The sequence below is a fragment of the Simochromis diagramma genome, unplaced genomic scaffold (assembly GCF_900408965.1).
Source record: "Simochromis diagramma unplaced genomic scaffold, fSimDia1.1 OVJJ01000816.1, whole genome shotgun sequence".
Classification (NCBI taxonomy): domain Eukaryota; kingdom Metazoa; phylum Chordata; class Actinopteri; order Cichliformes; family Cichlidae; genus Simochromis; species Simochromis diagramma.
The window spans coordinates 2,246,817-2,318,905 of NW_024386908.1; the positions used below are offsets into that span (position 1 = coordinate 2,246,817).

Consider the following 72,089-nt stretch of genomic DNA (forward strand, 5'->3'; position numbering starts at 1 on the left):
TAATAAAATTATTCCTCAAAAATACAAACTTGCCTAATAATTCTGCACTCCCTGTATCTCTTATAGCGTTCCCTGCAGTAACCAAAGTACTCCTGACTGGCCTGTAGGTGGTGATCAAACACATCCACAAAGAAGATGTACAATGTGAACAAGTGGTGAGTGATCAGAACTTTTTAATAAAGATGTTTCACCTTCTTGTCTGAAAAACTCGTGTGCTCATTCACTTTGATTCTTTTTACAGTTTCTGTGGGGAAACCTGAACAGTTCCACTGAAGTTCTACCCATGACTAGAGTGGGAAGTGGGCCACCTCTGTAGGGAAATCTGCCGCCGTCTCCATACTGGACTGGTATGAGCTTGAGAAAAAAGGTTCTTCTCATCATGGAGAGACAGTCCCCTGTGTAAAGGAGAAGGTACTGAAGCTGGGGTGAAGGAAGTTTTTCCTTTTTTAGTTTTATACAGATTTGTGTTGTAGACTTTCCCAGAGAAGCTCCACAGAGCTTGTTTGTTTGATAGCTGCCACACTGACAGGAACCAGTTTGTTCTTCAGCTCTGCAACTGTTTGTCTTTGTGTTTAACCCATGGGAGATATGAGGTCCCACCACAGTCTGGCAGTTGGGCATGTATGCTATATGACATGCTGGATTGAAAGCAACAATTTACCACATCCAAGTGTCTCTGCACGACGATTGCTTTTAATATTGAGATGTCCCAAGTTGAGAAAATATCTCTATGAAGGCCAGAGGCCGGTAAGTGGAACTGAACCCAAGCGCAGTACCCAGAACGGAGGCAAAGAAAAGGTTTTGACAGTTTTATTGCTCAACACAAGAATAATATTTGATAGTGACAAACTACACAGGATTTGGGTGATGTGGCAACATGGCTGGGGTAAAACAAAGGGGCAGGACTGAGAAGGTAACTGAGCGGAAATAGTCACACTGGGAATTGAGGAAAACCAAATTAGCGCTTAGCAAGAGGGGAGTTCCAGAGAAAGTATGTGTAATTATTCTTTTGGCTTAATTTGCAGGTGAGAGATGGATGCGTTGAAGGAGAGCCGGCGTAGGTCCGGGTGAGTTTGATTATGTGAATATGGCTGACCGGAGTTCCTTGTGGTTCCAAGACCAAGGGACAGCAGGAGGGCGGGCAGGTTAGGCAAGGAGTGAATCCCAGGAAATATAGGGGAAAATTGAAAGACCAAAAGGATGTGTGGTTTAAAGCCATGGAGCATCTGGGAGCACTGAGAAACAAAAACAACAAGGTAAGTAAAGCACCTACAGTCAGACGCATGAGCCATACAGCCTGGTTACCAACGTAGAGTAGTCAACAAACTGGCAGAGAAGAGACGTCAGCGCAGAGCTTAAATCTGCCAGCCTAATTAGCTCAATCAGCTCCAGGTGGTAGAGGGTGTGGTGGCCATGCCCATGGGTGGAGACCAGAGAAGTTCAGGAACCTAGTGGAAGTTTCCAGCCACTCACCCAGACCATGACTGAAAATGGAAGGAAAGCTGTGTTTTGGTGCTAACGCCGTGTAGTACTTTTTACTTACAAGTTCCAAACTATCACTGAAGTTTCCATCCTGATCGTTGCTTTTTTTGCAGATGTGTTTGACTCAAAGTCCATTAAATTGAGCAACACTGGAACAAAGTCAACAAAATCGAAACATAAGGATTTAAAATCAGATGATTGTTTGCACCTGTGTCCCGCTCGTCAACCCTCCTGCAACCACTCTTCCTCTTCATCTTCTGTTATTTCCCTTTTATATATTTTTCTTTCTTTCCTCCTGTTGCTTTGCTCTCTGTAAATGTGTAAATGCATATAGTGCAGGTCTCTGGTTAGAGATACTGCAATTACTAAACAATTGTACATTAGAACATGTGTCTAAAATAAAAATATTTTTACTTTACGTCTTTTTTTCTTAAAGTTTATTTTTAAACTAGTTCAAATTTTCTTTTCAAAAAGGAAAAAAATAGCTTTTTGTAAGCTGTAACCCTAGTTTAACCCATATTTTTAACATCTGTGTGCTGGAACAAATTCAGCAAGTTGTTGTTTGTTCGTGATTTTGCAGCTGCAAACAATGTTCATGTACAATAAGGTTAATTAAGGTTAATTTGAGGGGGTAGGGACTAATAAGTGTATACTTCTGCCTACTCCTTTTCAAACAAAAGAATGGAATTGTATTTTGTAATGATTGTGAATGCACATGTTTGAAATAAAAATGAACTGAACTGAATTACCACATAATCCATGAATATGTTACAGTAATTAATAGCTAAGCTTCATTTCTTTTATTTTATGCATACAGTATATTTTATGATGTGAACCAACAAGTGCTCCGATGAAGCGCTCCTGCTCTTTAAATATGACCCATACGGGTTTTTCCAGTCCACCATGCTGGATTCACAACCACACACCATAGAGAGCCAAGTCTCCTTCAAAGCTTTATTTAGCACTTGATTGATGAGGAACGAGGAAATCAACAGAAATCCCTCATTCCTCATTAGGGGCAGAACAAAAACCAGCGTGAATGACCATTTTAGCTAATGGTAACAGTGCTTACTTACTAGGTATCCAGCATAAATACACTCATCAGATACAACGGAGTTCACAAATAAACAAGCATGAGTTTTATTATTTACTTTCTTGTTATTTTTATATCCTGTCACAGGAAGTTAAAGATTATTCACCATTACTGGACCTGCTGAACTTAAAAAATATATTAATCTAGAGATTTAGGCTACGTCTACACGTACACGGGTATTTTTGAAAACAGATTTTCCTTTTTTTTTTTTTTTTTTGATCCCGTCCACGTGTAAACGCTGAAAACTAAATGTTGGCCAATCAGAAGTCTAGATGCCTGGGAGGGAAAGAGTAAACAGGGTTTTGTACCCTCTCAGAACCTTAAGTACTTCTGAAAAGTTTTTGTTTTCCTGGAAAGGCAGATCATTTTGTGTTACTTTTCTCAAGTGCCTTCCAATATTTCACATGTTAAAAACTAAAGAGAGTATTTTGGTTGGTATAGACTCAAAACTTAGGAATGAACAAAATGCATACAGTATACATAAATTTAAATGTTTAAAAAAAAGTAAATTTATTCAAAACCGATGTTGGGATTTGGGTTGTGACAGCGGCTGTGTTGAATGTAGAAGCCACGTCTGAAGTTCACCCTGACGCCTCTGTCTTTGTAAATGGAGGGACAGTAACTGCGTGTGTATATGCAAGTGTGTTAAAACTGCAGATAGTCAGATTCACAGCAGCAGTATTTTGTCGCTCTCCGCCATTGTAGAAATAATCGCATGTAAACAACGTGGCACACAGCTTTGATGTTGCGTGACTAAATCTCAGTTTTCCTCGTCCACACGTAAACACAAAAACTGAGTTTTCCAAAATCTCCACCTTGGCAGGAGTTTTTAAAAATCTCAGTTTTCAGTGATCGAAAACCCCGTTTACATGTGGACAAAAGGTGCAAACGCATAGAAAAATCTGCGTTTTCAAAAATACCCGTGGACGTAGCCTTACATTTAGAGCCTTGTGTTGACTGTATAGTTGGGATGATAACATCCACAGTTTGTAATCAGTTGTTAAGTGATAACCCATAGACTGTCCTTCTGGGTCCAAACACCTATTGTGTTCATCAAGGCTGTTGTCTCGTTCCATTTAAACTGAAGAAGACCCCCAAAATAGTCAGTGATCACTGTTGGCCTCTCTGCATTTTTTAATAGCAGTATTAATCTGCAGCATGTTTTAAAGCTCAGTTTTCAAAAGCTTGTCCCTCACCCCATGGTTTGCCAGACACCAAATATTTGAACAGGTCACAAAAGAATCTTTCTGAGTCCAAAAAAAGATGAAGCTGAGGATTAAGAATTTTAGATAGCACTCACCCAAACCATGCAGTAGTACATTAATGACGAACCTTGTGTTATGGATGGATCATCTCAGATGTTCTCCTAACTTTAGTGTGGCCCATTTTCAGCATCTTTTACTGCCATGCAACTACATTTGTTTCTGACCATTGGGGACCCTCACTTTAACTTTTATTGAAAAGAGTAAAAAAAAAATGGAAAAGGGGTAGCCTTCATTGTCCAGCTTCACTATGCTAATGTGTTCATATTATCCTAGCCATAGCTAGCTACCACGTAGCAGACCATTATATACCAGCTAGCCAAACAACAGTAATCCTAAACAATGCTGCAGTTTAGTTTTCTGTCTTCATTTATGTTCACGCTGATAGCAGAACTATACGTTTCAGTTTTCAAGAAATCCCACGGTCAGTGTATCATCTTTTGATGGAACACAGCACGCTAACTTCCTGCTAACTTCTAACTCTGTTAAACTTCATAAATCCCGTTCTTCATGCATCTTCTTCCATAAGACACAAGCAGTGAAAGAGAATTTGAAAAAAATGTGAGTACAAATGGGAATTACAGCTGCTGGAATTTTAGCTAGCAACACATTGTACGACAAACTGCACACAAACAGTTTGTGTGTTTGCTGATGTTTGTTGAGCTAATAGAAATGTTGAATTTAAAAACTTTGGGCGGAACTAATGGTACTCCCTTTATGCTTTGGCAGCGCTAACTGGATGCTGAAATACCATGACCGTAACTTACGGACAACTACACTGTTCTGGTAATCGTTTACTAAAACTGATTTGTTTCTTTGTGATTTTTATGCATAATATCTTTACTTAAATGAGTAAATACACTGAAGTAAAGAGTATTTATGAAGGGGTTATATATAAAAAAAAATGTTTTTACTCTACTCATTGTACCGGATTACAATCAATCCTCTCCTTTTTTGGAAACTTAAACTGTGCTTATAGAACTGTGATGTTATATTTCTTACAATTTCTGGTGCTGTCTTGACCAGATCTCTCTTAAAAAAAAACACATTTTTAATGTCAATGAGACTTTTTACCCAGTTACATAAATTACACAGAAGAGTCATTTTGCCAACAATTGATTGCAGCTTCTACTTGGTGATGGGAATCTTACGTCTGGCTTAAAATGACTTGATATCAGTCATGAGAGATATGTTTGACCTAGGGTTGCCACTTTTATAACTACCAAATAAGGGACACTCTGGTATGGCAGAAGCACAATGCACAGACAGCTGGGCATAGTGTAAATATAAATGCATGTTCATATTCTTATAATAAAAATGCAGTACAATGTTGGTATTCAGTTTAATTAATACCTCATCTAAAGCAATATACAAAGCTGCAGTAAATGATGACAGAAATCACATGGGCAGTTCCTTTGATAAATAAGGAAAAAATAAAAAAATATTCAAATACAAGCACTCGTCTGTTACAATTGCGGCCAAATCAGATTTGGTATTTGTAAGTGTGCCATCTGTGGCATTGCGGGCAATGGCAATATACAGGACATTTGAGGTAGAATAAGGGACGAACCAATTTTGCTCATTATATGGGATGTCCCGAATAAAACAGGACAACTGGAAGCCCTAGTTTTATGTACTTTTGACTGATTTTAGGTCAAAAAGTCCTTTTAACAGTTTAAATTCCCACTATCATTTTATTGCACATCAATGGCAGCATGGTGGTTAGCACTGTTGCCGCACAGCAAGAAGGTCCTGAGTTCAATTCCACCATCAGGCCGGGGTCTCTCTGTGTGGAGTTTGCGTGTTCTCCCCGTGTTTGCATGGGTTCCCTCCGGGTACTCCGGCTTCCTCCCACCGTCCAAAGACATGCAGTTTCAAATTGCCCAAAGGTGTGAATGTGTCTGTGTGTTGGCCCTGCGACAGACTGGTGACCTGTCCAGGGTGTACCCCGCCTCTCGCCCTATGACAGCTGGGATAGGCTCCAGTGCCCCCTGCGACCCTGAAAAGGACAACCAGAAGCAAATGGATGGATGGATACCAGAAATCAGTTGTATCAAGTTGTATTGTGGTTATAAGTTTGTTTTTGGCGCGTTGCTTTAAAGACAGCTTTGCCATCATAAAAAAATAAAAAGTTAAATAAGAATGGGAAAAAACAAAGAAAATAAGAAGCTCATAAAAACAAGTTTTTAATTATAAAAAACAGTATGCAGTAAGATAAAGATAAAGCAGATCGGTCACTGGAGTGTTTTGTACAGATATATAAGAACACAGAAACATGCAGTGTAGCTTTTAATAGCGATGTACAAATGTACAGTAAGTGTGATGTCCTTTCCATGGTCTCCACCCCTAGAGGTCACAATACACCAGACATCTCCTTGACAACAGGCGAAAAGCAGCTCCATTCTCTCACATCATCACGTCAGCTCTCACATCATAATTTCTCATCTCTGCTGGCCGATGTTTGAATTCACGGCCTCCGCTCGTGATTTAAAGCTGCAGTTAAACTGGTGCGGGGCTCTGTGACTGATGAGACCACCAAAGGAAGAGGCTCTTTCCACACCTTGATGTTTACCTTTCCTGTCAGCTTGTTTCCACAAAAGCTGGGAGTGCCCTGACTGTTTGGGTCAGAGGGACTGCAGCTGGAGGGAGGGCTTCATTCTCACCTCAACACCTCCCACTTGGGTGGGGATGAAGGAGAGAGGAGACACCGAACAGCTGTAGCTACCTGTCTCTGCTTTTCACACCAACACATTCCTATTTTACAGCACAGTCAAATTACCATTCAACACACTTCAAAAAGCAACTCTAAAAGAACTGCAAATTTTCCCTTACATGGTCTCTTTAGCAGCACGTCTGAGATGAGAGTTTTGTCCGATAATACATTGAACTGAAGGTTTTCACATTTATGTAAAATGCTGAAAAGCTGCATGATCTATGGTGGTCCTGAGAGGTCAAACTCACTGTAACCTAGGAAAAAAACACACAATGGAAGTTAAATAAAACACAACGGATGTAAAAAATAAATAACAAAAACACAACAAAGGTGTATTTGGGGGGCACAATAATGTTATAGAACAGCTTCTGAAGTGATAGGAACCAAAACATGCCAGAGATTGCAACAAGACCGACTCCCAAAGGGAAGGATTCATTGATTAGTCGATAACTGTTAGCTTGTCACTTCCACATGTGATATTTTCACGTTATTGTCTCCCCATGAACACTTTGGTTATGTTTTGTGAGTTTTCATTCATTTTTCGTAATTGTGTTTTATTCAACTTCTGTTTTGTTTTGTGTGCTTTTGCAGCTTTTTTCTAGTTGTTGGTGTTTTCTTAAGTTTGTTAAGTAGTGATTCATACATAGCACCATACAAATCAGTACTTTCAATTTGAATATTGGTTAGATCAATGGAAAAAAATAATCATTGAAACCATCCTGATCAGAATCCTTCATTGATCCAAGAGTGATCATAATATTAAATAATACAATATATTACAAAATAGCTCTAGCAAATACAAATACCTCTAATATATCCCAATACAGTATGATACACAAAACTGAATATTGACAAAGTTGAAATTGAGGTATTCTTTTTATCATACTGACTTTGCTGTTTTCTTTGTAAAGGTTGTGCAGATATTACGGCTAACACACAATGAAACCTTGGAGACCATAAGCCAAGAGAAAAGCAAAGTGAAAACTGAACTACTGAACCTCGCACTAAATGATTTTTTTATTTTCATCCATGCATCCATTCTCTTCTGCTTACCCAGTTCAGGGTCACGGGGGGGCTGGAGCCTGTCCCAGCTGCTATAGAATAAGAAAAGTGGGGTTCATCCTGGACAGGTCACCAGTCTGTTGCATAGCTGCGACACAGAGACAGATAACCATTGATACTATCATTAACACCTATGGCAATCACCGATTAACCTAACCAAACTAACTGCATGTCTTTGAACTGTGGGAATAAGCCAGCGTACCCGGAGAGAGCCCAGACATGGGGCAGATGGTGGATTCAAACCCAGATACCTACCTTCCACATAACCTGACGTCCACCTCCTGAGAAATGTAACTACTCATCAGGTCAACGTTCAGGGTTAAGAGGGGCGTCCGGTCTAAATCTCAATCACTTATAACCTTGTGCATGTCCTCATTCACTACATACTCGGAGGTCTTGCTCTTCTCCTCCTGCCTTCATCTTCATCCTTTGTCCCTTGTATTCACTATCATTTCTCTGCATATGTGCAAACTATCGTCGTCTCGCCTCTTTAACTTTGTCTTCAAACACCTTGACCTGAGATGTCTCTCTGACGATTAACTCCATGTCGATTCTGGTCACTGCAAATGAAAATCTTGCTTCAGAAGTTTCAGGGGTGTTTTTTCAGCAGGACATAGTCTAGTGTTTGACAGTCAGAGCTCATACTCTTTCTTGGAAAGTAACTAAACAATACTGAATGTACTTACCTATTCAGTATAAACCTAAAGATTCTACCTTCCTTTTTTCGGGTGGTTGACCAGGTATCTCCTGCTGCTCCGGAAACAAAGAGCTCAAGCCGGTTTGAATGTTGTGCTTCATCAGTCAGCAAACAATAGGTCAGGATGGAAAAACAGAAGAGGTGAAAGGAGGAGGGAAAGCATTCAGGAGACAAGCAGCAGGAGGTTCCTGGGGGATAAAAGCCGGGAGGGGGTGCTGGGTTGAGATGTCAGAATCCCTGTGAAGGTGCACTGCCCCACTCCTGATTAGACTGCTAATAGTTAACTATTGTAAAGGTGTTACACTATAACAAGTGATAATGTTTAGCAGTTAATGTTTAGAAATGCAAAACTTAAAATGCAAAATCATTTCGAGGGCATTCAGAGTCTTTTGTTTCAACACAGAACATTTCAAAAAATATCAAACGAAAACATAAAGAGCATCCATTGTATATTTGTGTTATAGTAAAAGTCCTCATTAACTGCGTGTCCCCTGCAGGCCCTCTCCCTGTTATCTCCCATCAGATATGCTTGCTTCCTCTATTCTATTCAAAATGAGTCACTTATTAGCGGTACATTGTTTTCCGCAGTGACCCTTCAACCCATTACTGATTTGAGAGCCAAGCTATTAAATCAAACAACTATGCTTTGAAATGCAAAAGCAATGACCGGAGCAGACATGCGCAAACACAGTCCTGTCAGCAGCAAAAGGACACTGTTTGGGTGGGTTTTTCAGCTCTGATCAGCAGGTGAGCGAGATCAACTATTTTTGATATTTTGTTTCAGTAACTCTTACTTGTGGGTTTCAGTGAGGGGTTTTGCCCCGGGGCTGCCACTGAACAAGCTGTCGAGATCAAACGTGTGACCCTGGCTTTGTTACCTTTGTATACTTGAATATAGGTTCCTTTTTAATTACAGCTTTTCTTTTTTTGATCATCTTATTTCAAAACCTACCCTATCCTAGCGTATTTGTTACGGACACTATAACAAGGGGGTGTCAAACATAAGCAAAGACTCCCTACTGGACAGCATAAGTTTTGGACTCATAAGTGTATTTTCATAACTTTTACAGCGTTTTCTACTGAGAGACCTCCCCCATGGCTGTTGATACTATCTCAAAATCATTTATATATTAACAATTAAATGACAAATTAAATGAAGGATAATCTGAGCAATGAGCTAACTGCCAAAAAGGGACATTTCAGTGGTCCGGTAGCATTTTGGAACACACTCATTTCTGTATAGCCAGTGAAAAAATGTTGTAATTAATGATATCCATGGATTTTAACAAAACTGTATCCATGTCTTCAGGCAGCATAGGTTCGTACTCTGTGTGTTAGCTAGCATTATTAAAAACGGTGAAGAGATGAGACATGTTTCTTCTGCACTGTTAAGATTCACTATTGCATGTAATGTATGTCATGCTATACAGTCATGTGGCGTTAGCTTTTCCACTATTTTGAATGTGTGACCATCACTGTAACATAAAGTGAATAAGGCCTGTGTCACATAGGCCTACAGACATGTCAGTAACCAGCTGGCAACCATCTGTTGCTAGGGGAAAACGTGTATTCCCCAAAGTTAGCAAAAACATCCCCGTGATTGCTTTGGTTTGGCTAACATTGTGCTTTAAGCCTAGTTTAAATGAAAGTGATGGACTCAAAAAAAAGGTGATCAGCTCCTCTCTGAACTGCAGTGAAATTGTAAACAGGAACTGGAAATTGAGACCCTTTTCCTTCAAAGTAAAAGTTGGGGCTTTTCATACATGTTAGCTACAGCACAGGTTTTGCATTGAAGGCGAAGCTTCTCCATTTCTGCTTTGTTTTTGCACATTTTACTATCATTCAGCTAGTGGTTAGTGAATATTTGCAGGCTACCATGGCAATCTGCTACTTTGCTATCTGATCCAATATAGGTGGGTTAACTCTTGAGAACTGTGCACTTGATGTCACATGAGAAACCTCAATATAGCAGCATTCAAGCAGCACGAGACCTTCCCAACTGCTAACTCAGGGACATCTTTGATTCTATTTTTATCCTTATGTGGAGCTTGCATTAAGTTCTGCGTCATGCTGGGGGCTCACTGTTTACTCCGTGGTTGACTTTGTGGGTGATTTACCCTTTAAATTTGTAGTGGTTCAATCCAGCGCTTATTTGGGCTCTGGTTCGACCGGTAGGCGAGTACCCTCCCCTTAAATGCCAATTAGTCAGCCTGTTTATGTGTGAATGTGTGATTGGTTCGTTTGATTTTTTTTTTCTGTAGTATACTTTTTAATTTAAACACTAACTGTTTTGTATTTTGTAATGGCCCAGATCAAGGCCACAAACCTAAGCGCGTTAGTCTGCTGGTAAAGTTGTTCCCTAGTTTTCCATGAAAACAAGAAAAATATGGCACTTTTTTGCAATGAGAGGAAAACATTTAAAACATCTTCTCGGAGATGTGTCTCTTAGTTAGAAATTGAAATAGGGGCAAACAGAATCTCACCAAGTTAGAGAGGTTTCAGGGTCATGTTTGACGTGAGGCTTTTGCTCTGATTAATCAGTGGTCTGTTGATATGCATGGATATTCATTTCTGTAAATTAAATAAGCTGATGTATTCCTCCGACCATCCCCGCTGTATTCCTTCCAACTGTTTTAACACCTGGGCTTTCTTTATCACCGCTGTGGACCTACCGCTGATTCTTCCTGCTGGGAGGGGTAAGTGAGGTGAATAAGTAAAGGTGGGGGGTCCCGAGGTTGGAAGCACTCAGCAGGAAGGAGGGCTGTGACTGCTGCCTTGTTTGGCCGAACTCAGTCGAGGATAAGGCATCACCAAGAGATTTACACTACTCTGGTTAATCATGAACACTGGAGCACAAGTACTTAATATATATTAGTGAAAAGAAAAATGATACCTTATTTTTCACAGGACACACTCACAAACACCAGGACAGAGATCCACTGTGGACTACAGGAGGTCACGTAAGGATTCAGGCCCTGGCCTTTCACAACATGTGGTTCAAAGAAATCCTGCAAGAATCGTTTTTTCTTGAAAAGAGTAAAGATCCAGTGAGCAGCAGTTCTTTGGGCAAAAATGCTGATGTCAATGTCTACCATAGACTGTATATAAAAGATGGAGGCACAGCAGCACTAACCCATTTTTGAACATTTTGAAGCCTCAGTGTTGTTGCTGCCCATTATATTGTTCTTAGAAGCCAGATGTTACTATATTTGGACAAAAAAGCTACCAGTATTGATGCAATGCAAAGACACAGATAGCTAATCATGCTTTATATTATGTGTTAAATATCCTGTTATTTTGTTTCTAATATTGTAGCGTTCTCTTGCTTTGTATTATATGGCAAACACAGTTACAGCTAGACTGAAAGCATGTGTGGACTTGCTTGCATCTTACTTTTCAAAATAATGGCGCACACATACTCAGCCGTCTCGAGGCGCTCACTGTTCACATCTCCAAAGATGCACTATTATATTGCTTATTGTTGATATATCTTTTGCAAGGAAATATTTTTATAACTACTCTTTTTTTTTTTGACAAATGCCCATTCACTGCTCCTTCTTCGATATGTTTATCCATGTGAATTAACATTTTAGAAATGCATACTCGCTCATTAAACGGAGAACCAGAGCATGATGTGAAGTAAATGTCAGTGAAGGAAAGTGCAAAAGGTTGATTGGGAAGTTAAATTGGATATTGAGCTGACTGAGCTGTGTGCATCTCGGTCAGTGTGTCAGGATTATTGGATGATAGCCGTGCCTGTCTAATAAGAGCTAGCAAATACAGGACAATTGGGTTACAAATGAGCAACAATTCTACCTCAGGGTGAAAGATAATTACAATCAATACTAACCTTACGCTAAAGTCCTGTATCGTCTGACCTTGAGCCTGACGTATATGCTATGGGGTTTTTTTTCACAGTTGAATTAATGGTATTGATGTAGTTAATTATTTCCATATTAAAAGTGAAATTTCCCTTCACACTGGTGTCAAGGGCAAGATAGTGAAAATAGGTACGATTTGTATGATAAGAAAGTTGCTAAAAGGCGAAACTGTTGCTTGGTTTTCAGGCAGTGTTTGTATGTGTGTGTTTTTGCCATGGGTGGGGGTGGAATTATGAGGTGAAAGGACACATGTTGACAAATCATATGGCCATCAGTCTGAGCCGGCACACTCCATGCCAAAGTCAATCGTCCCATTAATTATAAGAGGCAGGCACCCTCACCGAGTGCCGCACACTGCCTCGTTTATTCCTGCTGACCTGTTCGCACAGCAGACATTTTGTTTCGGGCTCGGAGATTTGTAATTGGCTGAGGCCACACAGCGCAGACTTTAACACGGGCCACTTTGGAGCCTCTCAGCCACCCGTCAACATCAACCTCACACAGGCTCGGCCCTGACAACACACACACTGTTTTAATGCTTGAAAGATCCTGTGTTAGGTACAGAGAACACAAATATGGCTTGACACCTGGAATGAGACTTGATGCAGCACGATCCACGGAACATCTCCTGCACCAGTGTAGCATTAAAAATACACAAATCATCGCCATGGTGGAGCACTGATACCCTCAGCATCACCCCACCACCAAAATAGGGTTTCTTCTGCATTAACAGTCAGACCACCACATGATTAAACCTGCACAACTTCAGGTTCATTAAAAAAACAAGACAGACTTTTGTAATATTAATAAAAAGCACTCAATTACGCAACAGAAAGTTTACAACCGAGCTACAAATCAAACCAGATTTCTGACTTGCTGACAAAGAAATGAGCACACGAGAATTCCCAAAAGTGACGTTGTCTTCAATAAATGATGGTGACGAAAAGTTAGCTACACATTTGGCAGAGACAAAGAAACATTATCAGTCATGTAGTTATGTGTTTCTTGTCATTTCAGTCCAGTTTTTTCCCCGTTTAGCTTCTGTTTGGGTGAAAACGTTCTTTTTAGCCTTTAAATCCCACCCCACTAGCTGTTAATTTTGCATGCTTGCCATTTAATTTTGTTTGAACTTTACATAGCTGTAAATGTCAATGAGAGCTGTGACTCTCAGCAAAATCAGTAAAGGTTCTAAACTAAAACGGCCCAGGTGAGTATTCCTGAAACGACATAAAAGGGATCCCACTTTACATGAGCAAACTATTTCATTTCAGGAAATGTCAAGTAGCATGAGGCATAAACCCACCATACATTGTAAGGCAGTACAATGTATTGCTTTAGAAATTTGATGCTCCCTATTAATCATCCCCCAAATTATCTATTCAGTCATTTTTTAGCCAGAAATGAAGAAGATTCAACTTCAAGGTAAATTCAGTGAACGCTCACGTCAGGCTGTCAGTTCAGACAGACGTTGCTTGTACTAAGTGGTCTTTGGCATTTGTGCCTTGACTCAAAGGCCACATCAATTGTTATCAGCTGTTATTGTTATAATATTGTTGACCAAGAGCAAACAGTCCTTTAGTAAAGAGCAAATAACCTCTGCAGTGTAAGAGGGCCAAACGGTGGAGGCGTCTTGTTTGGGAGGCACTGTGTTGAAGACTTTTTTTACCCAGTTTTCAGACGGGTTTTGTGTTTTACTTTAGCAATACACTATACCGCATATAACCTAAACTATAGTTTGGGTTCAAGTGCACCTTTTCACACCTTTAACCCTGTGAATGAAAAATGACTCTAACCAGGATGTTTAAACAACATGCCAAGGACTACTTTACAGGAGCCATATGTTATGTTAGTGACAGACCCGTTTCACATTGTCTAAACCCTACCTCAAAACAGAAACCTCCATTAAAACTTCATAATATTATATTTACAGCATTTAAATGAGGTAAATGCATGTGCAAGTACATCACATTGGCCAAAATTTCAACCTTCAGACTGCATTAAATATTTGGCTTCTTACAGTATTTGGCTAAATGATGTCATAGAGAAGACATATTCATTTAATCCCACCGTTTTAACCCCCTATCACATGAACCAAATTAAACATATTGTGTGTAGGGGGAGTCTAAGGGGTAAAATGCATGCACTTATTTTGCAGGGAAAAATTGGGGATTAAATGGGTTAATAAAGCAGTCCCACTCCACACCATGAAAACCTTCTGTTTGTAAAGGACAACTAGTCAGAAATTGTTAAAAGCATTAAAACATGTTTGCGTTCCTCAATCTTGGCTCCTCTACCAGGAAACACTGTGAGAGACTGTGGTCCATACTGACATGCTTTGTTGGATGGAGATCTTCTGACTGTGGTAAATGGTAAAAGGGTGAATGGACTTCCATATTTTTCTCTCTAACTGAGCACTCATTTTTACTATAAACTTAATTCACCTGGTCACGCACAATTTTACACAAGCACCTTGTCTAACATTGCAGACACATTCACACGCCATTGGATGCATCAGGGAAACTTATTCTGTAGTATCTTGCCCAAGGATACTTCCACATGCAGCCCGGACTAGCTGGGTGTCGAACCTCCTCTACCTCCAGAGCCGGAGGAACCCAGAGTCATTTGAGTACAGTGAGCTCATTGTCATGTTCCAGAAGCCGGTTTGAGATTATTTGAGCTTTGCGACATGGTGCGTTATCCCGCTGAAAGCAGTCGTCAGTACATGGGTACACTGTGGTCATAAAGGAATGGACATGGTCAAAAACGGCACTCAGGTCGGCTGTGGGATTTAAATATTTTTCACTTTGTACTAAGAGGGCCAAAGTGTGCCAAGAAAACATCCCACACATCATTACACCACAGACAGGATGGTGTTGTTTACGCCAGATTCAGACCCTTTTTTCCCCAATCTTCTAACAGGAGTGCGGTCTTCTGCTGCTGTAGCCCATCTGCTTCAAGGTTAAACATGCATGTGTTATATATTCAGTGATGCTGTTCTGTAACAAGTGGTCTGGCCATTCTCTTCTGACTTTAACAAATCATTTTTGCCGGGAAAAACTGACGTTCATTTCTTTTTGGACCATTTTCTGTAAACCCTAGAGATGATTGTGTGGGAAACTCCCAACAGATCAGCAGTTTCTGAAATACTTTATCACTTAACTCACCTTTCTTCGCCATTCTGATGCTCATTTTGAACTTCAGCAGGGCGTCTATACCATGTCTGCATGACTGAAAGCAGTGAGTTACTGGCATATGATTGGCTGATTAGATATTTGTGTTAACAAGCAGTTGAAGAGGGGTACCTAATGAAATGACTGGTTAGTGTATTACGTAATGAAGATGCCACAGTTTACCCAAAATATTCCCAGATGATTTTCTTCTTCTTCTTTTGGGAAAAAAGAAAAATAAAAAAACTGATGAGTTGACAATGTGCATCTGCAGAATTCTACTCATTTATTTAGGAAATAATCTTAAAGTTTGGCTGCGTGTTCAGCCAAACCTTTCCTAGCGCTCCACTCCTCTGCTGTATGTTGTTCCTGGCAGAGATGATACCTGGAGCTGAGCATGCTGGGAAAGCATTTTTCAGTGCCATTGCTATTCTGAGTATAATGTCTGGCGGCCAGCCACGCACAGCATTAGCAGCTCCACGAGCTCACTGCCAACATCTGTAGGTGCTTCACACAGACTCTGCAGAGGCTGACAAACCGTTTTTTTCTTTTCAGGTCCACATACCTCCAAACTTTCTGGGGCCGAGGGTTGGGTGGAGGAGGGGATGCAGAGAGGGGTACAGGAGGTGTTTCACAGCCAGAAAAACATCTATCATGCAGGCGCCGCTGTGACCAAACAAATCAGCGGCGGCTAGAAAATATGATTTCACCAGGGGAGGAATGCAGGAGCTGAGACGCTTCGAGGCTGGTGCACACTGTATGGCTGTGTGAGAACGACGGCAGGATGGGATGCGGAGGTTCTGCGGGCCTGCAGCTGGCGAAGGCTCACGTTAAAGGACATCTAAGTGCTCAGGGGGTCTGGGCTGAACATTTGCAGTTGTGCTTTTTGATTTTAGGCTGTTCAAAACTTTCAAGAAAAGAAAAAAAGTGGGAGAAATTACCCCAAGTTACTGTTACATACTCAGTGAAGATTTTCTCCTTAGGTTGGAGATTAAGCAAGTTGTTAAGCTTGGAGGGAGGTGCTGCTGTTGTTGTTGCTGTCCGGTGTTGGTTTCCTGCTTGAGACCTCAAGCAGATGAAGCCATGAGGAAGCAATCAGCCCATCGATGAGTGGGCCTGTTGGGATGTCTGAACCCCTCCTCCGCTCTCCAAAATCCTCCAGGAGTCTGCTGAAATCCAATCAATCACTACAAGCAGGATAAATACCCAGACATGCCATTCCTGCCCTGCATTCCTGCTAAGTTTGCAGTTGTTTTCCCCCGAATGTCAAATCAGTATACTGAGCTAGTGAAGAACAGCAAGTTCCCTGAAAAAAAAGTGAGTTATTATTCGTAGTTTTGATCTGTTGAGTCTATTGGCACATTTATCGTTATTCAGCTCCAGTAAAGATTAAATTTTATTACGTTTCTGCCAGTTAGTCACGCCACATGGCTTTTACATCGAATTTGACATCAAACAGAAAAACTTTTCATCTATTCAAACGAAAAACAAACTTATCTTTACACAAATAGTTTAGATTGATGCCGCCGCAAACAACTGCAGAAATTTAGTTTTCATTATTTTAACCACCAGAGAGAGATTTTATTTGTGTATTTCCTAAGAAGTTGTGCCATCCACTGGGAATTGGTTGCCTTTTAATTATTTTCTGCTAATGTTAGGAGATGTTTTTTTTGTTTTAATTTAAAAAAGAAAAACGAACACGGATTTGGGTTCATTCGATTAATGTCTTTGCGTTCTCTCCAGCTATAACCATTTAGTATTGATAATGCATCCTGCTTCATAGGAGTGGAATCGATACACTGCTCAACAACCTTGTTTTCAGGGTTTTTTTGGCACAATCCAATTTATTGAAAATTTGTAATTAAAAATGACTGAAGTTGGCAGCAAATGGAGCAACAGGAAGCAGCTGACAGGTGCTGAAAGAGGCATAAACACATTAAACAACCGAGTTAAACATCTGATTAAACTGTGATATTAAATGCGGGGATAGTTTATTAACATTTATCTGGTACAATGTGCTTGTACAGTGTTGTCTATTTTAATAAATGATCCTCACAGTTCTTAGCAGTGTGCAGGGATGTTTCTCCGTTAGCTGTTGCTCTCGCTTTGCTTTTTCGTTAACATAAATGAGTTGCTGCTTGATTAGAGGATGACTCTCGCACCAATAGGTAGCTGTTACTGAGACAATAAAACCCACTCAGAAGGCAACAAACAAAACAAAGCAAAAACAATGGAGCTGCTTACCATCAGTTGCCTGCATTGTAAAATCACAACAGCCATCACACGAGAACCTCTGACTTTACTGAAGCGTATTAGCTAAGAGGAATGTTAGTACTGACGGGCGGGTATTCTATAAACGGGATGTTTATTGGTGAGGCACAGACACTGGTGCGTATTGACATAGTGCAGAAAGGTGTTTTAGCTGAGCTGACCACAGAGATGGAACTAACACTTCATTTAAAAAGCACTTTAGAAGTTAAAAGATCAAATAAAACATAAGCTATAAATATAGCACAGTTACATAGTCTGCAATTTTGCAGAGGCTATGGTGGGTGAGCAAGTTGAAATTCCTACAGTGCCCTAATCTGACTCTTAAGATGAGCATAGTTATAGTTGTTAGATGTAACAACCTAAAATTTATACTACTAACTAGCTTAGCTAGATAAGTCTTCAGAAATAGTCGGCTTTAAAGGTTCACACTATTTGATAGGACCCGTAGAAAAGCTTCAAATATTAGAAGCTTGATTGCAGCAAGGAAAGTTTAAGTTTTTGAACGGTGTGGTTTAAACAAATATCATCAGCTTGTCTGAAAACAAACAGCAGTCTTCAGTATCTTTTAGACTTTTTTTGATTTTCAGAAAAATGACCTGTCAATAAATGTTTGGACATTACATCGTGTTAAGCAGTAAAACCTTTATTTTTTGGTTTTAGCACACAAACTGCAAAAGCGGCTCCATTAAAACACAGTCTAATAAAAATGCCCATCATTTAAATAATACAGAGCTGAATATTAATCATACCTCAAGTGGGCACTTTAAAAAAATATATAAACACATGATCTTTGTCTGAAGCATATTATGCCTCTTTGAGCCACAGATAGCATACAGAGTGACTCGATGGCATTTAGTTTTATTCAGCATCGAGATAAGTAATAATGAGTCTGTGTCCTCACTGAGAAGTTGAAAGGTCAGTCAGCAGAGAAAGCATGCCTTTGGCCACACAGGAAACTGCTCCACACTTTGCCTAAGGTGAAACTAACACATTTGCCTGGCCATGAATTTCCTATGAGGGGTCTTTTCATGTGGAAATTTTAAAGAGAACTCACACCTTTTAAATTGCAAATTAGAAAATATCAATGGGCTTTCAAGTGTTGAATGCCAATTAAATCCTCTGTTAATAACTCTATCTGTAAGGTGAAGGACACTGTTTGGTGTCCTACAAGGAGAAATATTGCCTTCTGTGTAATTAGCACTGCACTGCACTGAATTAAGCCCTGCACTATTACACAGTGAATGTAAACAAAACATCAATTCCAGCCGCCGTCTAAATGACAAAGCATTTCTTGTAGTTTTGTCTGTTTTCAACAGTTTTGCAGGTTTATTATTGTCCATAACCCAAATGTTACTGATAGGTTACAGGTGGGTGTCATCAACCATTGCACCAGGCAGTGGCTTCTGTTGTCTGCGACAACGACCAGCACAAACAAGACCTGCAAAGGAAGATTTCAGAGCCTCCCTTAATTAAAAGTAATGAGGCCACGATGGGAAATACCCAATTACAAGTAGAGCTGAAACGATTAGTCACTTAATCAAGTCAGGCAACAGAAAATTAATCTCTTTGTTGCTTTCCTTTGAGCATAAACGCTTAATGTGCACCGCTTCCAGCTCCTAAATGTGAATATTACAGGTTCTCTCTTGCCCGTCTTTGAATAAAGTGAATTTCATTTGGACTTGTCACTGTTACCAAATTTTCCTATTTGACAGCTTGGATTTTTCCGCAATTATCAGGCGTTTGATAGACTAAAAACATAATCAATTAAGCAAGACCGCAATCCAGTGTGATTATGAGCCCTAAATACAAGTTCCAGGAGGATTACCAACAGTATGTGCAAAGTGTGTGTAATTAAAAACGATTCAACTCTACATTTTACAAATATTTAATTACTGATGCATAAAATATAAGCAGAATTCTATTATTGTTGCACTAAAGGACACAGTACACAGCACTTAACGCCAGCAGCAATCCTATGGACTACATTTCCCGTGCACCCCTGTCGTCCCGCCCACATACCTCTGGCGTGCGCTCACGCCGCGCTGTGGGGATCCTGCTCAGCGCGAGTTGCCCCAACAGAAGCGGCGAGGCTCACGGTACAAAAGTTTCTCCACAGGAATGGGCAAGTTTGAGAAGAACGCTTTTCTTTTACACCTCACCCCCGCGATCCCCACAACAACAACGGATTGGATATAAGGATCGACTGCGCCCCGACAGACAGCTCCAGATCTGGACTTTATTTCGTCTTCGTGTGTCTTTTTCTGGGGGTGATAACTTGGATAACTTGGATTCATCTGAAGATAAAAGCAAAAACAAGTTGGGAGGTGTTCGCTTGGGGGGAAAATGCGTTCCTCTACGCTGCCTCGCACTTTTGCAAAGTTCGCTGTGCTTTTCCTGCTATTGTTGAGAGTGGAGAGCGGATCTGGTACTAACGCCAGGACGTGTCCGTCTCCCTGCGCTTGTCTCAGGGAGCTCGTGGACTGCGGTCGGCTGAAAAGGGGACAAACACTACCAGCTGTGATCCCGGAGTGGACAGTTGAACTGTGAGTCTACTGGATCAGCTTTTGATTTGAATCGCTGTGAATAAGGGTTTAAAGCTCTGCGCACCTCTTGGGGAACAAGTTCAGTTTTCTTGAGATGAGATGGGATGATCCGCATTCCTGTCGCACTGAAAAGGGGAACGGGTTGTAAAGCAGAAAAAGTAGAAGAAGACTGACTTAATTTGCTTTGATTTTATTGTTATTTGCTATAGATCCAGTCAGGAGTCCAGAAAAAGTTGCGCGTAATGGTGACCTTAGTCATGAATCCGCTTGTGTGCGTTATATTCACTGATCCTTTTTAGCAACGTGCCATTTATGTGAGGGAAGCGTTAAACACACCATACATACACCAAACCCCCCTTTCTACATAACCTGCAGTTAATTGTGAACAAATCCGCCGAGCGACTGCAGGTACTGGGCGTTTAGTCAGGCTCTCCCATGGGCGATCGCATCATAGAAGCAGCTGCAGAAGCTGCCAGTAAGCAGTTATTAATGAGCATAAGTGCTGTTAATAAAGAAGAATATTGCGTTTCGATTTGAAAGACGGGCATCTACACGTTTATCCGCACTGTTTGGGTGTTTTCCCTGTCCAGATTTTTAGTGTCACAAACCCCCGCGGGCCTCCCCACAGCCATAAAAGCGTAAACCAGATGCAGTCTGGTTGCAGCACTGAAGTCTTTCCTCGACTCAGACCTCCATTACTCTGTCCACAGGCTGCTTTTGGTTGAGCTTGGCCTGCGGCCTTTTTTGAAGCTGGGACACCATACCCAGCTGTAACAGCGTGATCCTAGATGTGTTCTACTTAGATAATTATTCTTAGTGACTTGTTTTTTTACATCCTGGCTTTAAGGTGGAGTGCTTGGTTTTTATTGCCCCGTGTTACAGCGCTTGGTTGTAGTTCTTGCCCTGCTGCTGCTGAGTGAGTTTTTTCTCTCCCTAAAATGTGCTGCTCTGGAAACTTGAAGTTGCCAGAGAAAACAGACCCAGCCTGAGCCTCGTAACCGAGGCCCAGTCTTCCCAAAAAAACAAAAAAGTTCCATATGGGGGGAAAAATTCTTTTCACTCTGGCATGCTAATTTACGAGTGGCTCTCCAGCACATTTTAAACCCCTTAGACCGCCCGACCCTTTGTTTTCCAGCACCCCATTATTTCTGCTGAATTAGCAACACAAGAGCCAGCGATGGTACTGATTAAGGGGGAGCGTGTAGGATTAGTCTCAGAAAGAGGAGGGGGGCATGGAGAAAGTATGGAGAAGTAGGATTAAGCCGCACATATATGAGGGGACGTTGAGAGAAAAGGCAAAAGATTAGTCCAATTTTTAAACTGAGAACATATTTATTAAATGGAAAGTGCACCATTTGATTTTTAGTTCCTTTTTTAAAAAAAGTCTCAGTTGCATAATGTTAAACATATACAGTCAAATCAAGGTAACTTTATTGTACCTCGACAAATACATGATTTCTAGGGAGACCCAATATCACAGATGGATAAATATACTGGTAGTGACAGGGTTTCTACATTAAAATGTCTACTTTGCATTTTATGTTTTAAAAATAGTTTTTATGTGAGTGAATCTCAGACACCACGTTTAAGATATAGATATATCTGTCATGTGGCAGTATCAGTCGACTGGTGTCTGAAATGTAGTAATGACTTGATAGTACGTCATAAATGTGAATTTTCTAGCACATTAGCCAAATTTTAAAATTGGCCAAATTTTAACTAGATACTTGTTTAGTACTTGAATAAAGTATTGAAGTGCTAAACAATGCAATGTTGTGGTAACTTACTTTTACTTTGGGCTGCTTCCTTATACACAAACTTTGTTAGAACATGCAACACTGAAAAAGAGGTGAAAAAATTACTAGTACAGCACCTGATGTCTCTGAGTTTAACTAGCTAGAACTAGTGAAGCCCAGCTGCTAGCCAGTTAAACTATTCGTTTTTCTATGACATTTGAAATGTGACTAATAGTGTATATTTGATTAAACATTTATTGGATAACTTTACTGAGACATTCATTTGACCAGGTAAAAACCATAAGAACATTTTCTTAAAAGTCACGTGCCATTATAGCTGATGCTAATTATGTTTGCTACTTAGCTAATTCCTTAGTGTGGTGTCTAAAATCTGAAAGCCAGCAGTTGCTACACGCCTTCCAAAATCCTATTTTTTTGTGGTTGGTATTTTAAAGCTGAGAATAATTTAAGTTTAACTGTAGTTTGTGATGTGACAGTCAGATTTCAGAATCAGAAACTTGTGGCTAACTTGTGGTGTTTATGCATCGTTAGAGAAACAGTTGTCATATTTAATTTGAAATCTTCTGCTATTTCCCCTTTTATTGTAAAATGTTAATGACAGCTCTTGTAGTGTGTAGAGTAGCTCATTCATTTTCTTTAGTGAGTGATAAGTACATTTTCACCAGCCCAGCAGATATAGTTCTGCAGCCTGCACGCAGCACTGCCTGTTATCTTGCTCCTCTCAGAGCCTGCTTTGTGAGGGATATGAAAGTGTCATGGCTACTCACGGTTTATCTCAGGAGTATGATAGGGCACCTTTCCCTTATGGCCCCCAGCGCTGGAGCTGTAACAACAACAACAACAACACACAGCTGCATGCTTGGAGGAAAAAAATGGGGGGAGGGGGTGAAGGAGGTTAGTTAGAGTAAAACTCTGGTTGAGTGGCTTGAGAAACTTTCCACCAAAGAACAAAAACAGGCCCCAGAAAATTCAACAGGGGTGTTTCAGGCGTATGAAAGGCGTCCCTCTCACTTTTCCCGGCATTGAGAATACATTAGCAGTTGTTAGGTTCTCCCCCTCCTTCCAGAGCTGCTTGATGGATTCCAGATGAGGGAGGTAAGGGGGGCGAAGAGGAGGAGGGGAGGTGTAAAAAAAAAAGAAAGAAAAAAGTGTCTGGCACCACAGCGTCGATCGTGCGCAGCAGCATCAATAACTCCAGTGCTTTATGGCGCACGAGGCTCTGCTTGCCAGATTTCTTGAGCTGGTTTTCAGGCTCCTTTTCAAAAAAACAGGCAGCAAAAACAAGAGTCTCACCCCGAGTGAGCTGCAGCCAAAGCTGCTTCAGACGAGTCCAAGACCAGGCTCGGTTTGAGCCAGGCCTCCATCCAAATGGGGCTCAGACAAAACCAAGACATAGACCAGATCAAATTGAGCAATATTCAAGACTAAAACAAACAACGTGCAGACTCATACTCATACTTCTAAATAGAGTATTATATTCAGGAGTTTCCAAAATTGTCAAAACTTTAGAGGAGTTGTGATTGCTAGGGGTTTTTGAGGTCAACTACACAACTAAATAACACTGAAAGTACATGTTTAATACATGTTAGATTTGATTTTCAGGATTTGTAAATATCGAAGTCAGAAAAAAGGGATTTACGAGTCCAGACACCAACAAAGACGTCCGGACAGAGACTCAGTTACTAACAAACCTCTCCCGACTCCATTCGTCCCTTTTACTCCCCCCCCCACCCCCACCACACCACACACACACACACACAATAAGTTATCAGGTTGTAGGTTTTGGCTTTCTCTGCTGACGTCTGGTTTTGAAGGAAGCTGTTTTGGCATCAGCTTTTCTGCTGTGTTTCAAAGGAGAGACCAAATGTCAGAAGCAGCCTTTTAACTTGTGAAGCATTCAGAGGGGAAAAAGTTGTATTGGAACTTTTTTTCTCTTGCTTTGAGATGTTGTCCAATATTGGGCACTTCTCTAAAACACCTCAAACAGTCTTAATGTTGCTGCTATTTGACTGTATTTCAAAGGGATATACCTGTGGTTTGAAACCAAAGTCACGCCCACCCTTAAAAACAACTGGAACTAAAATTCAAACCAGTCGAGGGACTTTGTTTAAAATTTGCGACTTTATTTGCGACTCTAAGCATTCTGTTACGTCTTGGAGCTTTAACCTCGTAGTTACATTACAGTGAGTTTTTCTTTGATCCGCTTTCACTGTTCACAGTTTTAAGGCACAATAACACACCAAATTTGTATGTAATTATGTTTGCTGCGCAGACCCAAATGTAAGACTGTAGCAGCTGAAAACTACAGTGCGTGGGGTATACTTTTCCCTTAATTTTTCTTTCTTTTTTTCCCCGCAGGGACCTGAGCCACAACAAATTGCAGGTGCTCGACAGCACTTTGTTTTCCAAACTACAACATTTAAAAGAAATGTGAGTATGCCTCGTGTTTCGCAGCACATTTCAGAGCAAACTCGGGCTTTTCCAAAACAGTGTGTCTCTAACTCTTCTTTCACTTTGTCTTTTTTGATGATATATTCAGAAAGCTGAACCACAATGGACTGGAGGAGATACCAGATCTGGGCCCTTACGCCTCAAACATCACAGTTCTCATTCTGTAAGTAAACCTTTCCTTTAAATCGAAAGCTTCTCTGGATTCTCACCTCAGCGTGGTGTGGAGGGTAATTCTCCGCCGGGGCTGTCATGGCTGGTTAAACTAGCGAGCAGGGAAGTGGTTCCTCCCCCTCCTTCTCTCTAGAGAGCAACCCATTTGACTAAGCTGGTTCCCAGACGGGGCAGTCAGAGAGATGGCAGTCAGCCCCAGACGGGTCACGTGTTTCGAGACAAATGCCATCAACAGAAATGGAAAAAAAAATTTTTTTTGGTGGCTTTCGCTGCTTGTTGGTGTATTTTTAAACTGGAGGCAGTGACGTGAGACTGGGAAGAAAGAAAATCTGTCATGTGAAAAAAATTTTTTTTTTTTGGTGTGATCCCAAGTGGATGGGTCACGTCCAGTCCTTTAAAGAGAGTTGGAAGAAAATGCTTCAAGTTTTAACATTGTCTTGTTGTATCAGTTTTTCTAACTTTTGTTGAGAACGATCACTTCGTGTGCTTGAGTGATGCTGAGTATGCAGAAGGCGATTTGACTTGTCGTAGTCGGTCCCTGTCAGATTTTAACCAGTATTGTTGTGCAATACGTGCTCTCGGGGCAACGCCAGATATTAGTGTGTGAAACCGCAACAATTTTATTTGCTTTCTGTGGCACGTCTCTCAAAACCAGCCAAAGTGAAGTTACTGTGGAGGAATGTGCCTCCACTCCACTCTGAGCTAGATGAGGCCTTCTCCTCATCAAGCCCCAACACGAAACCCCGCGGTCGCCACAGGGCGTGCAGTCTTCAGTCAGTCAATTGACAATTTGTTTACAGATTTCACTCAGGAGCATCACCTCCAGCTATAAGTTTCTTAGCACAGAAACATGAGTAGGGTAGACTTTTTTTTTAAATCCAAAAACCCCAAAAAACCTTCATACTTTAGAGCAGGGATGTCAAACTCATTTTACATTACAGCCCAGTTTGAGCCTTAGTGGGCCGGATCACTGAAACTCTGTTTTCTGTCAGTGTAAAGAAGTTTAACTACACATTTAATCGCTAACATATTTTAGATAAACGGTGCGACTGCAACAGTACATCTTAGTTTTTATTCATGATTTAAAAATGCTGCTATGGTAAATGAAAAAGTTCTGTAACCTACTGCAGAGACTGTCCTGTAACTATAAAACAGAAAGTTTTTGTTCATTCAGAGAAAATGTCTGATATATTTATTTATACTGTGAATCCATTGTTTGTTTGTTTGTTTTTGTTTTTTTTAAAAAAACCTTTCTAAGCACTTAGTGAATGTGAATTGTTTGTCTATTACATAATTACTTTGGTCTAGTGTGAATGGCCAAGGGGGAGGTGTTTATCAGTAGGAAACTGATGTTAAATTTTGTTAACATAAGTTAAAATTCATTCCCTCCTTCGTATTGTTCAAAGCCATGCAGTGGGCCAGATTGGAGCCTCTGCTGGGATGATTCTGCAAATGGTTTTGCAAATGTTTGAGCCATTTTTGAAATAAAACATACCATTTAATGCTGACAATTAGTGAAAAACAGGATGCACGAGAAGCTGTAGCTAATATTAGCTAATACACATTTCTGCTAACCATGCACTGTATAACAGATGGAACTAGCTTCCAGGTTTGAGAGGTGGAGCCAGTGTTGAAGTACCTTTAAACTGTATTCTATTTAATTGCCACTAGGGGGCGACTTCTGGGGTTACAAAAGGACATAAGGTTTAAAAGAAAACAGCTCTTGTTTTCCTTCTTGCAAACATTCTCCTGATGAGTTTATGGGTTCAGTCACTAGTTTTAGGTCATGCTAAATAAAAATTGAAGTTTATTTTTGTACATTTTGGTAATTCTAAGAGTCAAGAAAGGAGAAATATCAAGGTTATGCTCATTGGCTAACAACTTATCAATCACAACACGTTAGCAAGTAAATGTGAGGTGAGCTCTCTTTTGTCTCGGTCGTATTCAACTCAATGAGATGGCAACGCCCACGCAGGGCTACGTCCATCTTTGAGCAGTCTTTCATTTAAACAAACTATTCTAGTTAATAGCTACAGTTTGTCATGCTAATTTTCTGGAAGTGGATAGTGCCGTGGAGCTTCATGAATCCTATTTTGCTGACATACATTTTTTTTTTTAACCAAAAAGCTCACAATATGCAGTTCAAGGTCTGTTTTAATTTGAGAAACATAAAAGAATGTTCTGTGAAACATTGCCTGTGCTATATAATTAAGTAAATACTGGCTATTTTGCCTTAAAAAAGATCACATTGCAAAACTGTGGTTATCAGCGGGTTTGCCAGCATTCAAAAACTCCCGTATTTGTCAAACCCAAAACACACCGCATTGTAACTCTGTTATTGTTGTCAAGCACAATTCATCTGAAATATGCAAAAACCAGAGTGAAGAAAACGAGCTCACGCAGAAGAAAACGAAGTGAACACTTGCTCTCTCACTAGCCATCCTCCTCCTTCAGATGAAATGGCACAGTGTGTGATTTTTCCCTCCAGTGAAATATTTTTCCAGAATTTCTCTCCCTCCTTTAGTTTCTCCAAGCTGGGATGGTTGTAAAGAGGGGGGGGAAAGACCTCGGGGTATCGAATACCACTTATTCAAACAGCCAGTCAGACATAGCGGCAGCTCTCGTCGACTTCTTTGACCCCGTTGCTCTGAGTAAAAACAAACGGCAATAACCCTGCAGCTGGTAGTAATTGAGTCGTGATCAGTTTAATTAATTGAACAATTTCCCAGGAATTTATGGAGGGGGTGAACCCCACCACCACTAAATCCCTTTGCTTGTGTTCAAGGAGGGTTCAACAAATGACCATAGAGATTCCAGGTTGGATTAGGTGTATAAGGAGGTGAACCTCTGTGTTCCTCAGGAAATGGGAACCTTGTTGAAATGAAGAGATCCAAAGCAAAATTGGCACAGATAAAGTAATTGTTTGTTGAATTTTTCATGTGATAGAGATTCAGCTGCTAATGAAAATGTTTGTTGGTTTGCTTTTGATAAATCAGGGTTTTGTTGAATCTGTTCTTTAAAAATCCCGGCGGTATTCCTTTACAAGGTGTTTAGTTGTTTTTGCCTGAGTATGGGTTAAGCTAAACATGATTTGATGCTAATTGAGTTGTTGGTTGTACTCCAGATAAAAGACTATAGCAGCTTTGTTATGTGAGGAAGATGGCTGTGAGGTTAGTGTGAGTTGTGTTAGCTGGTCAGATATGTTTAGATTTAGAAAAGTGTGTCACTGTAGCGTTTCTTTAAACTCAAAGTTAAAAATGTCTGCCTCAGTGCTTCAACCAGATGGTTTGATGGACAGTTAAACTTGAGAAACTGCAATTAAAGGAGGGATTAAAAGTTTGTTTCTTGTTGTCGTTGTCTTTTTCGCTCTTACCCATGCTCACTTCCAGCTCCATACTTTGGTTGTTGGGGTCTGCTTAAGTAGAATTGTATGATTAATAGTTGAGAGGAATCCGTATACCAGCCCTCGTTCGTCTTTCTGATACAAGCAGTTTTTGCTCCTCTACCCTAGGCCCTGTCCATGCATACTCGGGCATTTTATTAAATGTTACTTTTTCTGTGTTTTGGCCTTTCAGCCACATGTAAAAATTAAAAATTGAGCTCCTTCTAGGGTTCCTTCTGTTTCTACGTTTGTATGTAGACAAAGAAATCAGAGTTTCTCTTATATCTTAAAAGGAGTGTGCCTGTATCTCTTTTACTAATGTAATACTGTGTGCCGTGTTAGTCTTTGTAAGCTTTTAATTGGCAAACATGTGTATATGTTTAAGGATATATGGCCACCAGTTGCTTTGGCATGTTCTTGACAGTCTCATCTTTTTCGTGTGGACAACGATGTTTTTCAAAATGAACTTGTTTGAAACAAATACCTGTGAATGTGTAGCCGGAGAAAGGCCACTCTGTTTTTTAAGCCAACTTTCTTCTGATTGGCTGCCCCTCGTCACCAGAAAATATATATTTACAGATTGTGGGCAGAACTCCTGTGTGTAGGTCAGAGGTTGACCATATTAGGGTTATACACTCTTACTGATGTCACACAGAGCCAAGAGCAGAAAAAAGTGTCAGAAACAGAGTTCTTAGAGCAGTCTGAAACCTGAGGTTTTAGCTGAAATTGTTACTATTTGACTATGTTCACTATTGGTATTCAGCATTCTAACATTATGTATTTGATAGAATTTAAGAAATGCAACAATGTGTTTTAGTACTTTGTGCAGTGCAGAAACGTACAGCCTTAAAGACATCCTTGTTCTACACAAGCGTCCTTCAGTTCACGTTAACACAGTGTGTTCTTCTCACTGACTGGCGTGTTAAGATGATCTGCCATTTAAGTGAGATATGCAGATATGTGCGGAGTTTAATATGGCGTCTCAACAGTGAAGCACAGCGCTGGTTTTCATTACAGGCGCCACTGCAGAGAGGGAGAGAGTCATCAGATGGCTTCTGCAAACTCTGTTCTTTTTCCAATAGGAAATACCACACACACACACACACACACACACACACACACACACACACACACACACACACACACACACCACAGGCAAGATACATTTAGAAAAAAGGCGACTTTCCATTTAAAGAACTTCCCCCTCCAAAAGTATTATTTGCCAGTCACTGCAGCGAGCTTTGCTGAACACGGGGCAGTAACAATAAGAAGCCTCGACGAGGATCTCGGGTTTTTGCAGTGAGTAAATGTGGTCAGCTCGATGGCGGCTGAGGCCAGAAATACTATCGAGCTATGCAACAAGTGCTGACAGGTATAAGCTTGTGTGAAACCTTTGTCTTATTGGTGTAATAGGCCTGTGAGTATAAAAAGGCTTTACCTGATTATATTGCACGTTGCAAGCATTTGAGAAGGTTTGAAAAAAAAAGACCATTACATGCGATTAAATCGTTTTGTAGCCACGAAAGCTGCGCAACAACAACGTTACCATAGTTTAATAATTATTGCAGATTTCCTCAGTATTCAGCATCCATTGGGCTGTTATTGACACATGCTTGGCCTTCCACGGACTTCCAGAAGCTGCAGCAAAGCCCTGCAATCACACTAGTAATGACTCCATAATCACATTAGATTGAATGAACAAGTTTGGAGTGAGTGGATTTAAAGTGTACAGAGCGCTGTTTGTTTGTGTGTGGCAAGGACTCTTTGAGTGGCAGTGCAGATGTTGAGACTGAAAGCACGGTCTCGACGTACAGTCCCGCAATTGTCTGGGCATGCAGTCGCACAGAGAGTCACACAGAGAGTTCACGGTTGGGTTAATGTTTAAAGATGAACAGCGGAAGATATTTTCTACTGCGAAATAACGGATAGGATTGTGCAATAATTACATGGGAGACAGCGATGATACCATCTAGCAGTCAAATCGAAGGCTAAGCTCTTCCCCGGGAGCGAGGAGCAGGCACCGAGCCCCTCCACCTGTCCCCTGTTTGAGCTCTCTCTCTGAGCAAAACTGGAAAGACTGGTTCTGTCTCACCAGGCAGCCCTCCTTCTCTCAGCGACCAGTCAGGGGAACATGAAAACTGAGATACAGGCGGTGTGCAGCACTTTTGTTTGGGACCCGAGGGCTGTGATGCACGGAAGGCTCGCTGCAAATCTCCAAACAAAAGTTGCTGACAGTGAGCCAATGTGTTTTACTTCGGTAATGATGTAGTTCGTGCACACTGCAACACATGTTTAGGTTTGACAATTCAGTTCAGTTGAATTTTAATTATATAGCACCAAGTCATGACAACAGTCACATCTATGCACTTTATTTTGTAAGGTAAAGACCCCACAATAATACAGAGGAAACCCTAACAATCAGACGACTGCTTTTGAGAAAGGACTTGGCGACAGTGGGAAGGGAAAACCCCCTTTTAACAGGAAGAAACCTTCAGCAAACCCAGGCTCAGGGAGGGGCGGGGCCATCTGCCGTGACTGGTTTGGGATGAGAGGAAGAAGACCGGACAAATTTGAAAAAAGTGGAACAAGAAAAGAAAGTGAAGGCACGCTCGCCATTCTGTGTGACAGTTTAATGGAGCAATGTTTTCATGTGTTTCATGAACATATGAGTCTCCGGCTACGTCTACGCTAATCTGGATAAATTTGTAAATGGTGTTTTCATTTAAAAATGCTCCGCGTCCACACTATTTTCAATCGTTTCCGAACAGTTCTTCATCCACGCTGAAACGACCAGAAATGCTTACGTTCCTTCACTGCACTCGACCTGTGTCATTTCCATCTGCTGCTTATTTACTTTCCAGCTCTTTGAAACATCGCGGTAAAATGTTGAGGAAAAGCACTGAGTTTTTTAAATGGGTTACAAAGTTGCAAAAGCGAGTGAGAATTAAAGAATTTGAAGAAAAGCTCTCTGGAGCAGGTACAAACTCATATTAATCTTTTTTATGGCTGTCAAAATTGAGAGCAAACAAAACAACTGCTGTACGATGCCGTCCGCCATCTTGGTTGAATTGGTCACATGACTGCATCACATGACTAAAATGTGTCAAGGTTTTCGAAAAGCCCCCATTTTTGCAGTCTACACTGTGACAGCGTTTTCAAATGTATCCACTTTGGAGTGCGTTTTCAAAAAGCTCAGTTTTCCTTGACCAAAAACGCCGTCTCAGTGAGGACAGAAGGCCAAAACCGGAGAGAAAAAGATGCGTTTTCAAACGAAAATGTATTAGTGTGGACGTAGCCTCCATGCCCGCCAAACTCCTCCATCTCTCCCGACTCTTTGCTTCCCATCATATCACCCCGTGAATGAGAAGTTTACAAAAAGGTGTTGCAGTTCCCACCCAGTTCTATGAATCTGCAGCACACCACAGTTTCATAGCAGCGTGATGCAGGTTCAGCTAATTTGCATTGGTTAAACATTAATGGCACCGCATCTCATATTAAACCTAAATTATAAAACTGTCCTTGCTTCTTTTCTTTCTTTTTTTTGGTTGCTGGAAAGAGGCTTCAGGAAAACCTCTCTCCTGGTCAGCAAGGTGTAGCTGGAGGAGGGACTGTAAGTAATGAAAACTAGGCCTGTAGTCTGCTGCTTTGGAGGGAAACCCCCCCTCCATTCCACTTGCTCTCTCCCTCTCTGGTGCAGAGTCTCATGCACAAAGAGGGCACTGTAGAGGCTCTGTTTATAACTAAGCAGTCCCTGCACTGCAATTTAGGAGGCGTGCAGCTCAGGAAATTGCTGGCCTCTGCTGAGGCATGCTTTCACTGAGGGAATGGTATTCATCAGCCAAGTAATTGGCAGGTTACTTTTTTAAATACCTTGTTGGTAATTATCTTATAAACAAAATAACACATCAGTAAAGTGAAAGCTTGTTTGGTGTGAAGAGCAGCAACATTAATCATACTGAATAATTTGTTGGCTTTTTTTATGAAATGCGCGTGCAACCTCAGCAGAAAAAAAAGATGACATAACTTCATGTTGGGTGGTAAGTTTAAGCTTTAAGAGCGCGAGAATTTGTCATTTTTTTAATTCCGCAGCCGAATTTTGGGAACGCGAGTGCTTGTGTATCTGGAAATGTGAAACCGATGCGCACCGCTAACCAAATACATGATGTTTTTGTCATTTATTGGAGCAATGGTGTCTGTATTTTCAGAGCAAACAACAAGATCACTGCGATCTCCGAGGCTCAGCTCCGGCCCTTTCTTGCCATGGAAACCCTCGACCTCAGTAACAACAATGTTGTGGAAATAAAGTCCGGCTCCTTCCCTGCTCTGCCTCTCAAGAACTTGTGAGTGTTATGATTTTCTTTATCTTAAGAAAAACATTCAGATCAGAGCACAAGCATGGCGCTGTCATGAAACTCGTTCATTCAGAGCCAAAGAAAGGTGGTGTTTCCAGCTGTAGTCATTTATATTTGGCAGCATATTTCTGTTCTGGGACCCCACAGCAGTCAGTCGGCACATAACACAATACATTTGATCACAACAGAGATGACAGTTATTAGTCAGAGATGGCATGAAAATGGGCGGAGGTGGATTGCAAAGCAGCTTGCAGATGCACACTAAATTTAGGCAGGTTTAATCACTCCATCTAGTTCAACAGTAGATATTGCAGTTTTTCTGCAGTACATTTGTATTTAAAGCAGATTTTACAAGCATATCTTCCTTTTTCAGGTTCCTCAACAACAATCGGTTATCCTCTCTGGAGCCTGGCTGCTTTACCAATCTGTCGAGCACGCTGCAGGTTCTCCGGCTCAACCGCAACCGCCTCTCCAACATAGGACCCAAGATCTTCACTCTGCCTCACCTACAGCATCTGTAAGCAAAAAAATGACAAAGGCTTGCTAGACAGTTTGACCATCCATCCATCTGTAGGACTTACGGCTCTGGGTCATCGGGGTAATAGTCTAAACAGAAAAGCCCAGATGTCCCCCATCCCAGCCACCATCGAGGTGTTCCCAAATTTTGTTGCCCCATAATTCCACATTTTCCTCTGGCTTCTAAGGGCTGTTTATCCATCTAGATTATTTTGGTATTGGTTTCCCAATTTTGGACATCGCCTGTCACTTGCCACGTTGGGCTCATGTGGAAAATCCACAGGCAGTCTCTTTATACTAAAATCCACCTGAAGGAAGCTCGCACACTCTATTGCCATATTCCACGACCTGACTTGTTGCACAGGTTGCTATCGTGGTACCACGTTGGAATTCACTGGGCTCCTGGGAGCGACCCATTCTTTCACAAATGTTTGTAGAAGCAGTCTCCATGCCTGAGAGCTTGATTTCATCCACCTGTGGCCATGGACGTGATTACTTTTAGCAGTATAGTGTATCCACCTGTGGTGAGAGATGCATGCTGGTGACACCTCAACAATAGAGCTGTCCTCCTCGACTGAGTTGTAGTGTGAGCGCGGGGCATGCTTGTACTGCTTTTCACTGTGAAAATAGTTTGAGTCCTGTTTCCACTTTAAACTTTCTGCGTGCGTTTCAGAGAGCTGAGCAGAAACCGGGTTCGCAGGGTGGATGGGCTGACGTTCCAACACCTCCCAAGTCTTCGCTCCTTGAAGATACAGAGAAACAGCCTCAACCGCCTGATGGACGGATGTTTCTGGGGTCTCAGTAATATGGAAGTCCTGTAAGCATTTTTTGTGATATGTTTTATTCCTGAAAGGTAATGTTGTTTGCAGAATAAAGTCTCACTGTGTGCGTGCACGTGTGTGTGTGCAGGCAGCTGGACTACAACAACCTGACAGAGGTTAGCAAAGGCTGGCTGTACGGCCTGCTGTCTCTGCAGCAGCTCCACCTCAGCCACAACACCATCAGCAAGATCAAATCTGACGCCTGGGAGCCCTGCCCGAAACTCAGTGAGCTGTGAGTCCACCTTTTTTTTCTCTTTCCCTGCCGTCCCTCTGGATATTTCCCCCCACTTTCTATTCACACTCTGAACTCCCAACACTTTTCCGTGTTGCCCTCTCCTCCTCTCTGGCACTCCCATCTGCCCTTCCTCACACTCCAGTTCCTCCCGTCGCCAATACACCCCGAACCCGTCACACACACACACACACACGTAGACAAAGCAGCGTCTCTTGTGCTCTGCCAGTCAGTGCCAACATTAAAGCACTGCCAAAATATTACACACCCCTTTGCCTCCTTTCTGCTCTGCTGTCACTTGAGCCAAAACATTGGCCTCTGGAAGTCCCGTTAGTTGTTTGTTTTTTTTGGAAATTCCATTATTAGTTGCATTTTCGTTTCTTTGAAATACCCACAAAATTGATTTCTCAAGCCATCAACGCACGTTCCTGCGAGCGGATTGAATTTCCTTTGTTGTGGTTGTTGTTTACAGCGGTGGCCGGTTTTAGTGTTCGCCATGTCTGGAGCTTTTTTTCACGGATGGCTTGTTTTTTTCTTTTCTTCCTTCTTCCTCCCTCTCTTTCCCACTTTTTTTCGCTCTTATCACACAAGCCTGAGAGTAAACAAGTCGCCTGTGGGTTGTGAACGTGTTCAGCTATCTTGATTTGTTCTCATCAGAGTTTACTTTGAGGGGAAAAAAAGTCTATTCGGAGTGATTCACAAATTCTTTTTTGATGCAAAATTTGATCTCTGCAGACTGATTGGAGATAAGGTTGGTCTGGAAATATAAAGAGTAAAAAAAAATGGCAGTTCTGTTTTGTTTGTTTTTTTAAAATATGAAACATGAAGCATCACAACAGCCGAGTCAGTTTGTAATCAGCGCTTTGCAGAAATGTATTTATTATTACCTTCTTGTTTTTCCCATAGCAACCTGTCCTCCAATCACCTGTCCAGGCTGGACGAATCGGGATTCGCAAATCTCGGCGTGCTTGACAGGCTTGACGTTGGAAACAACCGCGTGAGCTTTATCGCTGATGGAGCTTTCCGTGGTCTCTCCAACCTGCAGATGCTGTAAGTTGTATTCACTGTTGAGTATGTAGTGCCTTACTCTAACAAGAGTAATTTCTTACACAACTTGTTGAGTTATATTTTGCTTTTACATGGCCCGAGATGATAGACAGTACAAGCTGCCCTCCATGAGACGACCACACCATGGTGATAGCCGGGGTTACAATAAGACTGTCAGTCTTCTTTCCTGATGAGCTTATGAGTATTAAGTCATTTCGGGCCATACTGAATAAACAACTGGGTCTTTTTGGTTTTGGAAGCCAAGGTGCAGATGGTGAAAACGCTAATCTGGATGCTTTAAAACAGGACTGCACGAACCAATGGATGATGTCATGGCATCTACGTCCATCTCTTATACTGTCTATACCTGAGATGAATTGTTACATGTTTGCAAGTTAAAATTATAAACCTGCTGCTCCGTGCCCACACATAAATCCTTATAAAATAAGAACATGCACATGATCTTTTATTTAAGTTTAAAAGACAAATCAAATTTTGGCTGGGATCAGCAGCCATGTTATGTTACCATAAAATGCATTTTATGCAAGAACAAGCAAAGTGTCAGTTTTGTGTTAGCAGCAGTGGATAGTCTTTCGTGGCCTAATCACGGTTTGCACTTTATTGTCTTGCCCTCTTGCACTACAAACAAAAATTAATGTAATGTAAGTAAATGTAATGTGATTACTGCTTTACATCTAGCACTGATTACTGTAAGTAGTTTGTAGATCATCGTGTAGAACGTTACTCACACTGTTGTTCTGAGTGTTTCATTTCTCTACCTTTCTAAAAACAGCAGTACCACTAATCATGTTTCGTTTAAATTGCTCGAACACTTAGAAAATCCTTACCTACCCCAGTCTTAACCCAAAGTTCATTGGCATATATATCGAGGCAAAATAGATTTCAAACTTTTCTTTTCAGGTTCTCCGTGCTAGGGAAAAAGAACACAGCTTGTATAAAAGAAAGGAAAAAAAAAAACCTTCAGAGAGCCACAAACCCAACCTCAACACCCCCTCCTCCCCACACACATACACACCATACACCCATCGTCCCCTGTTCCCACAGAGAGGCTCCCTAACATTTTTCCCAGTTAGGTCTTTTTAACTAGAACCAAATGTCTTCCTTAGGTCATCGTAGGGCAGGTGTGCACCTAGTTAGACGTAGATTGCTTCAGGCCTTCAAACCAAATGCCCCCTACACACACACACACACACACACACACACACACACACACACACACACACACACACACACACAGACGCACACATACATACTTCCTCAGTTTGTATCAGCCCTAGCAGGCGTGTCGAGGAGAAAAAGAACTGTTTGAAAGCAGGAAAGCCGCTCGGGGATCAAAGCAGGCAATTTCTCAGGGAAATGCTTTGCTTTTACTGATGTTCATACCCTAAAACTGTGTATTTAGTTGTTTTGCGTGTATTTTTCTTTCTGTGGATAGCAGGATAAATGTAACCATATTTTTTCCAGGAATTTTTAGTTTTGGTAGCAGAAAATGTTTCATCAACATCAACAGTTGGTTACAGTCTCTCGATTTCAAAGAGACATTTTTTTTTCTGTGTAATGTTTCTTTTTTTCAACCTCGTGTTTTATTTCTATTCCCACGGGGGTAATTCTGAAGTTCAAAGTTCTAACTCAAACATTGAGTGGAAACTTAATGTTCTCACTGAAGTAGTTCGCATGTAGAGACTAGACTTGCTAGCTACTTGAGTTGTTTCCACAAAGCCAATGTAATATAACGCTGAAAATGGCTGAAATATGTAAACTCACAAGGACATAGCAAAATGAGCAATTAATGTCAGGCGAGCTTAACCAGTAAATATAGAAGGATATGTTGGTTTTGGTCCATTTTAGAATAAACAAAGTGTCTTTGTGTATGTTAAGATTTTGGTAAACTCCTTTGGGGATGATCACGTACAGATTTAAATTGCACGTGGAATATATCATCCCCTCGAATGCAGTTTAAAATGCAGCACAGCTTATATTGCCGAGCTTCCTTGTAAAACTTTTTTCCACTATACAACACAGAAATGCCAAAGCAGACTTTTAAAAAGTGCCACCACGGCCAAGATGCAACTTCCTGTTTGGGCACGGGGCCACTTTGTAATTTTAACATCTCGAGCATTTTCCCTCCATCACGCGAAATGTAAAGCCGCATAAAGTTTTATTAACATCACAAGCGCAGTTGTTTTCTGGGTGTGGATTTTTTTTCTTCCTTTTTTTTAAAGTGCTTTTTATGTTTGCTTCTCCTGAAAGGGATCTCCAAAATAATGAAATCTCCTGGACTATCGAAGACATGAATGGACCTTTCTCTGCTTTGGACAAGCTGAAAAAACTGTGAGTGTGGGATCATTTTGCCATAATCCTAGTGGAACACAAACAATGTAAGGTCACCGAGTCAAAAGTGTGGTTGGAAATTGATAAGACTTTTGTTGTTTTCCCAGATTTCTGCAGAGGAACCAGATCCGCTCGGTGACCAAGAAGTCTTTCTCAGGCCTGGACGCGCTGCAGCACCTGTGAGTCGGCCTCGTGTTTCACTGATTGTTTCCAAAAGTCCGAGCTGTAAACTAACCAGGGTGAATCACACTAAGACAGAGAGGCTGTTTGTTTCTTCTCCCATTCCTCCGCTTTGATGTGGAATCAAGAAGAAAACTCTGCCATTAGTATCTTTACATGTGTGCCAGACTATATCGATCACCGAGGCAAGTGGAGATAAGTCTGTGTGTGTAAATGTGTGTGTGCTGGGGATGGTGGTGCAACAGCTGCATTTGATTCTAATTAGAGTTTTTTCCCAGCCGTTGCCAAAGCTCAAAAGCAGCCCAGCGTTGGGCCTCTCTTGATTAACGCAGCAAACTGCTGCACAGAGTTTTATTGTTCTGGAGCCCAGACTTTTTCTTCACTCGATTGAAGTTTTTGTAGCCTTCGCTCCACACGGCTGATGTCGGCAGAAAAAGCTGCCATCTTTGTGTGGGGATCTTAGCGGCCCTAATTTTCTTCTCTCTTTCCGCTCCGCAGAGATTTGAGTAATAACGCCATCATGTCCATCCAAGCGAACGCCTTCTCCCAGATGAAGAACCTGCAGGAGCTGTAAGTGTCTACGGGCAGCTTCAGTTAGTGTTTCCAATGTTGATGTGGGACAGAACACCAGGTGAAACTCATTATGGTCTGCTGGGAAAAGTCTGCAGCAAACAGTGCTTACTCCAGTGTTAATAACGGGTTCACGGTTTTCTTTGTGTCCTTCATTATAGGATAGCTTTCGCTGAAAAACCCAAGCAAAGCAACCTTTAAATTTATTCAAATTCAGTGCAAGTCTTGACAAATTACATACACAGTACACCGGAATAATGTTTCCTAAAGAAAACAGGTGCATTGTAGTTGGATTTTAGGTGATATTTTAGTATGTCTGTGCGTCTATATCTACATTAAATATCCAGTATAAATACTAAACAATATATGAATCTTATTTTGTTCCTAAACGTATTCACTTCTACATTTACCTGATTCATATACACAAACCGATGGTCTTGTACTGATAAAAATCTCCCTCTGTAGATTCCACTGTGGTCTTTATTTGACAGTCGGCTTTACCTTCATCGGCTGTGTGAGGAAACGCAGACTACCAGCCATTCTAAATATTACTGCAAAGTGAATTAAACGCCTCTGGTATCTTCTCCCCCCGGCAGGCGTCTAAACACCTCCAGCCTCCTGTGCGACTGCCAGCTGAAGTGGCTACCCATCTGGGTGGCAGAACAAACCTTCCTGTACTGCGTCAATGCCAGCTGCGCCCACCCGCAAATGCTGCAGGGCAGGAGCGTGTTCGCCGTCCGCCAGGAGGAGTTTGTGTGTGGTGAGTGATGCATCCACTTGGTGCGAGACCTTGACACAAATGTCCCATAATGTCTGAGAAACAGCCATTTATCCACGACAGGTTTTCCACTCACAGACTGGCCCAGATTGTTGGGTATTTTCCTCCTTGACTTCTGGGTTTCGAGAAGGAATATGATAGAAGTTTACTACATTTTTCCTCCAGGGCCCCATCTGCACTTAGTTGCAAATAAAATCCTAAGATTTACACTCGTGTCTTGGCTCTTTAAAATAATGATAAGGACTAACAAAACATAACATCATATCAGAGCTGATCTGCAAGGTGTCGTTTAACCTGACAATTAAAAAGTTATCTGAAAGACTTTCTTGATTAAGAGATATAGGAGGTCCTCAAACCTTCTGCAACTGAGGATATAATGTCAGTTATTAAAATCCAAAATCTTAAAAAATGGGAAATTGGAATGAGCTAAGAAAATATAAACACGTTATATATTTATATATGTACTTGCAGCTCAAAAATTCCTTTTTCTTATTCACACAGAGGATTTTCCAAAGCCTCAGATCACTGTGCAGCCGGAAACCCAATCGGCCCTCAAAGGCGCCAATGTGACGTTTGTGTGCTCTGCGGCCAGCTCAAGCGACTCGCCGATGACCTTCGCCTGGAAAAAAGACAATGAGGTCCTTAATGATGCGGAGATCCACAACCAGGCCCACCTACGGGTGCAGGGGGGAGCAGGAGGTGAGACGGAGGTGACGGAGTATACGACCACATTGCAGCTCCGAAACGTCGAGTTCTCCAGCGAGGGGAGGTATCAGTGTGTGATCTCCAACCATTTTGGATCTTCGTATTCTACCAAGGCCAGACTCACCGTCCACAGTGAGTTTGGAGTGGGATGCGTCATTTTATGGGCACGCACCTTTAAAGATGCTAAACAGTCTAATCAGAATGTATTTTGGTCTTTTTCCAGTGCTCCCTTCCTTCACGAAGACACCGATGGACTTGAGTATCCGCGCCGGGGCAACGGCTAGGCTGGAGTGTGCTGCTGTTGGCCACCCTTCCCCCCAGATCGCCTGGCAGAAAGATGGAGGCACCGACTTTCCTGCCGCCCGTGAACGCCGGATGCATGTCATGCCTGAGGATGATGTCTTTTTCATAGTGGATGTCAAGACTGAAGACATTGGCGTTTATAGCTGCACAGCTCAAAACACAGCTGGAGCCATTTCTGCAAATGCTACACTCACAGTTCTAGGTGAGAGAAAGGCACCAATTTCAGGTCCAAAGTCTTATATGTAGAAGTTGTTGGCCCATTTTAAACTCTATTCTCGTGCTTGTCTTACAGAAACACCGTCATTTCTCCGTCCACTCATGGATCGCACCGTGGCCAAAGGCGAGACCGCCGTCCTTCAGTGCATTGCTGGCGGTAGTCCTCCCCCAAAGCTGAACTGGACCAAAGATGACAGTCCATTAGTGGTTACAGAGCGCCACTTCTTCGCAGCTGCCAACCAACTCCTTATCATTGTTGACGCCGCAGAGGCAGATGCAGGAAAGTATACTTGTGAGATGTCCAACACTCTGGGCACAGAGAGGGGCAACGTTCGACTGACGGTTGTGCCGAATCCCAACTGCGACTCTGGAGCACAGGGCGTCGTTGGGGTGGGTATTGGATCTGGGGCAGGATCTGACGATGATGGGTGGACCACAGTAGGCATCGTCATCATAGCGGTGGTGTGTTGTGTGGTTGGTACTTCCCTGGTTTGGGTAGTCATCATCTACCACACCCGTCGAAGGAATGAAGACTGCAGTGTCACCAACACAGGTCAGTTCATGGGGCTTATTTAATTATCATTCAGTACCTGATTTCTTTTTCCTTGCACATTTAATATATAATAATGAAAGCAAAACTTAACCAAGTGTTCTTATGGTTTAGATGAGACCAACCTGCCTGCCGACATCCCCAGCTACCTGTCCTCTCAGGGCACATTAGCAGACCGACAGGATGGTTATATACCGTCTGAGAGCGGTAGCAGCCATCAGTACATGACGTCTTCTATTAGTGGTTTCTATCTGCAGCCCAAAGAAATGATCGGTAAAAAGCTGCCTTTTCTTCTTTGTTTCCAAAGTGAAAGCTGTAGAAACAGTAGGGTTTTTTAGTCGAGCCCATTCATTTGTCCTGACAGGTCTTTGTCATTTGGATACAGGAAGTGAAGTGGACATGGAAGTGGCCATTGATCCTCTGCTTTGCCATTACCAAGGTCCAATTGGCTCACTGCTTCAGAGAGATAACATGTACTTGACTGACCCAACCGAAGTCTTCACAGGTCTGCGAAAAAGTCTGGCAACATTACTGTTGTTCAGCTATAAAAATCTATTCAAGTGTATGTGACGTACTTTAAAAATCTCAGACTCTTTATAAAGATTCTGACTGTTTTTCAAACCCTTCAGGTTGTTCCACTGACCAAAGGCCAGCTTGTATGGACTCCTACAACGGCAGCCTGACAAACTCTAAAAGGAGGGACTACTTCCTGACCGAGCATTTTGACCTCTGCTCGTCCACTGTCCTGACCCAGCTTCCCAATGCTAGTTTGCATCATGCTTCCTCCTACCATCAGAGCGACCATCGTTCATCAGTGGAGGAGGGGGATACGGTTGATTATGGGAGACCTAATGAATGTCTCTCCCCCTGCAACACCTTCATGGGTAGGTCTTAAATTCATGTTTCCCAAACCGTCCTTACTTCAGAATTTCCTGTGCTCCAGCCTGACTTCTTGTTGCACGTTTTCACTCAGGAACATTTGGGAAAGCTCCCAATTGGAGGCCTCAGGACCTTCATCCAGGATTCCCCCCACTGTCAGTAACACAGAATGGCATAACTCTGCACGAGAATCCTTATACTGCTCCGGATGCAGAGTCAGACCACAAGGAGTTCAACGACTCTTCATCAGAGCAGAGCAACAGTGTGTATGAACAGCCATTTGACAACACGCGGACTGATTCCACCTCACAGTGTCTATCAAGCACTTAGCTGAGTGACTGAGCTCCAGTGAGCTAGTGTTTTTCATGAAGAGAACAACCCAAAAAAAGAACATTTCTACCTCACTGAATGTACACTTTTGCAATAAAAGGACTCCTCATGTGGACAACGAGTGAATGTAAAGGACAATTTAATGTTCCTGCAGAAAGAAAAAGGAACATATTACCAGCTGTTGTTGAGGATACAGATTCTGTTAAATATTAAAGATCAATATATACATTTTTTTTTATCAAAGTTTATTATATTTTGTAAATTGTATATAAAAAAGATTTCATTATTTTTGCTTACATTTTGAGTACTTTGCAGCTCTGCCTATTCACTTATTCCAGCTTTGAATGAAGCATTGTTTTGCACATACATTATGTAAACAATAAAAACACCTAAATGTGTGCTGCTAAATTCATTGAAGGCTTCACGATGTTACTCGCTTCATCTTGCAAGAGATGGAGGTGTGGCCATGTGGCATATGTCGGGGGTGGGAGGTTAATGCTGGCCTTTTATACCCAGTCTTTTTTTTTTTTTTAGAACCACAAACCACCAAGGACAGTCTAGGTCTGTCATCAGTGAGCCCCCCCACACAGAGAGGATATTTAACTGTTAAGTATCACGGTCTGACTCCAGAAACAGCTTGGGAATAACTGGGTATTACTGTTTATTGACTTTCATAGTAATCATACAAATTCATGTTTCAGTGCCATATTGGGATATTCACCAGCCACTTTATTAGGTACACCTGTTCAGCTGCTCATTAATACAAATATCTGGCCAAACAATCACACAGCAGCAACTCAGTCCATTAAGGCATGTAGTCAAGATGCCCTGCTGAAGTTGAGCATCAGAATGGGGAGCAAAGGTGATTAAAATGCGACTCAAAATCACTTGAGTATTTCAGAAAATGCTGGCCTGCTGGGATTTTCCCCACACGTCTCTTGGGTTTACGAAAAATAGTCAGAAAAGGAGAAAATATCCTGTGGCTCAGGGGGTTGGGAAGCGCACCTGTAACTGGAAGGTCGCCAGTTTGATCCCTGGGCTCTCTGTCCTGGTCGTTGTGTCCTTGGGCAAAACACTTCACCTACCGATGGCGCGATATGGCAGCCTCGCTTCTGTCAGTCTGCCCCAGGGCAGCTGTGGCTACAACTGTAGCTTGTAGTGAATGAATAGTGGAATTGTAAAGCGCTTTGGGTGCCTTGAAAAGCGCTCTATGAATGCAATCCATTATTATTATTTTTGATGTAAGAGGAGAATGGCCAGGCTGCTTCGAGTTGGGAAGAAGGCAACAGTAACTCAAATAACCTCGTTACAACCAACATATGCAGAGAATTATCTCTGAATGTACAATAGCTCAGATTTGAAATAGACGGACTACAGCAACAGAAAACCACAACGCCAGTCCTGTCAGCTCAGAACAGGTTACAGTTCACACGGGCTCACAAAGATGAAGAGAAGAATGGAAAAGTCTTGATATCTGCTGCCACATTCAGATGGTAGGGTCAGAATTTATTGTAAACAACATGAAAGCATGAATCCATCCTGGCTCATATCAGCGGTTCAGGCTGGTGGTGATGTAATAGTAGGGGGATATTTTCTTGGCACGCTTTGAGCCCCTTTGTACCTACTCAGCACCATTTAACCCTTTAAATCAGGGGTGGGCAACTCCAGGCCTCAAGGGCCGGTGTCCTGCAGGTTTTAGATCTATGATTGATCCAACACAGCTGATTTAAATGGCTAAATTACCTCCTCAACATGTCTCGAAACTCTCCAGAGGCCTGGTGATGAACTAATCATTTGATTCAGGTGTGTTGACCCAAATCTGAGGCCATGGTTCTCAGCCAGAAAAGAGTGGAGTGCCCACTCCGGGTCGGGGATGAGTTCCTGCCCCAAGTGGAGGAGTTCAAGTATCTCAGGGTCTTGTTTGCGAGTGATGGGAGAAGGGAGCCGGAGATCAACAGATGGATTGGTGATGCGGACGCTGCACCGGTCCGTCGTGGTGAAGAGGGAGCTGAGTGTAAAAGCGAAGCTCTCAATTTACCGGTCGATCTACGTCCCTACCCTCACCTATGGCCATGAGCTGTGGGTAGTGACCGAAAGAACGAGATCGCGGATACAAGCGGCGGAAATGGGCTTCCTCCGAAGGGTGGCTGGCCTCTCCATTAGAGATAAGGTAAGAAGTTCAGCCATCCGGGAGGGGCTCAGAGTAGAGCCGCTGCTCCTCCACATCCAAAGGAGCCAGATGAGGTGGTTCCTTGTGGGCATCTGACAAGGATGCCTCCTGGGCGCCTCCCGGGTGAGGGCATGTCCCACCGGGAGGAGGCCCCGGGGAAGACCCAGGACACGCTGGAGAGATTATATCTCTCGGGTGGCCTGGGAACGCCTTGGTGTTCCCCCGGATAAGCTGGAGGAGGTGGCTGGGGAGAGGGAGGTCTGGGCTTCTCTGCTTAGGCTGCTGCCCCCGCGACCCAGCCCCAGATAAAGTGGAAGAAGATGGATGGATGGATGGGTGTTGACCCAGGGTGAGATCTAAAACCTGCAGGACACCGGCCCTTGAGGCCTGGAGTTGCCACTACTGCTTCAAACCCTAACCCGTCGGGTTTGAAGAGTTAAACCCATTTAGACACAAAAGCCTGAGTATTGCTGACCATGTCTATCCCTTTATGACCACAGTGCATCCATCTTCCAATGGTGCTTCCAGCAAGATGCACAAAGCTCAAATTGGCCTCTTGAAAAAAATAAGCTCACTGTTAATAAAATGGTTTCCATGGTTACCAGATCTCAATCCAAAAGAGAAACTTCGGGATATGGTGCAACAGGGATGCAAATCTGCATTAACTGTATGATGCCGTCATGTCAATATGAACCAGATTCTCAGAGGAATGTTTTCAGCATAGTTGAGCCCATTGTGATTGTAAGCTGGTAACAGATGCTAACAAAGCTTTGCAGACCAGTATCTATGTGTTGTAGCTGTGTATCAAAGTGAGCCTTGAACCCACGAGGTGGGCTGCTCTTCGGTTGTCGCTGATACTTTGGATTTGTGGCATACCACAGAAAGGGCAGAAGTCATATTTTGCCAAAAGAAAACCCTTCTTTGTGTCAGAGTGAAACTGAGTGTTAGAAACAACAACCAAAACTGCCGACAGCAGCCATTCTCCATGCTTCTCGTGTGTGCCTGTTTGATCTTTGATGGCGTTTTGTTTTGTTTTTTTTTATCCTTCTTTGTAGTCAACTCCACTGTGGTTTGCTTTCATGTTCAAGCCAACTTTTAAACCAATCGCCATTCAATTTACTCACAGTGTCATCACCATGGGGCTACATGCTGTTGGTTTTTTGGTGGACTGCTCAAAAAAACCGAAATGTATGAGAATTCTCAAAATCCCTCTGTCGCTCTACGTAGCCAAAAAGCAAACAAAGAAGATCAATGCGGGGCCATAAATCCTGCATGAGCGGACTGTATTAGAGTCAGAGCTAATAAATATTGAAACGAGACGACGGCATGTGTCACTGGAAGAATACTGGCCTTTTGCTTACTTTTTATTGGCTTATACGTTTTTATGTCTGGATACTGAAGAGACCCATCCTGCACCACACGAATAAATCTTGTAAGTCCGAAATGTTGTTAATACCCCTCCACCCTCAGCTTAGCAGGCAAAGTATCAAGGAAAACAAAGTGTTAATGTCATACAAAAAGATAAACCAGCAGAAACTATGATAGGGGCCAGTAGCCTATCATTAATAATAGCTCTTTAAATAACGGTGCTTATAACTAAGTAACAACATGTAATTTGCATTAAACCCACAAACTGCCGTTAGAACAGTATGGCACAATATACCTTACTCCATACTAGACTCTCTGTTTGCTGGATGACTCATCCCCCTCCCCTAATCCCCCCAGCCCTTCTTGCCTGGCGGTTTGTTGTTTCAGGCCTCTCCTCTTCAACATGAGGAAAAAAGGTGTGCTTGTGCACCGGGCTAGCTGTTGAAACTTGCACTTGGAACTTGTCTTGCGGCTCCCTGGCTGCCACAGTGGAGCTGTGTGTTTATGAAACGGCAGATTCACGATGGTGGTGCCGGCAGTTTGGAAGAGGATTTAATCAGATCCCCTATTCAGGAGCAGTAACTTTAGTCTTGCACTCGGTCTACTGTGTGAAAAGCATTGTAGAGGAAAGCAGTGAAACTGACTGCTTTTCTTGTAGTCATGTTCACCGTAAAGTTCTTTGGATTCATGCACTCGGTTTGTGTATGGAAACACTGATGTAGACTCTTGCTTTCATAGGATGTGTTATTTCTCTCTCATCCTTCTGGTTGACTAATGTTTAAGTACACCTGGCTGTTGGCTACGCTGGTCTGGTTTGTATGCTTTTACCCCAGTCTAAAGGAATGAGGGGGTTTGTTGGAAGTCTTGCCAGTTCTTCGAGGAGGCTGCGATTAAGACAAGATGGTGGAGCCACACACATCCAAACACCTGGGAAGCAGCTGCCGTGCTTTTGCTGCTGAAGCAACATTCAAGGACTGGTCCACTTTTGTCTAATAATCTAAAGTCAGCGCAGAGCCGAGCTAGTTCACTTCACAAAAGGACTTCTCACAAACACGGCCTGAAGCATGGATAAAGTGGGACTGGGGAGTGATAAATGATAAACTCAGTGGATTCTGATTACACTTCTTGTTCGACAAAATGTGGTGATATTTATAGGAGTGTCACATTGTATTGTTTTGCAAGTAAATAGTCAAACCTTTGCGTGAGCTCGATGATATATGGTGATCTGGTGCTGTATGTAAGGCATTCATAAACAGATGTTGGAACAGAAGAGAAAATGTACTTTCAGGAGATGTAGTGGTGAAGAAAAAGAAGAAGAAGTAGAAAGGGAAAAAAAATCTAGTTTGAATGGTAGATTTATGACTATGAATGTGCATCAGATACCCAAACACTGCACAATACTTAGAAGTACTTTAGAAGAGAAGTTTGGAAATCTGGAGAGTTATCTTGGCAACTTTTGCTTTGTCTTTTGTTGCAAAATCTGTGCATAAACAGTAGAAATCTTTTGCATTGTAAAGTAACATATTTCAGTTAGTAGCTTCCACGCTGGCCCTGGTGCACCCATGTTGACCGTGGTACACAACGGGCTTTGTGTTTTGCAGAACATTACAGATATTCCTGTCTAGAGATCTTTTAGATCTCTGTAGAAAATGAAAACACAAATCATGATTGATACAGTATACAGTCATCATCCATCTATTTGTTGTCTTCCAGTTACCGAAAGTCAGGTCACGGGGGAGGTGCACGAGCCAAGGTATTCCAGAAGTCCCTCTCCCCCTCTTAGCAACACTTTCCAGTTCATCCTGGGGTATCCCAAAGCATTCCCAAGCCATGCATGACAGACATATAAAACCTTTCCAGCAGATTCAGAGTTTACCATGCTGGCTTTAAAAGTGTGCCCATCTGTTGGCTCCATGTTAAATCACAGAGCAGAAATAAAATATAGAAAATTACTAAAGTTAGACTTAGCTGCTGTGACATCACCTTTAGTTTTTGGACTTCACGTTTCAACTGGGAAATTAGCCTCTTGCCAGTCTTTTTTTTTTTTTTGAGGATGTAGCACTAAGTAATCAGTTAATTGAAACAAGCTCGGTTAACAAAGTACAATAAAGTGTACACATCCAACACTTATTACTGCTAATTGTTGCTATGAAATAGATACATATAATCAAATTTCACTTATCCAAAATGGACCACAGACCTGAGAGGTCTGTTAGTACAATTAACCACATAGCAAGCCATGCTGCTTTAGGTAACAAGTGAGTGCTGGCAGCTGCTAGGTTTCCATTAGACACTGCCTTGATTAACCAAACTCACCGTCCTCAATCTCCCAATCATATTTGTGGTGTTGGTAGACACACTTTCTGTGTAGTCAATAGAGTACAAATAGAAAATCTTCTCAGTATTTTATGAATAGGAAATTGGCTGGTATGTTTGAAACGCACCCATACAGTCTATGCGCTCACATTCCAAAACCAAGCTAACGGACGTTAGCCGATAGCCTACTACTGGACCTTTTCCTAATTTCTGGCCCCTAAACACCAAAATGTTCATATCCAAAATGCTTGGGGCAATTTTGTGGTCCACAAGCCAGTGGGTTCTATCGCTGTGGCTTCATCCATCTTTGATAAATAGTTTTTGATTATTATTAAAAGCCACCATTTTCTACCTGCTAAATACAGCTGATGGAATATCCGCATCTATCTCACTGGAGTTTTCAGTATATATCTTTGGCTGGTGACGAGATAGGCCAGCTAGGCTGATGGAAAACAACCTTTTTCACAACCTATAAAATCCTGCAAGAATTATGTTAAAAAGCTCAGATTAAAGTCTGCTGACAGCAAGAAATCCTCAAGGGGTTTTTTTCACCCCAACTGCTGTGCTCGAGGGTCCTTTCCTGTAACAGAGGGAATAACTTTAACTCCACTTTAGTATTTTACAGCTGGTCTGGTGGATTCAAGTCTTCTTATCAACAATATGTGATCTGCCTCTTGAAAGCAAGGTTTTACACTATGCATGTTACAATTAAGTGGGTGGATGTAATTCCCCTCAGAATGGTTTATTTACTCCTAAAGTCTCTGAAATTGCTGCAACCAAAAAACAATTTGTGGCCTAACAAGCGACTGAGGCATGGAAGGTTCCCACTCTAACAAAAAAAAAAAACAAGACTGTGTATCCAGAAGTCTCCAGCAGTCAGTGACAACCTTCCCATTTCCAGCCGGGGGAAACACCCGCCAGATTGCAGAATAATTTCCCCTCTTTGATTCTGTGTCCAGAGAAACGAGACAGGAAGCTGACTGTTCCTCCAGACCACCAATGACTGGCAGACAAACATTAGAGCTCACTAATCCTGGTCTCAGATCAGACTCTGATCTCCATTTTCAGACTCTACTGTATACACAATAGCAGTCGCATGCCGATCTAGGTTCAGCTCCTCAGGTCATCGTTGCTCTCGACCCCCCAGGGTCTGAGCCAAGAAAATGAATTTAGCATGCCATGTTCTTATCAAACTGCCAGACACCCTGAATTTTGTAGCTAATTTGCTTTCATTATTACCAGATGTGGTGACATGCAGACAGATGTTTATTATATTAAATAGCTACGGGCGGCTCATAGAAATGATTATTCCTCTGTTATGAAGTTCAGGAAAGCTGCTCAGGGATTGGTGTCTGAAATTTACGACTGCTGAGCTGTTTTTCCAGGATTATATATGCTTCGTCGATACTAGAATACAGATTTAAAAAATGAGGTGACCCTGGATTGTTGGTATGTAAGGTCACACTCACTCTGACTTCTCAACTGCTGACAGATGAATCCAGAGAGATTTGTGTAGTGCTGTTTTCTTGGAAGGTTTTCACCTTTCCTGGCTGTCCATTTGGGTTATCCTTTTATGTAGCCAAACATTTCAATCATTGCAGATTATCTTCAAGCCTGCAGTGAATCTACTGACCGTATCAGACAAGAGAAACAGCACTTGCTTGGCAAAAACACACCAGTGCCAAATTCAGCCTGGAAACACTGAGCTGGAGAAATCCCCTGGCCGTGTGAGACGTTCACACGCGTTGCCATCAGTGTGAATCCCAGCATGGACTCCATAAACCTCCATCAGCCCATCTCTTTTCAATCTCTAGCTCTTTGTATGATTAAAAGCATATACAAGAGCTTTGCATCTTGCAGATGTTACCATAAATCACCAGTTGGCCCTGCCTCTGCAACTGGCTGCCTGACAAATGCTCCACAATAACTACAGCCCCCACCCCACCCTTCCAGTAAAAGAGAGAGAGAAAAAAGAAAAGGGGGGTAAAAAAAGAAAAAAGAAAGAAGTCTGGAATTTCTACCCGGCTGCTTGTAACTCTTTCAGGACTATTGTAAAACCTCAGCCATGTCAGCACAGGTGGAAACCTGAGGGGTCGTAAAACTAGAAAGAAAAGAAGCCCGCCCACTCCAGGCTTTCTCTTTCCCCCACAATGTCTTAAACTCCCCACTGGCCTGGCTAGCCCTCCACTGTGACTAATTCCACACAAATCTAAAGAGCTAAATCAGTCAGTCTGCCTGTGTGTCTGTAACCGACACCCCCATGCCCGTAAAAAAGACGTGACCATAATGGCTGAGATGGAGACCAGGCTGTGAATCACAGTCTCTGGGGCTTTGGAGCAAAATGCTGTCTGTAGGCAACTTTCAAAGCTTAAATCCTCACCACCATCCGTGCAACTTTTAAAAGTTTTACACTGATATTGACAAGGAGGGGAAGCCAATTAAGGGCCGCTGGAATTGGACAGTTGAAGTCCAATTTTTCCTGTTCTGCAGGTTATTTTACGCTGTAAATTGATTTGAGGAGTGGCTGACAAAGTTGGATGGAAAGTTTGAAATCATGGGATTCAAAAGTTACAGAAAAGTCTCTGGCAGTTTGGATCAGTCATCGTGCTATACATTAAAAAATATCCAAATTTTCACAAAGCTTAAGTGCTGAGTGATTAGCTTATCATATAGAGTGGGAGCAGAGTTAGTGCACAGATTTAACAAGAGAGATAGTGGCGGGCTCCAGGGATGGAAGTATTTTGGTTCAGAGTTAAGTGTCTCAAAAACTGTTGGATGACTTGCCATGAAATTTCTGTACAGATATCCAAGGTACCCAGAGGATGAATCCTAATTACTTTGGTGATCCCCTGACTTTTCCTCTAAAACCCCTGAGACATAAAGGATTTCAAAAGAAATGACTCAACATTTTTTTATGCATGTATTGCCATGAAATAGAGGACAAAAATCCCTGTTCAATGTTGACTAATTTGTAGTAACTTTAGTGATGCCTTAATGCTTCATCTAGAGTCGTCTGCTTCAATATAACTTTAGTTCATAAACAAATATTTACTTTGCACTCCTATTAGCTTAACCTTTTGGAAGCGATCAAATATTAGCATGCTAAAAGCGTTTGGCACCACCTATAGCAAAACTTAAAAAATGAAATAAAAAAACTGGACAACTGCTATATTTATATATTATAAGTTATAAAGTTACATAATTGTCTAAAGGTACACTGAAGGTGGTAAACATTGTACCTGATTAATTAGCGCATTAGGTTAAATCTTGTTTATTTTTTCTTTTATTTATCTACTAAACTTTCTATAATTGGCATCTTAAATTTATGGCATCTTAAGGGCAAAGGTTCTGCCTGGAGAACTCTATGATGAGGATGCTAGTTAGCTTAGCATAAATCATTTCAGTTATGCTATTAGATTACCTTTAGCTCTCTAACAAAGTTCAGCTGTGCTCTTCTAGCCTTGTTTTAGATACGGTGTTTTATAATAAGGTTTTGGTGGGTGGGAGTGAGGTGTGAGGTCTGGTAGTGATGAGAGTGGAGGTTTATAAGCAAGACACTGAAAACAAACTGCCCGAGGGTTAGCTGTTTCCCTGCACCTGGGATATAGTTGCTTTGTTTGTTTTGTTTCTTAACAGCTCTTACTTATTATCTCTCGAATACTTACATATTGCAAATGCCAAACTAACAAATTGTATGTTGTGTATTTTGATACCATATAATTAAGTCTCTATTAAATCTGAAATTATCTTTAAAGTGAAAGGAACATTACTGAGAACAACTGATATTGTTTCCATTGTTCCACACCCAGAAACTCTCAAACACTTTACCAATTAGGAAGTAATTGCTGTTGATGTTTAGCTTAGGTTAACCATTCGGTCTGGATAAATCAGGTCTGGTGAAGCACTAACCCACATTTTTTTCCTTTTTTACAAGCCACAGTAGGAGAAAAATGAAGAAAGGTGACCTTGTGGGTTAAGTTTAAGATCCAGGTGGTTTCCGCTCATCCTGTCATTGCCCATCTGATGCTTCAGACAGGCTGCATTCCTTCATTGTATGTAAAGAAAGCTGTGCTATGGTGGCTAGTAGCTGTTGCAAACGGTCTGCAATTATCTTTTCAGTTTGTCTGATCCCCTTGACAGAGTATATGGAGAGCCATTTCAAAGCAGATGATGATAAAAACACCCACAGATACAGTATAGAAGGTGAATTATGGATAGCCCCATACTGTATATTTCAGACAGACAGAAATGCAGATTGCAGTAATACCTTTAAGAGGCAGAAATAAAGATCCACACAACAGCAAACTAATCAGTTTGGCATGTCGTGTTGCAACACGCCCAACGCTGACTCAATTCTAAATCTTACTAAATCTTTACATGTGGGCTCTTGCTTCAGTTGCACATCTATCCATATTTTTTTCAGTGCAAAGTGCTTATTTTGCCGTTACTGTCTTATTTCCTACTGAATACTTAAGTAATCTCTCAGAGAGCCTTTTGTGATATATTGTATCTTTTCTGCACACAGCTGGTAGAAGAGGGATTTAAACAATTATACAACAATGTATTGATCCTCTTGGGGTAATGCACAGCAGCAAGTAGTGACTCAAATAAAGCGAATAATAAATATCAGTGGAAAAAATGCTAAAATTTGTCAAATAAAAACTACGACAAATGGATTTGTGTAGACCCTCCCTGCTTTTAGACTGTTTTTAAAGGGGCCTTTGGTAGAATAGCTCAGTCGTCACTCTTCGCCTGACTTTTGACCTTATAGAGCATCAACACTTCAGACACTCCTGGGTCAAACACACTGACACTGAGTGTGTGCTTGACCCCAGATTATGTGCTAAAAATCTCACACCTACAAGCTGATGCAAACTTGCCATAGAAACTATGTTTTTTTGTTAGTTAGCAAATGCTGTGTTCCTGTTGCATACCTTTTTAAAAAATGATCAATTTCATGCATTCTTTAATATTTGGACACTCCTTGCCTTTTTGGATGCTATCCCCTCCACCAAGCTGTTCTCAAAAGACGTGAGTGATGCTGTCTCTGGGAAATGATGGGAAAAGCCTAGCGTTGACAACGAGCAAACAAACACTAAAGGTTTTTAATTTCAGGCCAAGCCTGCTGTCAACAGCTCGAACAAATGAAAGCCAAGGAAGGAATGGGGATTGGTTGGGGGGGGGCAGCAAAGACCAACAGGACACAGTGTTCATCGAGCCTCTTTCTTTGAAAAAAATCTCTCCCTTTTGTTGATGCTGAGAGCTCTTTGTAGAGTCCTAATCTGATAACGGGGTGTGAGTGTTTTCATAAGTTAACCTCTTTACTATTTACTGAGACCCAGGGACGCCAAATGGTGCATGTGAAACCTGCTGTGCTATACTGGGGAGCGACACTTCCAAACAAAGGTTTAATGATGTTCTGATGGTTGGCCTACAACTCACTTGGATTTTCAACGGCTTCTTTGGGAAGGAATGTTTAGACCGCTGAGTTTATACGTTAGCTGAAATGTCACAGCAATTCTTTGATACTTTCTTCATGTGTGCCAGTTTATTAATGAGTACAATGTGGCCAGTCTGTCCGCTGGATTCCATCTTGGCTGGGTGGAAAGTGAATCCAGATCCAAAGAAGTTAAACTCGAGTAGAGTGTAAGGACAGAAATCAGGAGTTGCTGTACAGAAGAAACGCAGCTTTGCATTTCTAACCTGGTCTCTGACAATACCATCATACCCAGTGAGCTTTGTGAGCATGTTCTGGCAGGCACTGTTGTGCAAACAGCTCAGGCTTTTTAAAGCAACTGAGCTGTCAAATATTTATTGTTTGGTTAAGGGTTCAGTGAGAAATTATGACATCAGTTACAGGAGCAACAGCTAGGAGCTGAGGAGATGGGAGAGAAAGGGGGGATTTCCCACTTTTTCCTCAGACAAACCCTGTCTGAGTCAAAATCCACAGATCTGTCCAGAAGGACTGCACTGAGGCCTGATGGGTCTGTCTTTGACTGATTCTCTTTTAACCTAAAACAGGCTTTTCAAAGAGACCGTGTGCTAATATTCTGGGTTTGAAACAAGCAGTTTAATGACCAGGGTGATAAAGCATCATTCTCTCCTGAAACCTGAGTGATTAAAAAGCAGTTCTCACCTTAGAGGTCGGATAAATTCAGAACACTGTCTTAATAGTTTATAAACCAACAGCAGGAGAGTTCAAAAGAAAAGTTGGATACAGGGGAAAAAAGCCTTTGATGGAGTTAATTGGGCACACTTTTTCACCTTTTCACTGCACTTAACAAATTGGTTTTTGGAGACATTCTCGAAACTCCCAAACAGTCGCACTAGTGCAGCCGTTAACTGAATCAACCTTTCCAAAGTGGATAAAAGTACCAGATTTTGCAGTGTTTGGCCCTCTGGAGCCATTCATTTGAAAAATATCATTAGCCTTTTGAAGTTTTAAAATTTCAAAATGTTCCTATTTGGCCATAATTTCGATTTTAGGAAGCAACATTTCAACCACTAGATACATTTCAGAGGTTTTACTCTTGAATTGTCATTTTTACTGCAAGTCAAATTTATAAGTTTGCCAGAGAGTCTTTAAAATCATTGCAGTGGTACATATGCTGCATGTTGCTCCAATGGTCCGATGACAGGTCAGTATGAGAGTATTGGCCTTTAAGCTTTCTGACAGCACCATGACGTTCAGACATTTAACATTCATCCAGTGCTAATTTATTCCCGAATGTCATGTATTTGATGCATGAAGGCTTTCCTTTACCCTTGGCTCAGCTCTCTCATTGCTGGCACAATGCTTATTTATGTAACAGGCTAACACAGAGAGACGGATAACTATTTAGTGTCACACCAGCAGCTACTTTAACATCACCAATTAATCTGACAAGCAGGTCTGTGGATGGGTTCACTCCAAGAAACTTCCTATGTCAAAGCAACCAGTGCACAAGTTATTTGCTATATCGGCTGCATCACATAACTAATCTAATCACATCTGTGTCCTCTGCAACTTTTACTCTTCTTTTTTACTCTCTCTTAGCACACAAAGCTGCATCCACAGACCCATTTTTAATGCTCATCATACACTGTGCACACCCACATGGTATTTGCCTAAAAACACCTCCTTTTGCAGGAGCTGGGAATCAAGCCACTAACCTTGTGAATGGTAGGTAATCTGCTCACCATAAACAATAAAAGATTTGATGTCCACCCAGGAGATGTGACTGAAATATGTAGTGTGTAGTATCTGTGCAAAATATTTAAGAAGAAAACAACAACTCTGGAGTGATTTCAAACTTCTAACGTTGACTTTTGTGTGGCAGAATGTGAATGTTTTGATACTGTGATCTTTCAGAAAGACACGTGTAGTAGCATTTGGGTAGCGGCACTATACTCACCAGGCTTTTAAACATGGATGCACACTCTCCAAGCTAGGCATAGAGATTGTGGAAAGTGGATGTGGTAGTGAGTTGCTGTATGTATGCTGTATTTTGAGTATAGCACCAGTTGTTCATTACAATTAGTATAACAATATAGCGTACCATTAACTATCACCAAAAAATATTCCTTTCTTGAAAATCTGGGATTCATTTGCCATGTTTAGAGACATATGAATGAAAACTGTTTAAATAACTGCTAAAAAACAATCTGACAAAGAACAGCCTCATATTGAAGCAGAACATCCATGATTGATGCTTAATGGCCCATACATCAGTCCAAATGTATTAAAAAACTGCTGAGAAATACAAAAATAATCCCTCACAGGCTTAATATGTTATGCGCTTGTGGGCCCACCCAGAAGAGTGACTTGCAGCCATTTGTATTTTTTTCATAAACTATTTTATCATCCAATGTGTTGTACAGAAAGCATACACACATCCTCCCACGCTGACTAAGCGAACTCCAGATGGAAAATGGAGCCATCTTTCCCCCAGCATGCAGGACAGGCATCTCTGCACTCTTTTCATAACAAAGATTTTTAAATGTTTTCCAGACTGGATGGCAGCAGCCTCTGTGTGGCGACTCCATCAGCGTCTTGGATGATGTCTTGGCACTCTCAGATAGATTTTTGAAACATAAATACAAGTACTGGCTGCCTGCTGGAAAGGGGCTCCAACAAGCCTCCTACTTAGTTGTTCAGTGCCCCCTCTCTTTGGGGGAAGGGGTGTTCACATGCTCTTGTTTGCTGAAAATAGGTAGATGTTCTCTGTTTTAAGTAGCATAACTTTTTAAGGCATACAGCAATCTATTATTTCTGTCCAGAGTGAATTTTTACAATATATGTGGATTTATGGTGCTATTAAGTAAAATAACAGCAATGAAAGCAATGAATGAAAACGTACCATTTGATGTGCTATGATTGCAGAGTATAGCAGAGTAACTTAAAATGAAATTAATAATGGTTTCAAACAAGCTAAAGGGCGCATCTCATATAAGGAAAAATATTGAAAGTCAAGGTAAAGGTGGGGAAGGGTTGGAGCGAAAGAAAAGGGAGGAAAGACAGCCCTGCAGAGGCTAACATGTCTTCTGGCCTGAATTACTATCATTATTGTAATGACTCTGTAATGTTTTCTTTCCTGAACCAGTAATTGTTACCAAGCCTGCTGTTCAGAAGTGCAGGTGGACAAATTGCTGCCAAGCATTACTTTCCATGATAGCGGGGAAACATAATCATTTCCATCTCGGCTTCAAACAGGACAGTGCCCTTTCTCAACCAAACTGGTGGCATTTGTGATAGTTAGTATACACGCTTGAACAGTATAAAGCAAAAGAAATGAATAACTTTTGCTTATGGGATATCAACCACTCAACCACACTTGCTGTGCATATTCTGTTTATGTTAACAGCCTTGTCGACTCCTTTTAGGCTAAAGAATTATAACATTACTTTACTATTAGCTGACAATAATGCAAGAGAATTGTTTTAGAACAGTTCCTTTATTAAGTGTACCACATTATTAAAATATCTCACAGCACATAAAACTGTATTTACAAATTTAACTAAAAGGATCAAATTATAAAAGTCATATTATTTATGCTGCAGAAAAATGTTCCTACTAGTGTTACATAGATCAGTATTACCACTGCAGAAACTTCAGGTTAAGTTAAAAGTTCAAATACTTTATATCTCCACTAACAAATGTTATTCAAAGAGAAATCATAAGATTGACAAGTGGCTAGGATGTGAGAATGCATCTTTAAAAATAGCAAAACAGCTCAAATTGTACCTCAGAAGCAGCTTGTCTAGCACACCAGAGACCACAGGGCAAGCACTGCCTGTCTTGCTTGCCCTGACAGAAAGCTGCTGCCTCGGTGTATAATCATATCTTCCTCTGGGTTTTTGTCTGAGCCTTTACTGTGTAACCTGTTTCCTCTATGTAAATGTTTGTGTCTTCATGTTTTATAGTTTGGACCTTTTGCTGTTTCTGGATTTTGGTTGTTATATTTTGAAGTTTGCATTTTCTGTTGCTGCACGGTTTTTGTCTGCAATTGCTGTTGAATGAAACCTTAACAAAAGGAACTACAAAACAGATGATTGATGAAAGCAAGTTAGTGAAGTTTAATATTTCTTGTTTGATTGATTTTTGAAAATTACTCCAGTTTCTGTTGTTTAGGAATAAAAAAAAATGCGTTTTTACCTACTTGCAATGTAGTGCATTAGCCTCTAACAACTAGGGCACAGACGGCTGAACAATATTCAATTAGTGCTGAAACAATAACAGATTTCTTTAGCTATCTATGTCATGTCTTATGGATTGTTTTTGCACTTTTGACTGTTATAAAACTAATGTTAGGTGTATATATATATATATATATATATATATATATATATATATATATGTTATAATATTTGTTATGTTTAATTTGTTCCATTTTCAGTTAAATATATGTTTGAAATGTCTTGAAAATAATTGCATTCTGTTTTACTTTGGGTCCCAACATTTCAGGAAACAGTGTTATACCTCTAGTTACTGTTGTAATGGCTGACTAAATTATATTACTTTATCTTTAAAGGTCATTTCATAAAAACAAATGGGAAAGAATGCACATTTTTCCTGCTGTTTTCTTATTTCCCCCTTTTTCCAGTTAACATGAGCATAAGCTATGTTGTACTTGCAGGTACTGACCCTTTTAAACTTCCACGGTCCATATAACCCACATGAACCTCCACCCAGCACCACCACCACCTGCGGCAAACTGTCCATGACTCTTAAAACCAGCCAGATGTTGCCTTAAGTCGAGGATTTCTGTGCAGTTTCACGATCAGGATTGATGCTAATTGCTTTGGTGAGGTGGGAGATTTTTATTGCCGTGTAAGATGTAGAATTGCATGTCTTTATTTAAACTATGAGGAAAGGATATCTCATTAAAGTAATCTAATTACTGAAATCATTTATTGTTCTCAACATACTTTCCTACATTTCCCAGAATTGCCTCCAACTACCCCAAAGGGAACATGACTGGACTTGTTGCTCTCAGCAGTTTTAAAAGTAAAAGGAGGGTTGAAGGAAAAGAAGAGCAACATTGTTGTTTAAAACAAAGGAAATTCTGGCTTGTTTTCCGCTACTACTAAATGTATTTCAGGAAGTGGGTTGCTGAACATCAGTGCAGGTTTGTGAGTTAAGAATTTAACACGAGATCTTTACCCAGAACATTAAATAGAATATTTTAGATTTGCAGGAGATGTATTAGAATTTGCTTTGTCTTCCTGGCCAATCTTCAAAGAAGAGATTGAAACATGTTGCTGCAACAGACTGCTCTTAGGCTTCTTTCCTACTCTTTGCTTTCTCTCCAAAAGGATTTGTCTTTTATTTTATGAGAACATTTGTTTGAAGTTACGCTAAACCTTAGTTTTTCCAGTGTTGACCATTTCAGTTACAGGAGGAAAGGCACCTACTCTTACTTGGCTTTGTGATTATTTTATAGCAATTTAACTGAACAATCAACATTTAACATCTAATTAATAATAAATTGCTAAGCAAAAAGGCTATAACCTAACATTAAGATGACCTTTAGTTATATAGAAGTTGTGTTTAAGAATATCATACAAATTACTTGCATATATGTTAAAAAAACCTTAACAACGTCTGTATTTTCTGCTTTTTCACTACATCCAACAGGCACATAATGCAGCCTTGGATGCCACATTCCCTTTGCAAGACATTAATGTGACAGAAGCACTTATTCCTTCTCTCTCTCCCCCCTTTCTTTTCAGTCCCAGATGTAGGCGACATCAAAAGCAAAATCTACATCTTTTGAAAGTGTTGTAATTGCCAACATGAATGCAGCGCACATGTGACACACACTGCATCAATCACACGGCAACACCTGACTTTAATCACCTCCCCATGGCCGCAGTAATCGTTTTGACACCCACAAAATAGCTGAGAGCTAAATGCTTGAAAGAGGAAAAGTAGGATATTAAAAACTATAATTTTTAGAGCGGGGAATGAAGAAAAAAAACACATGACAGCCACCAGCTCATTTTATTTTATTTTTTATAGAATGCACAGCAGTCTTAAATGACTGTGTTGTTTAGTTCTCTTCCCTGCAGTAAATTTGAAAAGAATGAACGCAGGCAAATAAAAAACAAAACATTAATTCAGCTCCACAATCCACAAATAATAACACAAAGATGTAGTGTTTTTTTCCCATTTTGATGACACGGGGAGGGGGGATCTTTCAGGAAGACATTGTGTAATCTTAGACTTGACCACAATGACATGGGTTTCAACCACGGGGAATTTGTAAAATGTGTTGCTTATGTACTTGACCTCCCAGAAATCATTAGATAGTTAAACAGAAGAGGGCAGCACCATGACATCTGTTAATGAGGTTCTGCATGTTCTGCTAACAACTACTGATGTATTCTACTATGAAAATTCCTCACTGACTGCATAGGGTTTATGTGCTAGTCCTACAAAGTCAACTCAACATATTCTGCTGTTTGTTTCTAACATAAAAGCCCGGCATTAGAGCTCATAGTGATACATTCAAACATCAGCGGTTATTCAGTCTTTTCAGAAGTAATTCACTTTACTGACTAAATATGTGTTCTCAAAGATGAATAAGCCTACCAGTGTAAATGATCCGTATTCTTGTAGCTGCAATTCCAGAGAGAATTCCAAGAGAGACTTGGCAGCAGATGATGACCAAACATAAAAAGCTGTATACATGCAAATTCCAGTGATAATGTGATGTTTACAGTTTGTGCTGCTGTAACTTTACAGCTGGGCTTCTTCCAGTGCAGTTCAACACACTGCATATACTAAAGGTATTCCTTCAGCACAGATCTATAATTTGTGGGGTTTCCAAATAATTGTAAACTGAAACTGATATATCTATATCTATATCTATCTATCTAACTATATATATATATATATATATATATATATATATATATATATATATATAACTATATATATATATAACTATATATATATATATATATATGTATGCACACCGGATTATAAGGTGCATTAAGCAAAAGAAAACAGTCAGATAAGTCAAACTTTACGCAGCTCATTCTTCTTGCTTCCTCCTCTTCTGTACCATTGTTTTATTAACGCTGAATTCTCTGGCAGCTGCTCTATTCCCATGTTGTTGCAGTACGTATATTAATGACTAACCTCGTATTGTGGATGAATAATCTCAGTTGTTCTCCTGACTGAAGTTTGGTCCATTTACAGCATCCTGCCATGCGATTGCATTTGTCCCTAACCATCGGGAACCCTCCCATTAACGAGTGGAAAAAAGTTAGCATTCATCCTCCAGCTTCACTGTTTATGTTATGCTAACATAGCTGTGTTGCTAGCAATCACGTAGCACATCATTATATACCAGCTAGCCCAACTTCAGTAACCCTACAAACGTCACTGCTGGTTAGTTTTCTGTCTTCATTTATGTTGGAAGTGATAGCAGAGCTGTACGTTTGAATTTTTCAGAAATCTCTCAGTCAGAACATGCTATCTCATGTTTAGGTGGAAGCTAGCGAGCTAACTTCCTGCTAACTTCTAACTCTGTTAAATTTAATAAATCCTGTTTTCATGGATGCCTGGATGTTAAACTTAATTGTTACACCTGGTAAAGCAGCCATGCTGATCATTTTATTAAAGATGAAAGAATTTAGACAGTTTTTGGCTCTCAGTGATGCTGCAGTGTTCGTTTGTTTTTGGGACCTGAAGCAGCACCATGTACCACATGAAATTGGTTCGAGGTCAGTAAGCACAACCTGAATTCATAGATAAGGCACACTGTCTATTTTTGAGAAAATTAAAGGATTTTAAGTGCGCCTTATAGTGCGGAAAATACTGTACCCCAAACATGCTCTATGAAAAATATCTGAACCTTTTTGATTTTATTTATAGCTAATAGCACAGTGAGACAACAGAAGTTGACCGAAAGTGCTCTATGAGACAGGCACATTTACATTGCAGGTCTTCAAAAAACCCAGTTTCAAAATACATGAAAAGCTTAAACTTGAGTTTTGTTGTGTTGTGTTAATTAATTATTGTGGAAAACTTGCATTGATTTCGTGGTCATTAAAGTGTGTTCAGCATTTGCAAATTGATGATGACTTATGTAATAAGTCATGACACACTGTTCTCCCCTATATAAGCTGTATCGGTATTGATATCGGCAATATTGGCCCTGTATTTGATTGGTATCAGATCCATAACAAAATGTGCAGTATTACACAGCACTATATACTGTATACTTTCTGAATTAATTGTATCTCCTGTTTCCTTAGCAGCTTGAAAGAGTTAGTAAACATGCCTACTGTCACAGTAGTCATAATACAGCTACGTTACCTCCCACTGCAGTTCTGACACCTAAACTTTGTCCTTGGAATAGCCGGAACAGCCGTGACTTTTAGCATTAACCTAGCTGAAAATGTAGCTTCATACTGGGCTCTACAATTAGAGGGTTTTAGAGCCTTGTCAGTGAAAACAGCTGCGTGTAAAAATGATTCTGAGACTAGGGAGTGTGAAACGGTAAAATTGTGGGCTATAAAACCAAAACAACTAAGAAACATGAAAACTCTCTCTGAAGAGCTGAAGGGAAGTGCATTTGTGTGTTTGCTGCTACAAGTCACTCTTTTTAGTCATTGTTAGAAGAAGAATATTGACAATAGAAGCTTTGTTTTTTGATTTTTTTAAAGGTTTAACAGTGTGACCTAATTGAATACAAATGTTTAAACACCTAATGGAAAATAAAATGTATTGTGCTTTCAGGTCAACTCCCACTGTGTGGCTTGTCATGCTTTGCGGTGTTTTTAAAGGTCACCTCTCGGCATTAGCAAACATTTGACATGTATTTTTCGTTGTGTATGTATGTGTCGTTCACACATGTTATTATTCCCTGGATTATTGTCTGAGTTAGCGAGCCTCACCATGTTGGGGGGGGCATGTTTCTGGTCTGTGACTCATGCAGCATGTTGAACCATGTGAAACCACAGCTCTGTGCCCTTGTGTTAGTTTGCCAGGAGGCCTGCAGGACTGTCGGAGCGTGCCTTGCAAGCCGTTTCCATGCTCTGTCAGCGAGCAAACTTGCAAACAGCTGCGTTTTCCATCAGAAGTGGTTTCAGGAGATGGATTTCTTTCCTGTCTTCCTCGGGAAGGGGAGGAAGAAGAGGGGGGTTGGGAGGTAAGAGCTGCAGATAAAAGTGAGACGTGCCTCGTACACGCTGGTACAACAAAGTCTTGAATTTGCGCAGACCAAAATTTACTGATGGGAACGGGCAACTTAAAGAAGGTCAACCTGGCCTGTGGGGGAAAACCAATCAAGAGTGTTTTCCTAACTAATGAACTGTGAGATGAGTCACTTCAAGTTACATTAAAGGAAGGGCTTTTTAGCAAGAAGTCTGGCGTCTTGTCCTGACTTCAGGTTCAGTCTTGTGTGCAGTTTTTATAACTTAATGCAGGGATTTAAAATGCAAACAAATCATTCAGGAGGTCTGGTTGATGCTCAGGTCCTCCTCTGTACTCCTACACCTCCTCACATGCTGGGTGTATAGACACTGTATGCAAATACAGGATTTGGTGTGCACTGTGTGACTGTTCCTCATGTTAATGCAAGGGTTAATAAGGTGGATTAAGGCAAAACAGAGAACTATATGATACAGAAAGCAGCGTTAGAGCGACCTCTAGTGGATCCAAGTGTAATTTTAGTAGGTAATCAGAGAAAAGAGGAAGAAAAATTTGGGGAGTGTTTTGTACAGATTCTGCAAACGATGTTCTCCTGAGAAATGTGACAACACATTTTAATTTGATGACGTTTTCAAATGAAATACAGAAAGGCATGTACAGATGTTATTAATGAAAGTGTGGAAGGTTAAGAAGCAGGCTCAAGTGTCTCCAGGGAAATCAAAATATTCTTCCTTTCCTCATCAGCTTTAGCAGAGCTGCCCTCAAGCAAGGCTCTTAATCAATGTCTGTATTCAACCACAAGGATAGCCAGTGGCAAAATGACCAAAGATTAGCCTTCTAATATAATCATTTATAGAAAGAGAATCAGTTTTAACCACATTTCCTTTTGGTATTGTTGCAGTCAAGGCAGCCTTTGTACGTGCGCTGCCTTTGTCACTTCACTTTGAGCCTTTATCCGAGCCACCCAAGTTCACTCCAAGATCGATGTGTTTCTCTCACTCCAGCACGTGTGATAAGTAGAGCGTTTTAAGGTCATATTCTATGTGTGTTTTCTTTTTGTTTACTCTGTAATTGCCCGCCGACTGAGAGAGACAGAAAAGTGCCCGAGCCAGTGGCTGATCAATAGCGGTGGGTGCAGCGTTAAAAGCGGCGTAGCGGGCCGATCCTGCCTCATCCGTCGCTGACTAATGAGTGTGATGTGTGGTGAAGATACGGGGTCAGAGTCATCCTCACCCTCCTGAGTAATGAACCCCATGCTGAGTTAGAGTGCATGTTAACTCTGGGAAATGATAATGAGACAGAATGCTGCAGGAGTTCGAGATGTGCTCTCATTTAAAGTCGTGTTTTGATGATAAATGGCAACATCGTAACCTTAGGTTGTTGTGGTGCTCTTCCCCTGGTCAGGACTCCAGTGATTTGTCCTGAGAATCAATAACTGTACAAGTGCCTCTGAGGTGTGTGACCTTTATAAGCCCAGGTTACTGGGCAGGTTGGACCGAAAAGGTGTGAAAAGACACAAACTACCAGTAAATACCAACAAAGAAAAGCAAAAGTGTATTTGTTGCCAAGTCTTTGCATGTATGAAGCTCAAGAACACAGTGTAGCAGTTGAAGTGATCAAAAATTTGACCTTTCAGTTATCGAATAGTAGGCCTGTGTCTTGCCAAACGCGCAGTCTGTTGTCCCAATTCCTATCTACGATGTCAGAGACAGGAAAATGTCAGCAAAAAAGAAAGAAAAGAAAAAAGGAATTAATCCCTCCCTCGCACGGGCCCGCGGAGAAGACACGGTAATCCCTCCAGTTGTGGATGTTCAGGTTCAGCTGTTCCGCCCGCTGCCAGAGCTCAGTCACACAACTGTGACAAAGCCTTCAGATTGGAGGACACTTATCTGGACTTGGGACGCAAGAGACAAGAGGTCAAACTAAATTGGCTCACCAGAGAGTGGAGTCCACCCTTCAGGCAATCTCCTACTCCTCCCTTCAATGAATTGGAAGTCCCACCGGTGGCCCGCTTTGGCTCCGAGAAGGCCGGACACGTTTCACAAATGGGGCGAGGAGGAGAATGAGGTGATCCTCCGACGTCCTTGGAGTTTTGCATGACAAAGTATTGAAAGGCAGGAGAGCATTCAGTCTTAGCTGTCTTCACAAGGCTGCCAGTCTCCAGATCGCTGATCTGGTCCCTTGGACAACAAAGAAAAAAGACAAAAGATGTCAGAGTTTGATAACAAAATCAATAATTCTTCCTGAAGAAACAGGGAGTTGAACATATTAGTTATTCAGTCGAATTTTTATGTATATAGAGGAGTACAGGGTTGCACAGAAAGGGCTCTTAACATCTCCACTGATCCTCAAGAGTCTTTCATCTTGAATGCTACCTAATTAAGTTCTCACTCCACAGCTTCCTCTCAGCATGATGCCAAGCTGATTGCTACAACAAAGGCTGTGACTTTAGAGCTGATATGTGTTCTTTTAAAGCTGCACTAATTGATATTTTTGTACAGGCAATGGAGAAATTGCCTGCATTTATATTGTAGTTGTCACTTTTGGTGACAAACCCACAGAGAATAATCTGCAAAATTCTCTGTGAAATTTTAACACAACTCTCCAGAGAGATTTAAGTACCTTTGTTTATGTTTGACAGCCCACAACTTCACAGTTTGAGTTCGATCAATTCAATTTTGATAGTGCTGATTCACAGCAACATTCACCTCAAGGCACTTTATGTTAGATAGACCCTAGAAGACCCTACAGAGAAAGCCCCAACAATCAGACGATCCCATACGAGGAAGCACGTGGCACCAGTAGGAAGGAAAAACATCCTTTTAAAAGCGCTCGGAAAACCAGGCTCAGGGCAGGGCAGCCATCTCAGGAAGGAGACAAAAGGCACAGTGTGGAAGAGACCCAGAGATTATTAATAATCTGTGTATTTTGCATAGTTGACGTAGACCAAAACAAAGCTAAAAGATAAAGAAATGGTTACACTGCAAATTTATACTAATGTCTTCTAGATCACCGACCTGACTCACTGATACCGGGCGGCGAGAGTTGAGACTCGGGTGTGAAAATGATGGTTTTCAGGGTTTTTAGCATTATTTTTTTTTATCGTTTTTATCGTTAACTCGGTTTCCCCGGGTCTTTCCCGTGTGTTATGAATGAAGCTTCTCTTTTTTTGGTACCTCTACTGGTTTTAGTGTGTTGTATTTATCGACACCTTAAAGGACGGTCCGTGAAAATATTGTCAGACATAAATCGGTCGGTGGTGCAAAAAAGGTTGGAGACCGCTGTCCAAAAGTTGAGCCACCCCTCATTTCTTTAGGTTTCAGGAAATGGATTTGTGTATTTATTGAAACAAGTGGAAAGGGGAAAAAAGTTTCAAGCTTGTACAATAGCTTGAAAATCAGTATTTGGTATGACCACCTTTATTCTTCAACATGGCTTGAACAGTCATAACCAAGCTTTCTTTAAGTGGTCTTCAGGAATCGTTCTTTTAAGAATAGGTTGGCTTCAAAGCTCTTCTTGCTGAATTCCTTTTGTTCTGTTGTCTGTAAAGATGAGCCCGCACCGCTTCAATAACGTTGAGGTCCGAGCTCTGGGAAGACTAATCCATGTAGAATCACCAGTGTGTGAATATGTGTGTGAATGGGTGGATGACTGAATGTGTAAAGCACTTTGGGGTCCTTAGGGACTCAGTAAAGCGTTATACAAACACAGGCCATTTTTACTATTGGAGGTCCATCTAGGTATGCTTTTACTGCATTTGCAGTGTGTTTGGGATCATTGTCATGCTGAAAAATGAAGCCACTGGCAATCACATGTTTTCTAGATGGTGCTTCATAGTTGGTCAAAATCTAACAGCACATTTGTGTGTTCATAATGCCATCAGTTTTGACAAAATCCTTAACAGCACTGGCTGAAATCGAGCCCCAAACCATGACAGAGCCACCACTGTGTTTTACAGATAGTTGTAAGCACTGACTGCAGATGTCGGCAAAAGCAGAAGAAAGAAGTGAGAACAAAATCTGCATTTTTGCAACAGAAGATACAATTTAAAGTTGGTTTGTTGCTAAGTTGTCTGTGGTTTATCCCTTGAATTCATTACACTTAAATGAGTCATAGGTCAGTGTTTTGTGGCTTAAAAAACAGAAGAAGACCAGGTCATGGTCTTCCTTGGAAGAAAAATATAAAGAAATTACTTCTGGACAGAGCAAAGACAAAGTGTGGCAAGGTTCAAGTCACAAATTTACCCTCTAAATGTTATTAAAAGTTAATAACACAAAATTTTGCTTTTCTCTAATCGGCTTTTCAGTTCAACCTTGTGTTCTTTTGTATTCAAGATTTCTTCCTCCCTTCTTTTCTTGCCTTATTTTATTAATTTCTCTGTTTATCTGGTTTAATCGTGCATCTGCTTCCTTTCTTTTGTTGGTTATAATTCTCTCAGCTTTCGGGGGTTTTGTCCTTCTTCAATGACTTCAACTGCATCTTCCTGGGCTTTTAGTTCAGCCTGCAGAGTTTATCAAATTACTTTCAAACAAATACATGACTCACTTGTCAAGGTTAGCAGAGGTGGCTGCTAGGATTTATTAATGAGCCTGTGGCTTTAGGGAGAGTTAATAAAAAGAAAAAACAGCCCTGCTCTTACCCTGGGATATTGTCCAGCGGTTGTTATGTTAATCACTTAGGCCTAATTAATACCATGCATATTATTAGCAAAATGAACATTCAAATGCCAGCATGCGTTAATTACTGCTGCAGAAGTCCTCTAGCCTACATTTCTCTTGTGAATTTTTGACAGTCTGCCAGTGCTAATTTACCTGAAGCCCTCTCATCAGCGCCAGAAATTATTGTATAAGTTTACAGAGTCAACAGAGAGATGGAGGATGAAATGTGCATTTAAACCCCCCACAAAAAACAGCAACTTTGAGGTGTTACTGAACTGCATCTGTTTAATGCAGAATTCATATTACCTGTGTGCTTTTCAGTGTCTCTGCTGTTTGACTGTCCATCCTAAAACGGTGCCTAACTCGTACACAGGATGTTTAATGGTTGTTTGAGATGATCCACGATCTGGTGGGCATACCTGTGTGCGTTTTAGAGGGATTTCCTGATCTAAGCTCCAGTCCTTTCATTCTAAACAAACACCATTCAATGAGCCACAAATCCCTCGACTTATTGTTATTATTGAGGCAACGTGGGAAAAGGAAAAGGGCACTTACCTGGCTCACCTCCTCCTACTTTGACTTCAAACGACTATACGTGATAAGTCTGCATGCAGATATTTTCAATGTATTCACGTTTTTAGCTCTTGCATCCAAATGAGCAATAAAGACTTACTCAGTAGGAATATATGGTTGTAGTATGGAAGGAAAGTACAGCTTGGTGGTTTTTAGGTTGTGCCTACAGGTCAGCACAGTTCAAGATACAGTAATTTATGTCAGCACCACTTCTGTGGTAAAAGAATGAAAACAGTGAGGGGGGAGCATTGTAATTTGGGTCAGCTAGTGTTGTTATATTTAAATTATGCGTGCCCCGACAGTAATGGAGTCAAGCTAAAGAGGGCTGTGTTAAAATTCTAGAAACCTATAGTAATATGAAGATGATCTCAGCCAACTTTAAACAGCTCCTTAATTAATCCTCCTCTTGCACACATAATTAATTGATTTACATGCTCACCTCCCCACAGCAGTCTCAAACAGTGCTTTCCTGCTGGGGAAGTTAATTGTCAGGTTAGACAGTCCCCCCCACCCCCTGAGAATTTGCAGTCTGAATTATAATGATTTCAACTTTTTTTCCCAGCGTTTTGGCAGTCAACAGCCTAATGAATTATCCTGTGACACTTACATAAAGAAATTTATGGAGCACAACAAATGCTATTTGTTGGCTGTACTGGGTACAGTACAACAAGAAATGTTTCTGCTTTTATTGCTAAGGGGGAGGCTGTTTTATGTTTTAAGAAGATCTGCTACTTGTCATTGTCTTTAGCGTCTTCAGTTGCATCCACACTGGAAGGAATCTGTAATGTTGTGGCAACCACACACCACAGAAAGTCAATGACATTCAGTGAATTCAAGCGACTACATCCGAAAGAAATGCTAGCAGTGCTAAGGAGACAGGTCTGCTGTTGCTGTCCGCTGGGAGCAGCTGCTTATCTGTCTGGAACTTGAAGTCCCACAGAATCTTAGCCATGTTGTTCTCAACCACCTTCGGCAGTGTCGCTCATTGGGGACAAATCCATATGTGGCACCAATGGGGTGGCTGTGGCTCTCCCGATGCTTTCATCGGCGTGTGAATTTGTGTGTACATGTTAGATAGAAAGCACTTAGATGTAGGAAAAAAGTGCTTGTATGTACGTGTGTGGGTGAATGACATCTGCTGTATAACATGGTTTGAGTGCTCAAGTAGAGTTAAAAACTGCTATTTAAGAACCAGTCCATTTACAATGTTCCTGTACACCATCCTAGCCACCAGGGTGTTCCTTTCTGTGTTCAGGCTCTGACACTCATTAATTCTTAAATCTAAATGAAACAATTCTACGTAACTACGGAACAATTTCGTAGCTGTGAAGCCGACAGAGCCTGTTAGCTTAGTTAGCGCAAAGATAGAAACACAGTATGCTATTTTTGCTTTCTGCATTTTGTTGATATTAAATTAATGAGTTACTTAGAATTGTCACTTAGTAACACTTGTGATTTAGTGGCTCTGATGTTGATAGTAGGAGGATTAAATTAATTGTTGTTTCCAGTTTTTGTGCTGAACAACTTTAGCTAGCATTAGCCTTTCATTTAGCTCTTGTTAAGGAAGCAACTTGCCTTTTTTTGCCTCCCAAATATCTCTAAATTACTTTTAGTATTACAACTACAATAATAGCTGTCACAGTGTAATTGTGTAATAATTACAGTGGTAATACTCTTACATTGTATTGCTTTTACAAGGTTAAACTTTGCAAGTCATATTGTACTGCCCCATTATATAACTGTCTATTTTGTAGCTTGTTCTTTTCACGTCACATTTGTGCCTTCCACCATAGCATCAGCAGATAAAACAAGGTGGCCATCTTTAGATATGCACTCTTGTCCTCAATCATCTGACTGTGATTGTTCTCCTTAGGCTAAAGGACAGGAGACTGGGCTCAATGTATTTGCAATTGTTCACGGGTTTTCCCCAGAGTACTGGAGTCAGGACAGAAAAATGACCATCTTGGCCACAGCCTGCCAAGTCAACCAGTCTTTTCCCTAGGTCTCTCCTGTGTTGCTTTCTTTCATTCACAGTCATTTCAAAGTCACCCGAGACCTTGAAAGGGAAAAAATATTTCTTTCTGAAATGTTTTTAAAATGACATGTTTTTTTCTGAAAAAAGAACAAGGGAAAAAAGTGTTGTGTAAACAGTCTCAGACTACTTTCAAGGCTAAATAATTCAACGGTTTCTCATTATCAGCTCCACTCCCGTGAAGAGCAGACACCTTAAAACTTCACAAAGGCAAGTGGGCGTCCTCGCTTTTCATTGTCTCTCTATGCTACAACTAAATCTGACATTATTCTAATTAATGAGATGAGTTCATTACTGCTCTTGGGGTTAATGTGTTGTCCTCCACAGATTAGTGAAGGGATTTCACTTTTGCTGGAGTACCTAATTAGATCACAGTGGGTGCTGCCTGCTTAAATAGATGGAATAATGAAAGTCGTCACTCTTCTCAGCAGCAACTTGATTACTGCGCCCTATCTCTGCTCATAAAAGGCTCACATTCACCTGGAACAGGACTCAGTGAAAGGAATTCAATTATATGTATCAATAAAACAGCAACAGCACTTTCTTTTTAAGTTTGAGTTGGACTAACTTGGCTGTGATGATCAGAATTCTTGGGCCAAAACTGCCATCTAAAGGACCAAGACAGTACTGCAGTCATACATTGTTACGCATCGAGGTTAAGGTATTACCGTTTCTGGACACAAAATTAACAAACCATATTTGAGAAATTAGTAATTAGCATGCGGCAGAGGAATACACAAATGCTGCATCTAAAGTTACAGAGATCATGATCATCTCTTTCACACAGTCTGTTTTATTCTTGAACAACCGTAATACATAAGTGTTAAGAATAATTAGTTTCTATACAAAAAACATGATAATGTGATTTTCCAAATGAACGTTCCTTTAATTTGTAAGATAATTGTAACGTACGTGTATTGACATCAGTATCATGTCCTGTATGATCCTGTTATTATAAATAAAAATCATTTCTGATATAATAAAAATGGAAAACACGTTATCACAAAGGTTTTAAGCTCTTATTCAAAGTGTTTGTGTGTTCTCCTTCCATTTTTGCTTAAAAATACTCACTGGCCACTTATTATCACTACTTACACCTTGGTACCATGTTGTCTATGGCAAATTCTGATCATACCATGTGAACGTGGCAACAGAGTTCATCAGAGCAGGCAATGATTTTATAATGTGTAGCTGAGTTTTGATGAGTGTGTAGTATGTTTTCTGTCTTTATCTTACAGAAGTGCCACCTGGTGAATCACGGTTGCCTTACTATCAGCTTGAAGCACTCCGACATTTTCACCCAGCAAACTGCTGCTCTCTGAATATTTTTTTCTCTCTCTTTTATTTTTTTTTGAACAGGTGTACCTACAAAAAAATCTTTAACCTCAATGACATTCAATACCTTTATGTTCTTTTATAGCTACACTATTTAAGATATTAGTATTAAGAGAATAAACAGAAAAACTGAAGGCTATTCGTAGTGTAAAATAAGTAATTGCAACACACCTAAAATATATACAATTTCCCTCGGGAGATGTTGGAGACCAAAGCAAGGTTAAAATCACACTTATTATTTGGTTTACAGTCATTAAATGGCCTGAAACAAAACTCCAAATTAATGTTAATCATGTTTTGTGCGTTTTACATATTCAAAGCAGTAACTGCTAGCTTAAAATGCTCAACTTTAAACCTTAATTCTTTGCACGTAATCCTAAATGTCTCCCTTATATGCATCTTTATACTGTTAAGAATACAATGGCAGGGCTGTTGTATCACTGAGGTCACATCCTCTGCAGTTTTTACCTACTTGGCACTTTAGAAAGCTGAGTAAAATTCAGCATTCTTTAATTAAAATGCTAATATGGTGATTTTTTTTTTTATCAGCCAATTTCTGTCATTTATAAATGAACGTATTCCTAAGAGACTTAAACTAGTGAGAGAGTTTGAATGACCTTAAATCCTGACCACATTATGGAAAACTAAAATAAGTCATCGTAATAATTAAAAGTCGTTTTGCATTGCTAATTGTATCAAATGTATTTGGCAGCTAGCATTTGATATGTACACAATTCCACTAGTAATTCTATTGTTTTGTACTTATTTATTACTTGTGTGTATGACATTGCACAAATCCAAATATCATTTTTGTCCTTTGTTTTCTTCACATTAATCCCACTGCCTTGAAGCTTCATTTTCTCTGTTGGGCTTCTTAAAATTCACCTAATCTCTATTGCCCGTCCCACCCACTTATCGTGTGGTTTTGTAGCGTCTTCTAAAAGGAGAATATTGAGTAGCATATTGCACTCAGACACTAGTCATTAGGCACAGGCACTGTTGTCTTTGAGATAGGCTGAAGTGGTGGAGGAGAAACAGGAGGAGGGATTATGAGACTAATTCCCTCATAACTTTTTCCCCTCATTAATTTCGTTGGAGGGCATGAGATTCTTTAAATGCTAATGTCCAATAAAGATGTCAGCAATGACATTTTACAGTGACTGCACAGATGTGAACAAGGTTGACTGTGTTGTTGTGGAAGAACTTTTCCCACTCGCCTCATCTTACTTG

The 72,089-nt window shown here is 41.0% G+C and overlaps 1 protein-coding gene and 1 long non-coding RNA gene across 2 annotated transcripts in view; both read left to right on the plus strand.

The window, feature by feature from the left end:
• The window catches only part of LOC120735868, a 3,794-nt gene extending 1,931 nt beyond the window's left edge, over positions 1-1,863 (plus strand). Inside the window, exons 2-3 of the long non-coding RNA XR_005696362.1 lie at positions 67-155; positions 242-1,863. This is a non-coding gene — a long non-coding RNA (uncharacterized LOC120735868). The remainder of the gene's footprint in view (positions 1-66; positions 156-241) is intronic.
• Positions 1,864-19,680: 17,817 nt separating this feature from the next.
• On the plus strand, positions 19,681-42,161 carry lrig3 (leucine-rich repeats and immunoglobulin-like domains 3). Its single transcript, XM_040035583.1, has 19 exons — positions 19,681-20,171; positions 24,287-24,358; positions 24,468-24,542; positions 32,138-32,272; positions 32,658-32,801; positions 33,474-33,617; positions 33,710-33,853; positions 34,760-34,903; positions 37,172-37,252; positions 37,360-37,431; positions 37,931-38,002; positions 38,599-38,762; positions 39,282-39,617; positions 39,709-39,990; positions 40,081-40,557; positions 40,669-40,827; positions 40,940-41,059; positions 41,184-41,438; positions 41,528-42,161. Exons 1-19 carry the CDS (start codon positions 19,972-19,974, stop codon positions 41,761-41,763), a joined length of 3,312 nt encoding a protein of 1,103 aa, XP_039891517.1. The 5' UTR covers positions 19,681-19,971; the 3' UTR covers positions 41,764-42,161.
• The last annotated feature ends 29,928 nt before the right edge of the window (positions 42,162-72,089 follow it).

Bases quoted from the DNA above. Each gene is read 5' to 3' on its own strand.
- lrig3 (XM_040035583.1), top strand. From the start codon at position 19,972: ATGCGTTCCTCTACGCTGCCTCGCACTTTTGCAAAGTTCGCTGTGCTT. The intron at 38,003-38,598 runs GTAAGTGTCTAC...TCCCCCCGGCAG, and splicing joins ATGAAGAACCTGCAGGAGCT to GCGTCTAAACACCTCCAGCC. The intron at 40,828-40,939 runs GTAAAAAGCTGC...ATTTGGATACAG, and splicing joins GCAGCCCAAAGAAATGATCG to GAAGTGAAGTGGACATGGAA.